At 35.0% G+C, this 72,089-nt stretch overlaps 2 protein-coding genes across 3 annotated transcripts in view; one reads left to right on the top strand and one right to left on the bottom strand.

The window, feature by feature from the left end:
- Positions 1 to 1,043, top strand: part of LOC125677155 (pyrokinin-1 receptor-like) — an 85,556-nt gene extending 84,513 nt beyond the window's left edge. The window contains exon 4 of the mRNA XM_048915128.2: positions 166 to 1,043. Coding sequence (XP_048771085.1) covers positions 166 to 719 — 554 coding nt within the window. The 3' untranslated portion in view covers positions 720 to 1,043. The remainder of the gene's footprint in view (positions 1 to 165) is intronic.
- Positions 1,044 to 26,746: 25,703 nt separating this feature from the next.
- Positions 26,747 to 68,266, bottom strand: LOC125675658 (Golgi-associated PDZ and coiled-coil motif-containing protein-like). Of its 2 annotated transcripts, none has more exons than XM_048913443.2 (9): positions 67,955 to 68,266; positions 63,330 to 63,494; positions 60,923 to 61,098; positions 52,114 to 52,279; positions 46,662 to 46,757; positions 44,127 to 44,291; positions 40,952 to 41,046; positions 35,458 to 35,598; positions 26,747 to 34,780 (listed from the first exon to the last, which is right to left on the bottom strand). In XM_048913443.2, exons 1-9 carry the CDS (start codon positions 68,165 to 68,167, stop codon positions 34,618 to 34,620), a joined length of 1,380 nt encoding a protein of 459 aa, XP_048769400.1. In that variant the 5' UTR covers positions 68,168 to 68,266; the 3' UTR covers positions 26,747 to 34,617. The 2 variants fall into 2 exon arrangements, with proteins under 2 accessions (XP_048769400.1, XP_048769401.1); XM_048913444.2 differs by having other exon boundaries at positions 26,747 to 34,777; positions 67,955 to 68,242.
- Between the last annotated feature and the right edge of the window lie 3,823 nt (positions 68,267 to 72,089).

Genomic DNA, 72,089 nt, shown 5'->3' with positions numbered 1-72,089 from the left:
TTGAAATATCGCCCACTCGGAAGAACAATCAAATTTTTCATATTCAAGCATTGACGTCGTGTACTTAAGTATCATTGTCTGATTTTACACTCAATTTCTTGCCATTGGTAAAGTTGATGTGATATGTTTGATCATGAATGTAATCTTGGTTTTTATTAATTGCAGGTGTTTTATATTTTGTCAGCTCAACGGTAAACCCCATACTTTATAATCTGTTGTCTCGGAAGTTCCGTTACGCATTTAAACGGACATTTTGTCGGTGCTGTTTGAACTTGGAACCATTTCCAACATTCTACAAACTGAAGGCAATATTCATTAACAGGAGTGATGTGAATTCAGGATCGCCAAGTCCTAGATTTCTATATCCCCAGAAACCTGTAGGTATGGACACGTTTTACAATAAAAATGGTGGAAATCTGTCGGCGAACGGCCCAGTAAAACAAGCATCAACCAAAGACACTGTCATAAAGTGCTCATCTTCCAGCAGTAGTTCACATGCGCACTCGGACGGAAGACTTCATTTTATATGCCGTCACAAAAGCTGCAATAGTAACCGCATAAGATTGAGTTTGGAAGTAAACATGGTGTACAAGCAGTTTAATAATGCGTCGTGTCAGGATATCGAGACACTCAGAAAAATTAAATGCTTTAAACAGCTGTCCAACCAAAATGTAGGAGATATCGAAAAAGATTGTGACGTCACAGCGAGTCTGATTTAAATGCAGACGGGGAAACTTTATGACACGAATTAAACGTATTTGATATTTTTGAAGTGCATGTATACATGTAATAATGAACACGCCATAATAAAATATACATGTATACATGCATATGTAGTAAATCAAAGTATTAAAATCCTATGGAACTTGGTGAAAATTGCGTTGATTCGAATGCAAGCGCGAAGACATGTAATTCGCCAGTTTTTATATCATTTCAGTGAAACTTTTCAATGCGACGAAGAAGGCATAGCAGTAAATGGTTTTGTTTTGTTTGTTCGTCATGTTGTTCTGAAATGTTTCATAAAATCTGTAAAAGCATGTAAACCATATTTTCTCAATCATATAACCACTCCTTGATTGTAGCAGGTCTCCTATGTTTGTAAATTTGCGAGACATTGACGCTAAATATGACGTCAGAATGCACTTTTTGCATCAATCGCGTTATATTTCCCGCATTCAATGAATAGGTGGATCCAATGTCTAAGTTGTGTTACAAAATTTTAATATATACAATTATGGACTGTTTAGCAGGGTGAAATCACAAAGTATCGGGTCTTAGTAGGGTTTTCACCCGAGGGCGCCTATGTGCAGAAAATTCTGATAAAGAGCTAGCGCCACGAAAGGTCAAAATCGCCCCATTATTTGAATTTAAAATTTAATCATATGACAATGTACTTCATGAAAAAATAAAATATAGCATGGTATTGCTTCCTTTGAAGGAAAGGGTTACTTGGAAAGTTGCCTTTGTATAACGTTGCGTCGGCAGACAAGATATACACCGTGGACCATCGTGACCATGGTGAAAAGATTCAGTAACGCAGGGGTTCTAGATTTTTGAAGCATCGGTCTATCTATTTTTCTCAAAAAACAACATAAATGAGAGTTTTCATTGTCTAACATATCGCACGGAACGCATAAAAGTATTAAGAAACAGAATATGCCCCATACTTTGAATGAAAGTAGTTACTTTTCTCAAACACTCGTGTTTAATATCGAGTACCTACGAAAATTCGCACGGATGTTTGTTTCATCAGCTGAGTTCAAGGTTTGAAACAATTTGAGAAAGAACCATGATAATCTGTCACAAGAATATAAAAAGACATTCAATTTCTTACTAAATTGGGATTCATAATGGTCTTTATTTTGACAAAATGCTTGAAAATGAAAATAACTCAGGGTGAAAAGATGGAAGATGTAGCGTTACTAAGGTGAAAAGATATCAAAGATTGTCATATTGATTAATATCATCCAGTAAATGCACAATTTTAAGTTTTTCTGTCACATATCATATTGTGATTTAAGGAATGAATCTATTTTTCTTTTCGTAGCGCATGATACATAAGTGTACAGAAGGTAAAAACAAATTATTTTAAACATGTGTAAAAATAAAATAGCATAATGTGAAAGGTATTCCTCGACAATACTCTCGTCGCTGTCGGATTGATATATTTCTTCTGGAACGTTAGCGGCGTCTTCAAGAAACGATCACCAATCACGTACACGACTCGCTCATCTGCACTGTACGTGAATCTGCACTGTACGTGAATCTGCACTGTACGTGAAACTGTACGTGAATCTGCACTGTACGTGAATCTGCACTGTACACGAATCTGCCGTATCCATATGGCAAGGCCTTTTACTATTTATTCGAAATATAAGATATCTCTTTAAATCAAAGAGATATCTCTTATTTTGAAGAGATATCTCTTTAAAATGATAGATATCGCTTAATCTTAAGAGATATCTCTTTCACATAGAGATATATCTCTTTCACTTAAAGAGATATCTCTCTCACTCAAAGTATAAGAGATATTTCTTTAATCGTTGAAAAAGGGATATCTCTCAAAGAGAAAGAGATATCTCTTTCCAATATTTTTATTAGTTTGAATACTTAAGGAATTCTCCCTTTAGTCCATGGGCCGAGCCAGATATTGGTACCACCAAAGGTGGCAAAACCTTTATGGTGCCATTTTGTTTGCAGGACCTATATATGTGTATTAAGGCATGATAGCATTTCCAAATGAGTAGCTTAGTCATGATACACGGTACCTCCTTTTTTCAGATACGATTAGCATGACGACCTATGGCATATGCTGGTTTTTTTAGATTTATTCTCCCTTTTCCTGTACAAAATGCTAAAGGAAATTGGTCTTGGCCAGTTTTTAATATTAATTTTGATTAAGCTCCTAATTTTCCTAGTTTTTATAGGAAGAAAGTACAATTTAATGTTTGCAATTTATTAAAAACGAAACTACGGACCAGAAAATAACTGTAATTTACATACAAAAAGAGTACATGCACATGTGATAGTTCCAATTTCAATGCAATGAATGACATGGGATAATACCACCCAGATGTGCATGAGCAGTTCATGTATGACCAGGGATTCTCTGTGCAACTTTGAAGTAGCAATCCCAGTCGACCAGACAATTGAAGAAACCATCAACAAGGACACACAGACCCCTGGTGGAACAAAATGTTTCAGCCTGAATAAAACCAGGAGCTGTCAGTAGGTACTACCTGACGTCTGAGTACAGAATCTCATACCTTAGGGAGCTCAGAGATATGATTGGCATAAACAGTTCCCGGCACTTCAATCATCCAGATCTGCATCTCCCCATGATAAAGAAAGACGAGGCTGATATCCGTGCATTTGAGGAACTAATGGAGAACAACTGGGTCAATCCGCTGAGCCATGATCAAACAGAGTTGGTCAACTTGTCCATTGGAATCCTGGCCTCACCAGATATTGCCAGTGACTTGCTGAAAGCTCACTAAGTCGGAAAAGAAGCTTACCAAACATTCAGGGAAGATCGTTTGGAGAAAGAGCCACCCAAAGTGAAATTCTATGACAAGATGAAAAAACAGAACCTGAAGACCTTCGGCAACATCAACAGAAAGAATGTTGGCAATGTGTAAAGGCAACAGATCATCCTGAAGGCAGATAGAAACCTCTTTATGTACATTCTCAGAGAGATACCTATCAAAAGTGGTTCTAACACACCCATTAGGACCACTGCCATGGTCACTAGCAAACAGTGATGGTTCTCTACGCAAGACGAACAAAGCTGCATTAGCAAGAGAGCTTGAAAAGAATGTGTCACCAGCAGAAGATATTCCGACGTCTTCAGCATGTATCATTGATGGTATGAGTCTAGTCCACAAACTCAAAGGGGATGACAAGACATTTGCACAGCTAGCAGATTCTGCACTGAATCAAGCTCTGCACGAAGGTACTGACAGCGCCAGAATTGATACCGTGTTTGATGTCTACAGGGACACGTCAATCAAGAATGCTGAGATATGCAACAGAGGTTCAAACACTGGCACACAGTGGAAGAACATTGCGTCTGGTCACAACATACAGTACACGACACGAGTTTTATACACCCCACCGTGGAAAGACCACGGTGGAAAATCCACGGAGATACACTGTGTCCTCTGTGTTCCACGGTGTGTGTTATTTGTGAATACACACAGCTGCTAAGAGCTTTGTTCTGGCCACGGGCGCCTTGCGGGAGATGTGAAAATGTGCCGCAGGCCAAATAATCAAGATAAGGGTGGAATTTTAAGAAAAGAAAAAATGTCAATATCCCCCCCCCCCCCCCCTGATACTTATATTGTTTTTCAGCATATTGAGCCGATTCCAACGATACCAAACACTATATATTATGTTTTTAAGAAAACCTGGTTTTGACTTTTTTTTCTTTTAGTCTTCTTTCTTCATTAAAATATTCTTAAATTCTATGTTTAAATAATGCGTACTTGCAGGCAATTCCTGTTTTGAATGCGAATTAGTATATTCAGTAAATGAAAAACATACATGTACAACATGTGATAGGGATATTTAATAATTACCGATGTGCTCTCTCTCTCTCTCTCTCTCTCTCTCTCTCTCTGTGACAAATGCGCTGTTTAACATAATTACCTCCATCATATTGTGTTGATATGCATCTTGACAAATATAACTTGATCCAATATAGAAATTAGAGCATTGTCGATGATTAACAAATGGAATTAATTTATTACGTAATTAATAGAAGCAAAAATACTAATAAATACATCGAATGATTTATTTTTAAAATCCCGAGTTAATTACATTTGACCGAGACTTATGTTCGATGTACTTTGATAGAGGTTTTCATAAAAAAAAAAAATGTTCATCGGGAGTGTCTGGATAATGCAATGATTTTTGTATAATAAGTATATACCATGCAAATTCCTAGGATCTTTCTCACAGTATAACTAAATTACGGTTAGCTAGTTAGGGTTTTGACTTCTCATGAAAAGTATGAAATATATTGGGTCGGTGCGATATCAGATCTAGTCTAAGATCACGGGTATCTTACGCCGACCCAATATATTTCACACTTTCCGCAAGAAGCTAAGCACTTCTGTTGATTTCAAATACACGGATTAGCTGACCCCATTGTTCTACTGAGGCGAAAACCCCTTCGAATTTGCATGGAATGTACAAGTTATACACAGGTCATTGTTATAGTCATACATCATAGTACCGCTAATCCGACAAACATTTTTTTTATTATTTTGAATAAGTTGTTGAATGACGAAGTATGACCAAACTGCAGATTGAATTTTATAGAGCCCCGTGCTAACATTACTTATATTTTTCAATGTATCAGAAGGGGTATGTTGCCGGTTAAGTTGTATAAATTTCTTGACAAGCAATAAAATAACAACAAAAATGGTGCTTAAATTTTCCGATTGCGAAAACCTTTCAAGTTTTCAAAGTACACCCTCTCCGATTCTACGTGCTTGTAATCAATATTTAAGGATGTAAATCCTCGGTGTCAAATGCAACTAGTTCATGAAAAAAAAAAAAAAAAAAACTAATATAAATATAAACAGAAATGACTTAACGATTATTTGCTTTTATTCATATACGCTATCGATTATTATAATCTTTAATTTAATCTTTAGATGCATTAGATAATGAAAGCGAGAGAGAGAGAGCATTGGTAATCATTGATTATAATATTCATGAATGTATGCAGATACGGGAAGTTTAATACGTTCAGTATAAATCTTGAAAGTACAATTTCTTTCTGATTAATTATCCATCCCCTTTCATTCTGATATTTTTTTTTTATTTCCCATGTTGTTTTCTTTTCATGTTAAATTTTTCGGCTGGTCCGGGTTAGGACTAATGAATGAGCCCCCCCCCCCCTTTTTTTTTAAACGATGTTACGTGCTTAGCTGTCTATCTCCCTCTCAGTCAAAAATAAAATAAATGCATGCTATATATACTGCAACATCATTGGATTTACTGGATAATTCTTCGATTGCACCTTCATAATACATGTTAATGCAAGCGGACTATCTAGGCTTCTTTTTTTTCATCTTCGTTAGCCGAGATTATTCGTGCACGAAGGCACAGTTGACTCAAAACCCATTGCTAGCGAAGATTAGATGAATTTTACCCCCGTATTATGTTATAACTGACCAAAACCTAGTACGTTTGTTTTAAACTTTCATTCAGAAGACGCGCAAGTTATTGAGTTACTGAATAAACCAGAAAACGTCTGCATTTTTATTTCAATCGTTGTCAACTCTTTACTTTGTGATATTTCAAGACTACATGTACTCAATTCAATTTATTGGATCTCATCACCATTATGCAATGGTATACAAAAATATAAAGACAAAAAGCTGTTATATATACATTTAGTAAATAATACATGCGTGTAATAAAGTATTTATCAAATTAGAAAAAAACCCTTAAAAAACGGTGTTATGATTAATGTGAAGTATGGGCATTCTAATGAAATTTTCTTAATGAAAGTACGGAATTTTCTAAAGGTTTGTTTAAAAGTAAAGATAGTTTTAATATTTATTTGTTTAAGTGATAAAAAATTGATTCTTTGCTCACATTGCTTCACAGTTGAGTACATAATGAAATTCATATCCAATGTAAACATGTACATGTATATAGCTGACCTTAATCACATATTCCTAATTACAATGAAAACTTTACGTAAAAATAAACTATTGCTTATGGTACACATTTCTTTGAACTGCTGTTTATCAAATTGAAATTACTGGCATGTGATTGTCGTTGTTCATGACCCTTCTCTTTTATTTGGTGAAATTGTGCTGCACGTGCCGTGAAACAATGTACCGACGAGTGGTAGGAATAACACAGGTGTTTATATACAGGATGTCGAGAATTTGGGCGTTTCATAAAAAGGTGTGAACGTCTGCAGGGAAGTCTACATACGGATATGAACCGAAAACACCAACGTATCATTAAACAACAATTACAAGAAATGAATGATTTATAGCTAATTTCTAAATAAGTAATGTATGCTGGCCAAGCGAAAAGGTTTTTTGGGTGAATCATTTCGGAAATTATTTCTTTGTTTTATCACACGGAGGTACACGGTGGCATCGACGGAGGTACAGGTGACATCCACGGAGATGCGCGGTGGCATCCACGGAGATCCTCCGTGGACTTCAATGTCTAGCTCGCGCGGAAAAATAGGACTTCAAAGGTGCCGACAATTTTAAAGGTCCACCGTGTTTGGGGCAAATTTGTTCCACCGCGTTGCGTGGAACACGCATAAAACTCGTGTCGTGTACTGTACTGCAGTGGAAGAAATCCCTCAGAACCCCGGAGAACAAGATGAACCTCATCGATTTCCTGGTCAAGCAATGGAAGCAGCCTTCAAAGAGGGAGAAGCTGCAGGACAAGTCACTAAATGTGACATGTGGAGAGGTATGTTACCTATTCACCAAGGACCAGTGGGCTGAAATCCAAGCCCTGAAGACAACACAAGAGGAGGCTGATACACGAATGCTTCTTCATACCTAGCATGCTGCAGAGGATGGATACAGATCCATAGTCATCACAGCTGACATCACAGATGTGCTGATCCTTAGTGTCTGCCTTAGCAAGAAGCTAGCCTGCCCACTGTATCAGAAGCCAGGTACACAGAACCGGACCCGGTACATTGATGTTTGCAAGCTCTTTGGGCGAAGATGTCTGCCAGGCTCTAGTTGGATTGTATGCTTTCACAGGCTGTGACACAGTCAGTTCGTTTGCAGCTTGTTGAAAGCTGGGTGAACAGAATCTCCCGAGAGAACACAACCTACAAGCAGGCCTTCCAGCAGCTTGGTGAACAATGAAATGTGTCCACATACTTATTCAACAAAATGCAAGAGTTTTTGTGCTGCATGTATGCATCCTCCACCACCATCTGCGACGTCAATGATCTCTACCACCTCTTCTATGCAAAACGGGGATATGTGGAATCCAACCAGCTGCCCCCATGCAAGGACAGTTTGCACATGCATGTTCTTTGTGCCAACTACCAGGCTGCAATATGGCGGCGCTGCCTTTAGAGGCAACCTGTTGTTCCAGACCCAAAAGGTTGTGGGTGGACGACGGATGAGGAAGGTAACCTGACCATTGAGTGAATGTGTGGATCACCAGATCCAGAGGCCGTATTGCAGAAACTGCAATACGGCCTCTGGAGCTGGAGCTGTCATGCAAATGTGTCCGCGCCTGCAAACTTCCAGATTCTGTGTGCTTGGTCAACCAGCTGAAATGCACATACATGTGCAAATTGCAGACCGGCACAAACCAGAGGGAAGAATATGAAAATGACGAAGCTTATGAAGAAGCAACACCGGATGATTCGGACACAGACGAATACTAATTATAGTACTATATTCTAATACTGCTATTCTGCTAGGCGACTGATTTGTAATGCTACAGTATGCATTAAACTACTGTCTAAACTGTTTATTGTGCTTTATTTGTATCTCAGATATCCTGTAATAACAAGTTACTGCTTATTGATAGGGTAAATATGTGTTGGTATTATTATTTCCTACATTCGTAGCCTCAGATTTTGTGATTTATGGGGTATCCTATCCAATGCCTGATAGCTAGGACTAAGCTACTACTTTGGGATTGCTATCATAGCAAAATACCATCTACATATATAACCCATTCCAAAATGCATCACTAGAATTTGTCACTTTAAGTGGTACATGTACCAATAACCCAAAAATCTGGTCTTGGCCCATGGACTTCTTAAACGGAAGCCCGCCAAAGCAAATCTTACCATGATGGCTGGGGTGTTGCTAAAACGCGGAACGGAACGGAAAATATATTATGCAATAATGTTATGAGGAGGTCAACATTTTGCAAAATAAAAAGGCTTATTATGAACAAGGGATGCAGAAATTACAGAGAGAACAGAAAGTCATCCTCAGAATCCACCATTTCATATTGATACCTCATACTATTGCATTAATATGTATTTTTACACGGTGTATTTTGTGGATGAATGTACCAACAGGCGCTTGCTTAATAATTTGCATAGTAAGTTTTAATAAAAATATCAAGCAAGCGCCTGTTGGCACCATTTTTTCCCCCGGCTTTGTCATCCCTCCCCCCAGATTTTGACAGTATGTTTTTTCACAAATGAATAAAAAATGAATAAGATAACATACTGAAAAAGACTTGAATTATAATTGAAACCCTTTCAAATTCTAGTACGTTATTCTGGCTGGTATCGTAAGATAAGATTTTATGAGCCCATTCAATGAATAAAAGGTAACACCCCCCCCCACCCCCCGAAAACAACATTGTAAAAGATAAAATAATTTTTTGAACAATTTCCCCCAAACATAGCCTTTTTTTGCCTCAATTGGGATGAATCTATGTGAAAGTTCGTACATTTACCGATATCCCGCGGATTAGTGTTGAAACTGAAGAGATACAGCGGGAAAGAAAGATTGAAACAAAACCAATGTTAACTAGGGTGAAGTTTACGACCAATAGTAAGAGGTATTAACATATTCATTTCATAATATATGAAATAGCTAAAAAGCTAACACGGAATTTATGCTTGAATGGAATTAGAAGTTATCTCATTATTAATCCAAATGTTAAAGGACACATCTCATGTTTTCAAAGTATACACAATTATATGCATTTTGTCTTCCTTATGCTTATAGAAATTAATTGTAGTAGTTCGTTCGCTGATGTATTGCGATAATTAGCCACAATACGGACTTAAATCTAAGCCCCGATTTCAAAAAGCCTAGTTAATTAGATAGGTAGTCACGTGGTACAGTGACGTCACATGCGACCATCGTCGATCAACTTGTTGTAAAAGTAGTGTTAGATATTTTTAAAAACTCGGGTTTTAGGGGTCTAATTTATTTACCATGGATAACATTTATTTCGATGTTGACAAATTTTCTGAGTCTTATATCTTTCAGCCACCAGTGCATATAAATAGCGACCCAAATGTAGTGAGGAAAGCGAGTATGATATCTGCATAAATTTGCGAGTAAATAATGTTTAAAAAAAATGAAAGCATTATAATTCAGTTCAAAGTTGGGAAATATCATATTTTATTATTTATAATTGAAAGTTCAATTATCTTTTATCTTTAAATTTCTCTTTTAAAACTACCAGTTGGTAGACACTGCTACAAGGTGAAGGTCAGTTGGTGCGAGTGTGTATTGAATTTGAGAGCAGAACGGAAAGCATATGCCGTAGAGATCGGTAAAGTTGGCTACTTGTAACCAGCTACTAGTAACTGGCTACTTAAAATAAGAAAGGTTGACTACTAGTAGCCAGCTACTTGAACCAGGAAAAGTTAGCTACTAGTAGCCAGCTACTAAAAGTAAGAAAAGTTAGCTACTCGTAGCCAGCTACTACAAAATATAAAAGTTATAATTACTGATAGCTCGCTACCAGATAAAGGTTAATGAGTTTGAAAATTATTATCTATCAGATTTATTTCTAAAGAGGACGAGGAGTCGTATGAAATTTCATGCTCAATTATCCCCAATTACATAACGTTGCAATGCAAAATACGAATACACTTTTTCAAATGAGTGTTTACTTTAAAAGTGATACAGATTGAATTCAGACCTTCAATCATTTGATATACCATCCATTTTGAGATATCTGCTACTTTTACAATTTGATTCGAGTTACCCTGAAATTTCAACATAAGTGTGAATACCGTAAGAAACTTTATGTTTGTATTAGATATCTGACGAATTTACGACTATACATACGACCAGAAGTGATAGATGGTGTTTTGGTACGCCACGAATTTTCAGATATCGCTCTTTAGGAAATCAGTTACTTATACATTTTGATTATCGGTACAATGAAATTTCAAGATCCGTGTGAATACCTTAAGGAACTCCGTGTTTATCTTATATATTTAACTAACTTCCAACGATACGTATGACGAATAGTGATATTGTGTATCGTGATATGTCATCAATTTTCAGATATCACGCTTAAGGAAGTCAGCTACATATACCTTTTGATGGCAGGTAAAAAAGAGAATCTTTATGGTAAGAAATGGTAGTTGGATATCGAAAATATACCTAAGCTCTAGATTCCTCCAAAACAGGCTATATATCTTCAAACCACCGGGCTACTAATCACCAGTTCAGGGCCGTAAATTAACCTGCCAGTTACTTAGTATGTTAATCAGTTACTTAGTATGTTAATCAGTTACTTAGTATGTTAATCAGTTACTTAGTATGTTAATCGAGTTGTCTCCCTGTGGTTGTATTGCGCTTTCATGGTTACGGAATTTGTGCGAGAGTTACACATCAATTTACCCCCAACAACCTCTTCAACCTTTCCCGCCATTTGTATACACATCTATTTATCGGCGAAATAAAAAAGAATAAGAGAAGATAATTGGTGTCAAGTCTTTGAATTATTTTATTTACATTTTCAACATTTGAGATGAATTGGACCTATTTAAAACCAAAACCAAACACTGTCCAAATATCGATGTTGTCGATTATTGTCGTCACATATTTCCGACGATGATCACCGGAATTTATGTTTCATTCCTCGATCATAGATGTACATCAAACTTTTCAAAATAATTGGGATATGTGTTGAGATTTACCATTTTAAAATGTTTTAGAAGGACACGTTGTCCATTTTTATAACGAGGAACTATCATCATTCGATGCATAAATTATGCTCGTGAAAGACCTAAATCAAGACACATTTATTTGTGCAGTTTTCATTTCTTTATCCATGTCAGAATTTTGAATTTGTTTGATAAATGTGGCCAAACTGAAATTTTGAACCAAAATTCGTCATTTTAAAAGAAAAACGTGCAAACGTCACGTGTTATGACATATGTCACACAGTTATGATATGTACCACACAGTTATGACGTGACAGAATTAACATTTTATGAATACATCTACTACGATGTATATTGACAATATTAAAGTGCAATATTTGTTTCTCAAGTTTCAGTTAAAGGGAAAGACAACCCTAACCACATTGTTGCCTTTATGAATAAAGTATTACATACTGATATCGTAAATGACAGTCTTTAACAACAGAAATCCTTGCTTAACAATTAAATCAATATTAATCTATCTTATATTTCAAATTACCCGCCGCTAAGAGAGCGGTTATTGAAGTCTAATTTATTACGTCACACCGTCGGTTCCGGTTTATTTCATCAGCAGCACTATAAACATAACAAGTCACGAACAGTTAAGTTTGGAGCCGTATTATATTTGAGCCCGTTCTTTCGCAAGAAGAATTTAAGAAAAGAAGACGTTCAGTCGAGTCGCAGACCAGGCAGAGGTACTCGTTTCTTCATACATGTAAATGTCTCAAACCTCAACTTGTCATTACTCAAATGATGGATTCACAGTTTACATAGTATTTTCTTTTCAAATAACTTTGTTGGGTCAGGAATTTCGGGGGTAAAAACTTTTTTCACATCTCCCCTTCGCATTAGTGTAATGAACTGCTTGACAGGAAGGCATCCACCTATTTACAATGTATTCGTAAAATCTACCACACGCGCACGTTTGATGATCTTAGAATCTCATCAAAACCGGAATAGACAGTGTGACGTCAAAATTATAGATTTTTGTGGTCTTGAATACAAAAGAGTTCCGCATCATGGCAGCCTCTATAGATGGCGGGAATTTCAATTTGTAACGTTTTAAAATTAATACTGAAGCTTATATAGGCCGTATATCAAAAGCATAGTATGACAAATCTTTATCATATAATTAATCCTATCAATTATCATGTAAAAAAAAATTGGGTTGCCTTTTCCTTTAATTTTTCATAAAAATACAGGCCGATTTTGACTTTTCGTGGCTCTAGCTCTTTCAACTTTTCTGGCTCAGTGGTTGAGAAGAATGTTTTTAAAGAGATATGTGCATGTAAAACTCTGATTCCCTATTGTGGTCCCACCCTACCTCTGGGGGTCGTGATTTTAATGTGAATCTGCCTAGATAAGGAAGCTTTCATGTAGAATTGAACTTTTTTGGCTAAGTGGTTCTCGTGAAGATTTTTAAATGACACTACCTATATTTGCCTTTTCGTGATTATCTCCCCATGGAAGGAGTCATGTCCCCTCTTTTGAATAAAAATGAATCCCCATTACCCAAGAATGATATGTACCAAGTTTGATTGAAAATGGCCCAGTGGTTCTGGAGAAGAAGATGAAAATGTGAATGTGCAGTTTCCGACATCGCTTACCTAAGTCACCTTGGCCCTGCCGTTGTTCCGCTGTTGTGATTTGGAAAAAAGGATTATCCATCTTTATTCCCATGAAAAATTTTGGCCCAGTATTGTGGCCCAAACCTAGCCCAAAAGGATCACAACATAACTGAAAATGAATTCACGTAACACAAATATAACTAATATGATCTTGCTGTTCTGGAGAAGACCAAGGCCATAGATCATGATATGGTACGAAATACCTTGTCATAAGACCTGCGAACATTAAGTGGCAAGAAATGTAATATTCAACAGCCGTGATGTTTATATGTTACAGTCAAAACATTTGACGTTACAATGCAATGTGCGGTTGCTACGTTTTACCAAATGTTTAACATATTATTTCATTTCTTGCCACTTAATGTTCGCCGATCTTAAGAATTCTATATACAAAATGAAAGCTCTATCTTAAATAGTTCAAGCAATATTAAATAGGTAAGATTTTTATTAAAAGTAGGTCAAACTTTCAGGTCAAGGTCACAAAATCACACACTATTGCATCAAATGAAAGGTATTTCATCATTTTTCCAGCACTTGACAATGAACCCGTGTCAGTCTCCATTAGAAAAATCTCAAATCTGCAAGAATTTTCAGCAATTAATATGTTAATTTGCATATACTGATTTGAAAGGTAGACAGGAATTGCTGCTATTTTAGTTATTGGGTATGTAACAAGAGGCCCATGGGCCACATCGCTCACCTGAGTCACCTTGGCCCATATTTAAAGACTTTTCCTATATATTCGCATGTAAAACTTTGATCCCTATTATGGCCCCGACCTACCGCCAGGGGCCATGATTTTTACAAACTTGAATCTGCACTATGTCAGGAAGCTTTTATGTAAATGTAAACTTCTTTGGCCTAATGGTTCTTGAGAAGAAGATTTTTAAATATTTTCTCTATATATTTGTATGCAAAACTTCAATCCCCTATTGTGGGCCCCATCCTACGCCTGGGGGCCATGATTTTAACAAACTTGAATCTGCACTACATGTATTTCAAGAAGCTTTCATGTAAATTTGTACTTTCCTGGCCCAGTGGTTCTTGAGAAGAAGATTTTTAACGATTTTCCCTATTTATTTGTATGTAATTTTTTTTATCCCCTATTGTGGCCCCATACTACCCTCAGGGGTAATGATTTTAACAAATTTGAATCTGCACTACATGTATTTCAAGAAGTTTTCATGTAAATTTGTACTTTTCTGGCCCAGTGGTTCTTGAGAAAAAGATTTTTAACGATTTTCCCTATATATTTGTATGTAAATTTTTATCCCCTAATGTGGCCCCATCCTACCTCCAGGGGTCATGATTTTAACAAACTTGAATCTGCACTACATGTATGTCAGGAATAATTCGTGTAAATTTGTACTTTCCAAGTCTAGTGAATCTTGAGAAGAAGATTTTCAAAGATTTTACCTATATATTCGCATGTAAAACTTTGTGGCCCCATCCTACCCCTGGGGCCATGATTTTTTTAAGAAACTTAAATTTGCACTATGTCAGAAAGCTTTCATGTAAATTTGTACTTTCCTAGTGCAGTGCTTCTTGAGAAGAAGATTTTTAAAGATTATCCCTATATATTTGTGTGTAAAACTTTGATCCCCTATTGTGGCCCTATCCTACACCTGGGGCTCATGATTTGAACAAACTTAAATCGGCATTAAGTTAGGAAGCTTTCATGTACATTTCAGCTCTTCTGGCTCAATGGTTCTTGAGAAGAAGATTTTTAAATGACCCCACCCTATATTTGCATTTATGTTATCTCCTCTTTGAAGACGGCATGGTCCTTCATTTGAACAAACTTGAAAGCCCTTCACCCATGGATGTTTTTGGCCAAGTTTGGTTGAAACTGGCCCAGTGGTTCTGGAGAAGAAGTCAAAAATGTGGAAAGTTTACAGACGGACAGACAACAGACCTGGGGTAATGGTAATGTGTAATGGTAATGCATTCTAATCATTACATTTTTTTTTTAAAGTAATGGGGTGCAATGAGTAATGCACCCATTTTTGAATTACAAGTAATTGTAATGTAATGCATTACTTTCATAAAAATGCCAGTAATGACCATTACTTTTCAATTACATTTGAATTTTATATCAACATAATATATTTCCAAAGAGGTCTAAATTAGGGGGTTACTAACTCCCTAATTTAGACCTCTGTGGAAATAAAATATGCGATATTACTACATGTATTTGAATAAACAGCAAAGTGTTTGTTTAGAACAGATCTTCATACATAGTCATAGTGTGATTGACAATCACTCTGATTTAAAAGTTAACTTCTTATAAATTCTTTTCATAAATTTTCTTTGTATTTTTTCTTTCTTCATTGTAATGTGTAAAGTAATTCATTACTTTAGCAAAGTAATTGTAATTTAATTAATTAATTATATGAATGAAAGTAATGGTAATTGTAATGGTGAAAATTCCAATGTAATTGTAATTTAATGCATTACATTTTAAAGTAATTGACCCCAGGTCTGACAGACAGGCGATCAGAAAAGCTCACTTGAGCTTTCAGCTCAGGTGTGCTAAAACGTAAGTTTGCTATGAATTGGAGTACCCCCAATGGTCAAAATCCGCAGTCATGGTTTCCATGCATCACAATACCAAAACATGTTTTATTTCTGTTAAATTATATAAGGTATTTTCTCCCATCTGTAAGTTTTATTCAAATCTAAGACCATACGTGCCGAACTTCTTCAGATTACAGAGAATTGATCTTAACAGTTCAAGTTCAAACTTGAAACTCTTCAACTGTTTCTTTAGACGATTAATTTCTGATACAAAAATACATGTATGTCTGATTTGAGAATTATTTTTCAGAATGTTGCAAAAGAATATCCTAGCACCAAAACATGTGTTTCTGCTGTTTGGTAGTACTGTGGAATCCCTATACCGTGTGTAGGTATCTACCCAGGTTGTTAAATTATCTTTATAAAAATCTCGGAGCATTCATTCATAATTCATGTCTGGAAATTTACGTTCTGTTTCGGTCGGTTCTAACAATTAATGTGCACCTAGGTGACAGTGTCGTTCACTTCAAATAAGTTATTTGACTATCAAAACAAATCCGTATCACTATTAACGCTGCATTACTTACCGTCTAGGTATGAAAATTCCATTAAAAAATGAGTACCGCCAACGGTACATAATACGCCCGTGAAAAGCTAATATAGGGCGTTTTTCTTACATCATGATTTGTAGAACTTGGCTTACAAGTAGTATCAGCAATCATCAGGGTGTGGCATTATCGTAAAAACAAGACAAATCATATACTCTCTATGTAATATTTTCACTTGGCATAAGATGTATGTGTACCAAGTTTGATGGTCCTTGTCCCAACGAATCGGTCTCTATCCTGCTACTACGACCTTGACCTTTAGAAACAATAGGCATTCTCCATTTGGCATAAAGTATGTGTACAATGTTTGACGGTCCTAGACCCAACAGTTTGGTCTGTATACTGCCTACAAAGTTTTCCTACTAAATGATACTGTGACCTTTGACCTCTAACATTGAAAAACAATAGGCATCTTCTTCTCATCATTGTGATCAAATGTACCAAGTTGCAATATTCTGGAGCTTACGGTTCGGTTTCTATTCTGCCTACATGGTTTCCCTACTAAGTGATACTGTGACCTTGACCTTTAACCTTGAATAACAATAGGCATCTTCCTCTCATCATGATAATTAAATGTACCAAGTTGTAATATCCTGGAGCTTACAGTTCGGTTTGTATTCTGCTTTCAAGGTTTTCCTACTAAATGATATTGTGACCTGGACTTTTAACCTTGAAAAACAATTGGCATCTTCCTTTCATCATGGTGATCAAAGGTACCAAGTTGCAATATTCTGGCGGTTATGGTTTGGTTTGTATCCTGCCTACAAGGTTTACATACTAAATAATGATATGACCTTGGCCTTTGACTTCTGACCTTGCAAAACAATAGGCATCTTCCTCTCATCATGATGATCAAATATACTTTTAAAATTGTAATATCCTAGAGCCTGCGGTTAGGTTTGTATCCTGTCCACAAGGGTTTCCTACTAGGTTTTCCTACAAAGTGATACTACGACCTTGACCGTTGGCCTCTGATCTTGAAAAACAATAGGCATCTTCCTCTCATCATGGTGATCAAATGTATCAAGTTGTAAAATCCTGGAGCTTACGGTTCGGTCCCGACAGACAGACGGACGACGCGTAAAAAACTACCACTAAATTTTCGGTTCAAATGATGACTTACATAGCGTAATATTTTATCTCTTGAAATTGTAGAGTTCTGTTTTATTAAATTACTGATATTATATAGTATCTCCACATAACTACATTGTACGTGTATATCGCTAAATTAAAATCAAAGGCCTGAAGGGCCTGAGAGTCGACTCGCACTTCATTGTCAACAGGGATAGGTAATTTTGAAGGGGCAAGATAGTAGTAATCAAGTATATGAACATCGTGTGTGTGTGTGTTCGCATATGCACGCTTCTTTTAGCAGGATTTATACTTTAATGCATCATGCCTATGTAAAGTGACTAAATTTGACTAAGTCATGACCACTGCCGTTTAAATTACATGTACATATCAAACATGGATATAAAGAGTCATTGCTAACTGATGATTGTGCTAAACAATCCATGATGTACAAATGCTAAGAATTGGAGGAAAATCATTATGTAGTCATATAGTACTTTATATCACAACAGAAAACCCTCAAATAAGCACCACAGTGGTTGTAAGAAGATATCATCCAACAAAAAAGTTTAGCAAATCAATTCCTTGAGCTTAAACTTTAGTCATTGTTACAATGACTATGCAGTTGACATCTGTAAGAAACATCGTTGATTTTACTGTAATGACTCTCAGTGCATATTTTGAGAGTTTATTCATCAACTAGTCATAAAATGCTACCATCAAAACAATAAAGAAAACAAAAAATGTTTGTCAAATATACAACAATACCCACCCCCACCCCCCAACGTGGTGCAGAATTGAAAAATTGAAAAGGGTTATACACATGCATCATTTAATTGATAATAGTACCAAACCAATTCAAGTCAAGATGTTGAGTGGACAATATCTTCCTATGTCCAGAATGGACTGACCTCTGACCATGTGACCTAAAATAAATAGGAGTCATCTACTCCATAGGATGTATCAGTGTACCAAGTTTGGTGTCAATCAAGCTACTGATTCTTGAAATATAGGAGACAATATATTACTATAACCAGTTTGACCCTTGATCTTTAACCATGTAACCTCAAAATCAATAGCGGACATCTAGTTCTTAAAATTTACCAGTGTTCCAAGTTTGATGTCCGTCAAGTAAAGGATTCTCGAGATATTGAGTGGACAGTATATTTCTATGTCCATTTGGACCCTTGACCTTTAACCATGTGACCTTAGAATCATTAGGGGTTATCTACTCCTTAGGATGCACCAGTGTACCAAGTTTGATGTCTGTCAAGCAAAGGGTCCTCAAGATATTGAATGGACAGTATATTCCTATGTCCAGAGTGGACTGACTTTTCACCTAAAAATCAATAGGGGTCCTCTTCTACTCATAACCAACCAACATTTGAAACATCATAACGATCAAGTGAATGGTTCCCAAGATATTGAGCGAACATGTGGTCTGCCGACCGACAAGTGCAAAGCAATCCACCCCCACCCACCCCACCCCCTTTTTCTCTGAAAGGGGCATAAGTAATTGTTTACTTAATCCCATATAGTCACATGAATTTGAAAATATGGCTGAAATGGGTTTCCGTACTTCGGAAAAAACGTAAAGACTGACTATTGCAATGAAATTAATGGGCTTCCATAATTCTAGAAAAAATTACAATCGAAATAATGCATTATGCTTACTAATTTACACTCGTATTTAACCAAATATAATACGCACTTTTTAATTTTTTTATGAGAAGGGACACATACTACATACCACTAAAGGTTTTTGACTCTTTTTATTTTAGTCAATGCAATGTGCACTTAATTTTTCGCCGCGTTGTTTACCTATCTAAAAGCGTAAAATTGTTTTTAAAAAACTTATTTTACACCCTGTAACTAATTATTATGAAACAGCCAATTAAAATTATCATCGTGCTATTTCTAAACTGCCATGATATTATGATACCGTGACTAGCACATGTCTTGTGTACACGTCCTTTGGCACTTGATTTTGTCAGATTTCTGCATGTTGCACGTTTTTCATGGGTCTGGGAATATGCGATTACTTTAACTTTCCTTTTGCAATAAACGACTTACCCATCTAAATGCGGCGAAATTTCAGTGGGCTATGTTAGAATTCTTCATTTAGTACCAATTAAATTACTGTCTTTGATTATTGATATGTTTATAATTACCGGGGGGGGGGGGGGGGGGGGGGGGCGTTATACCGGTACCGCACCTTGGTCATGGTACGTCATTTTTCGAAGCTTGGGTGATGTTTTGATTACAAAACATCGAACGTTCACATTGGCTATTGATATGAACTTTAAACAAAGAAAATATCGAGTCTGTTAAAACTTAATTGCTACAAACTCTCGTGCTTTGCTGAAATTAACATTATTTCCCCGAAAATACAGTTACGTAGTGTGTACTGTATAAGGACAAGATTGCCGTTTTCTTAAAAACAAATTTGCTGCACTGTATACAAATTCTAGTGCGTGCTTTTTTGAGAACCTGCATTATTTCCACAAAGATTTCTCGTGAAGTTAAATGCGATCGTACACACGAACAATGGTATTTCCATAATTTACAGACCCCAAAAGGGGATGCGTATTAAATATATTCGGCAAAATGCGGTAAATGTGATTATCTATATCTGACTGTACAGAGAATAGTCTGAAAGCGGAAACATAACAAACTGAACGTGGTTCCTCGTCTCACTCCGGTAGATTCCCGCAAAAATAGTGACACGGTTTAGGCTTCAAATGACACACTTTCGAAGAGGCCTCAACAAGGAGTATGATCGGTCGTAATAGACCAGTACCAATTCCAAATATTTACTATGCTTTCCCAACTTAAGAAAGCGAGATATTACTTTCTTTACTATAAAATATTTACTTACAAGTTACTTGTTTCATGTTTACGAATCTATTTTTGTAGTTGATATATTTATACACACGTACGTCGCATGTTTAATGTACAATCGCCTGTGACACTTATTGACTTACTTACATCATGTATTCATGCGCACTATGTTTAGTTTCTTTAAACGTATTGAGGGGACTCATTTAAATTACATTATTATAATAATGCCATATGTCTTCAAAACCCAATGAAGCTGTTTAAAAAAAGCAAATTTTTGAAGATCTTTGTGCGCGGGATTTATTTGCTGTCGGTGTAAGAATAAACAGAAAGTTTGTGAGCGGCGATAAATCCGCACGCCGTTGACAGCAAGGAGCATCTCGCTTTGCGAGCCGACTCAAAAAAGACAAGTCGGGTTAAGAGGTCATGTGATAAAAGTGAACCGGATGTCCGAAATAAATGCACCCAATATAAGTCGTAGAACTGGTTCGTCGTAAAATAAATAAAGTTTAAACTTCACGCCGAAAACAGGATCAGGTTGGACACACTAAATATTAAAACTGCTACCGAACCGGAGACAAAATAATAGTTCCGATATCTGGCATTATCTACACTTGTATCCATACATTTGTATTTCCAATATACTATAGCTGCTGTAAAATTAGAAGTATAAAAAGGGGATAGTTCCAGCATAAAATGAAGGAGTGATTGAAAACCAAAATTAAAACATCGATGTACATGTAACATGTTTATTAATACCGGTATACATACAATATGTAGATGTAACATGTTTATTAATACCGGTATACATACAATATGTAGATGTAACATGTTTATTAATACCGGTATACATACAATATGTAGATGTAACATGTTTATTAATACCGGTATACATACAATATGTAGATGTAACATGTTTATTAATACCGGTATACATACAATATGTAGATGTAACATGTTTATTAATACCGGTATACATACAATATGTAGATGTAACATGTTTATTAATACCGGTATACATACAATATGTAGATGTAACATGTTTATTAATACCGGTATACATACAATATGTACATGTAACATGTTTATTAATACCGGTATACATACAATATGTAGATGTAACATGTTTATTAATACCGGTATACATACAATATGTAGATGTAACATGTTTATTAATACCGGTATACATACAATATGTAGATGTAACATGTTTATTAATACCGGTATACATACAATATGTAGATGTAACATGTTTATTAATACCGGTATACATACAATATGTAGATGCAATAAACATAATATCAATAAACATAATATAAAATTCTATCTGCCCGATCAATAACAATATATTACACGTAATATAAAATTCTATCTGCCCGATCAATACATGTAACAATATATTACACGTAATATAAAATTCTATCTGCCCGATCAATAACAATATATTACACGTAATATAAAATTCTATCTGCCCGATCAATAACAATATATTACACGAATTTCATATTGTGCCTTGTAGTCCATCTGCACGTAATCTTACCACGCACCTTGTGCTCACAAAACTTCAACGAAGCTCTACACGCGTTCACACTACAAATCCTGACATGGACCTAGTTTAGTTTAACCACAAAATCATTCTGATCTATAACAAAACGTTGTTTGTAAGGGATATTTGGATTGAATATTCCACAGGCATATGTTTCTGTAAATAACTTACGATCTCTGTAATTAGTATACAGAGGTCGTAAGTCATTTACAGAAAGAAGTGCCTGTGGAATATTAGTACGAATAACAATTACATGAACCGAATCTATTTGCTATATGTTCAGGAATAAAGAAGATTCTTAAAAATTCAGTATTTTCCCCACCCAAGTGAGTCATATAGCCCTATCTTTTGGCCTGAACTCTTGACCCAGGGACAAGAAATTTTAGTTTTGGTAGATGTCTCATACCCAAGCAGTTAATCTCTTTGCTAGATGTTCAATTCAGTTGTATGGTATCCAGTACTTGAAAAGACTTCTAAAGAATTTTACAAATTTATTAAATGAACCATAGATGACTGAGGGGGACAAGGATGGTTAAGGCTGTTCTCCTCATTATTATAACATGCCAAGTTTGATGTCCAAGAGTCAAGGTGATTTTCGTAAAACAAACTCTGCATTTTTATTTTATGAAACATTATAAGAGCCCTACCAACATAATCCCTAATTCAAGGAAACATGAATTTCACATAATCCAAAATCCGAGGGGCCATAAATTTCAATAATCCTTAATCCAGGGAGCCACAAATTTCGCATAATCCCCAATCCAAGAGGCCTCCAAATGGCCATGAAATTCACATAATCCCTAATCCATTGGGCCATGAATTTCACATAATATCTAATCCAAAGGGCCATGAATTTCACAATTGACACAGAGGTTTTTCTCTCCATTATTATGGAGGTATATCAGTGTTACAATTATATTTTAACAATTTAGCTTTGACATTTAGATACATTGTTCACAGTGCAGCACGAGTTATTTGCACCTAAATACATGGGCGCACAACACGATGGGATCTTCAGGTGATTGCGTCATTACAAGAAATAGATAGCGAATATGCTATTTCTGATTGAAATAAAGTACCATTTAAGGAATTTTTGTAGAAGTTAAGTGTAATTACTGACGAATGATATGACTGTACAAAATTCTTAGTCATTTGTTATATCTGTATGACCGTATGTGATTTTTCGCAGTCCACGGTATCTCAGTTTGGATCAGAGTGATAAGGATGAGCAATTCTTCATTATTACTTTTTATCAATATTATCGATGACCAAATAACCACAAGGAATATGTCAGAAATTGCATGTGCAACCAACGCATGCAATCATCAACTTGTAATCCTTTCACACTGTGGACAAAAACATGTGCATCAGGTGTCAATGAACGGAACATGTTAAAGGGGCATGGGCACGATTTAAGCTGAAAATTTTCAAATTTTATTTTTTCATTTTTAATGTTTAGAATGCTTAACTAAGGCATTTCTAATGGTCAGCAAAAATAAAATTCACAACATCTGTTCCCTTTTCCCATAAATACAAGTTTTATGAGAAATGTCCGTGTACTTTTTAAAAAAAGTTTATTATGCTCATATATTAACATACCAGTGATGACATCCAGACAACACAAAGGCAATTGTATTTGTTCATAGAGAGAGAAAAATGAACTCCAACATTTATATCAAACAATAAGATAATTGTAACGGGATTCTGTTATGAAAGTTTCCCAAATGAACACCAATTGAATCTAAACCTTGAAAGTTAATTTCCCTAAGATTCCTTGAAATAAAAGAACACCCTTTCAGCACAAGTGTAATATTAATATGTGTAACACAGAAGAAATTGGCTTTTAGTGTACTATTAGATAATGGAGACATTATAGTATCAAAATTGGTATTTTCAGAAACCCCATAAAAAAATGAGTAAAGGTTCTTTTAATTGTATCCCCTAGGACATGCACATGTAACATCCTACAGAATTCTTTGAAAACATTTGGGCAGGGACCTCCTATACATTCAGGTTTCATTTAGAAATCTGATGCATTTTGGTGGCCATTTTGAAAATTTCCTGTTCATCATTTTATTCGCCAACCTCAACTACTATGGAGATCGGACAAAATTGAAAATGTTACGAGTTTTCGACAACCATTTCAAAATATTCTGCCATTCTTGAAATTCGAGGTTACTCAAAATCTGGCAAGTCCAATGTTACCTACCAGTGATATTTTTTAACGGAATTTATTATTCAGAGTGGGAGTTTTAAACAGGTCCAGTCCAAAGACTATTTCTACCTACGTAGCTATTAATAGCTACCTAGGTATTTAAACCTACTTAAAGTAGCTACTTCTACCTACTTTTGTCTGTTTTTAAAAATATAAATAAATAATAACACGATTGCTACACGTAGCCATGTTCCCCACCGCCGTAAAAAAAAGTTGAAGCACAAAAGCACAAAAGCCCCTTGACTCCTGTAAAATTTGTCGAATCAAAATGACGGCACAACATGATCAACTACATATGGTGACTAACAATCCTACAAAATTTGAACAAAATCAGTTAAGCGGTTTCGGAGGAGTTACGTCCACAATGTGTTCCTATAGTGTAGCATGTACAAATTCAACAAAGTCCCATAACTCCTGCAACTACATATTGTGACTAACAATCCTACAAAATATGAACAAAATCCATTGGGGGGTTTCTGAGGAGTTGCGTCCACAAAGTGAAGTGGGACGGACGGTCGGATGCACGGGCACCGGTATTTCTATGTCCCCTTCTGCGTTGCGGTGGGGGACAATTAAGGCGCATCTTTTAAACAGGTCAGTCGTTTTATGTATCATGTTGTGGATGTGCACGGCAAAATTCGGAGCGTAAATTTGAATACTTTACGAGGGTGGAGAATGTAGAGGAAATGCATGAAAAATCACCCAAAAACCTTTAATTTAAAATGTATTAAGTTAATACAGATTTGTAAGACATTCTAGACTTCTTATCACATAGCTTTGATCCTAAGCTCCTAGAAAATGGAACTGGGTGTAGTTATTGATGCAAATTCGATAGGTTAGAAAGTAATCGTTTTTTTCCCAATATTTTTGTGGTATTCACCGTCAGTGTAAGTGAATCAAAAAATTTGGTATACACCATATTGCGCCGTTCCTGTGTTTGGTCATGAAATGCAAGTAAAGGAAAAAGTAGGTAAAAATAGCTACCTGGAGTAGGTTTAAATACTTATGTAGCTATAAGTAGCTATGTACGTAGAAATAGTATTTGGACTGGACCTGTTAAAAAGGGATTGACCAATCAATTGGTTTTATACATGTATGTAATACATTTATTTCTAACTGTATTCCAATACGATATAATGTGCTAGTGTAATGATTCCGGATATTTGAGGTACGACCATGCGGAGTTCTCAATTAGTCACTTTACATCACGTGATCTCATTTGTGTATAAATACCGAGACTCCGCAGTCGTCAGTGTCATTCAGATAGAAGACCCAGCCAAGTTGAGAGGACGAGAGTATGGGTACTAATAAAGTATTCATGGTAAATAATTCCTCGCCTGTTCTTACAGTTAGAGAGTGAATTTGGAAGGCCATCAGAAGTCTGGCCTGCCACGAATAGGTTGACCTCCAGTAAGGAGGCTAGCCATAATTCGTTTTTGGTGTCGTCCGCATTGGCTGAACAGACCGTCGTCCAGGCCGTTGTACTCATTGTCCGTCCTGAATAAGGCATCCTACAATGAGTGCAGTGGTTGAAGGGCTACCACATATACTGTCCGTCCTGAATAAGGCGTCCTACAGTATATGGGGTAATCCGAGGGCGACTGGGCTCTAGATCTACATTTTGTCAAGTTAGCACTACCAGTTTATCGTTGCTTGCCTCTGATTGATATAGTGATTCTCTGTTTGATGATAATTTACCTAGATAAGGTTAGGACATATTTGTATATTTTGGCAGTCCACTAAAATCATACCAATTAGTTTAAATTAGTTATTGTTGAATACCCCAAACCCTGGAATTGACCAGGTACGATCCCAGAAGTTAATTAATGTAAATACGTTACACTAGAACCTTGAAGCAATACAAGCTTTTTCAACTATCAAGTATGCATCAGTTAACGACTATAGCCAAACATATAACCCAAAGATCTAATCCGAATTTGCTTGAGAACATATATGTACCTACAATGAGAATATACATGTATAGTGTACCTACAATGAGCGTTTCCTACATGTATAAACCGCTATCGCCTCGACGCAATTTTCGTCTACTGAGAGCGATCGCCTCACATACTCGGGTTGCTGTGATCGAGGTCTTACAAAGATGGATCTGACCCGAGTAACACAGATACTCGACGTTTTAAAATCTATAATAAATCAAAGGCCTGATAGTACGACTAGCACTTCTTTGTCAACTGGAATAGTTAATTTTAAAGGAGCAAGATACATGTAGATAAGTAGTAATTAAGGATGAATAACATCGTGTGTGTGTTTGCGCACGCATCTGTAGCAGGATTTAAACTTTTATGTGCAGTGTACCACGCCTTTGTAAAGTGACTAAAGTCGATTAAATCATGACCACTGCCAAAATGTAAATTACACATCCAACATGGATGTAAAGAGTCATTGCTAATTCATGATTGTGCTAATCAATCCATGATGTACAAATGCTAAGAATTGGGGGGGGGGGGGGGGGACCATTATGTTATCATATAGTACTTTATATCACAACAGAAAACCCTCAAATAAGCACCACAGTGGTTGTAAGAAGACACTATCCAACATTTTTTTTTTTAGCAAATCAATACCTTGAGCTCAAACTTTAGTCAATGTTACAATGACTATACATTTGACATCTGTAAGAAACATCGCTGTTTTTACTGCACTGACTCTCAATGTATATTTCAGAATTTATTCAGCAACTAGTCGTAAAATGCTACTATCAAAACAAACAAGAAATGTTGGTCAAACATATATCCCCGCGTGGTGCAAAATTGAAAAGGGATATACACATGCATCATTCAATTGATAATAGTGCCAAACCAATTCAAGATATTGAACGGACACGTCGGACAGCTGCATTGTATACAAATTCATGCTTTGTTGAGAACATGCATTATTTCCACAAAGATTTCTCGTGAAGCTAAATGCGATTGTACAAACAAACTGTGATATTTCCTCAATTTACATGCCCCAAAAGGGGTGCGTATTAAATATATTCGGAAAAATACGGTAAATATGATTATTCATGACTGTTGTATGTGTCTAGATTTTAACGGAAATATGTCACGGATATGATGTGTTATAAATACATGAAAAGGAATAAGAATGTTCCCAAGTAGTTAGGACGTCCTGACTGAAGATGTCCCCAAGATATCGTTGAGAAATATCCGTGTGTCCCAAGTTAATCTTAGGATGTTCCTAACTTTTTTCCTAAGTTATATCTTAGAACATATCTTTGGAAAGTTTCGTGAACATGTCTGCAGCTTTTAAAAGGATCATCTCGCTTCACGAGCCGACTCGAAAAAGATTGTCTTCCTCTAACACGTTGAGTAACTGTGGTGAGTAACTGCACATTTCCTTTATTTTGAATATTGATTGATTGATGTTTTCCGCCACACTCAACAATTTTTAAGTTATATGGTGGCGTGCAGTTTTTATTGGTGGAAGAACCCAGATACGATGTACCTGGGAAGAGACCACCGACCTTCTGAAGTAAACTGGGAAACTTTCTCACTTACTGGCGCGAGCGGGATTCCAACCCGCGCCGACAGAGGTGAGAGGCCGTGTGATTTTTAGCGCGATGCTCTAACCACTCGTCCACGGAGGCCCCCTATTTTGAATATTGCATCGTGTCATGGATGGCGCTAAATATTACAAGTGTAAGAAAGTAATAATTACGCAGATATGAAATTTTGATTGGTCATTTTTAGTGCTTTATATATTTTTTCATGTGACCTCGTATCTCCTATTAGATCCGACACTTTGGATGTTGAGTGTTGTTGGATTTTAGTGCTTTATATATCCCCAAATATGTTAATCTATTTGTTCAAGATTTTAGTCTTCAATTTACCTTCAGTTACATCTTCTATTGCTTTTTAGAATTGAAGCACTGTAGATCTATTATAGAACTAATAATCCAATATTTCAAAATGGTAACGAAAAATAAGAGGCCCACAGGCCTTATCAGTCACCCGAGTATTAGTTAAAAGTATCACTAGCCCCACAGGCCTTATCAGTAACCCGAGTATTAGTTAAAAGTATCACTAGCCTTCAATTAGGGCTATGACATCAAAAAATTTCCTGTTCTACATATCTTAGCTAAATTCTTCGAATATTCAGCAGCTGTAAAATACAAGATGTGTTCTTAAAAAACACAAAAGCCCTCAAACTGCCCATACTGATGAAAGACTTAGCCTACTGTGTAACGTTAACACTGACAATTTTGGACCTGTCCTAGAGTTTTATCCATGGATTGCAAAATTTACAATTTTGCTACATCCCTATCTGCTTTTCCTAAATATGCATTTAGTTTTTATACAGCATCAGCAAAATTAGAGAAGTCTTTCAAATGATAAAAACAATAATCACTAGTCCCGTGGGGATCCAGTTAGAATAGGTCCTCAGTACCCCTTGCTTGTCGTAAGAGGCGACTAAATGGGGCGGTCCCAAGGAGGAGACCGCAAAAACCGAGGTCCAGTGTCACAGCAGGTGTGGCACGATAAAGATCCCTCCCTGCTCAAAGGCCGTAAGGGCCGAGCATAGGCCTAAATTTTGCAGCCCTTCACCGGCAATGTTGACGTCTCCATATGAGTGAAATATTCTGGAGAGGGACGTTAAACAATATACAATTACTACAATTTTGGTCCTACTTTGGAAACAAAACCACTTACCCTGGGATTATGAAATTTACAATTTTGGTAAAGGGCTAGCTATCTGTTCCTTCTAAATATCTATTTACTTTCAATTTAGTATCAGTAGCAACAAAGAAAATGTTATTTGAATGTTTTACACATTATATGCCACCTTTGACCCCAGCCCTGAAGTCAGAACCTCTATCCAGGTGATCATGAATTTGCAAATTTGGAAGAGGCATTCCTGCTCTGAATGACTGCATTTGGTTTTTCCAATCAATATGTAGGTGCAAAGAAAAATATTTTTAAAAATTGGTCAATATTTGCCCATCCCCAAGGTCATCAAATGTACCATGTATGTCTCCCTTGTCCCAAAGATATTCATACCAAATTTGAAAAAAATTAGAAAAGTAGTTATTAAGAAAAGTGTTAATGCACACAATTAATCACTATGACTATTTTGGCCCCTACCCCTGGGATCATAAAAGTTACAATTTTGGTAAAAGATGGGCTACCTGTTCCTTCTGAATATCCATTCAGTTTCAATTTAGTATCAATAGCATTAAAGACGTTATTTAAATGTTTTACATATAAACACTAAATGCAAAGTTTGGCCTTGCCCTGGATTCAGAGTTTGGTATCTTTTCCCTGGGGACCGTGAAATTGACAACAATTTTGGTAGAGGCCCTCCTGCTCTACATGAGTATGCATTTAGTTTTTCTTGCAGATGTGAAGTTATAGAAAAGATTTCTGACAATTTATGTCCCCCTTGTCCCAAAGATGTTTCATAACAAATCTGTAATCAAGAAGTTCAAAATGTTCAATTGTTAACACACGGCAGATGATGATGGATGCAGACTAATAGGTCATGTGAGTGACTCAGATGACCTAATGAATTGAAAATGGAAACCGATATATTTAAATGTTCAAACTATGAATGTTCACTATTTTAAGATTAATGACTATTATGATTAATACTACACGATTTTATGAAAGATCTAATCTCATTGGTTTAATCATTCATTTGATGAGGGAAAATAAACCTATTTCCTTGGACTTATAACAATTATATCCCAACTCTACTCCTTTGAACATAATAAGTGACACAAGAGGAGTGACTTGTCAAGATATCTTGCATGAATGTTTGTGGCATATGAGGCTTTAATCACTCACAATATCCTCCAAGAATATTTGATTCTCCATTATGCAATAAATGTAGATTATTGCCCAGCTTTAGTAGTATATATCTGGCTAAATCAAGTGCATTATAAATTAAACCCTCTGCACATCATGACAATTAAAGCAAGCTCGGTCCGTCTATGTGCCAAAAAACTTGGTTGTCAATTTTCCCATACAAAGTCTATAACCTTTTTATTATATACTTTCAATTTCATTTAGAAACTAACAATAATTTTATTTTTAACAATTTCTTTATTGGCAAACTTTTAAAGAAAAAAGAAGAGATGAAATGAAAGTATATAATAAATGTAGATTATTGCCCAGCTTTAGTAGTATATATCTGACTAAATCAAATGCATTATAAGTTAAACCCTCGATCTGCACATCATGACATAAAGCAGATATTACAAACTGAAATCCTTGCAATATATATACAAGTGTATATATATATATATATATATATATATATATATATATATATATCACCTACAATACACAAAGAGGTTACTTGAATTTTTAAAAGTTATAATTACATTTTTATGTATATATATGATACATGCATCAATACTCTTGATGTTATTAGCTGAAAAAATGTACTGCAAGTGGATATACAAAATGATTAACATGTATTTTTTGTCTTTTTTTATATTGCACTACATGAATTAAAACAAATATTACAAGAATCCCATAGGCCACATCGCTCACCTGAGTCGCCGGCCTGGTCCTGTCATTGTTCAGCTAGCTGTTGTGAATTTTTACAGATTTTTTTTCTTCAATTTTTATTCTCATGAAATATCTTTACCCCATATTGTGGCCCCAACCTAGCCCCAAAGGGTCATGATATAAATGAACATGAATCCACAAAACATGGGAATGCCTCAACACCAATATAACTAACATGGTCTTGCTGTTCTGGAGAAGGTCAAGGTCACATTATCATAAATCATAGTATGAAATAAAAGATCTTTCCATAAGAAATATGTATATACAAATATCAAAGCTCTACCTTAAATAGATCAGGAGATTTACATGTACAATAGGTCAACTTTTAAAAAGTAGGCCAAACTCTGAGGTCAAGGTCACAAGCTTATTACTTTGATATGAAAAAAAGGTTTTCTCAAAAGTAATGCATATATGAGAGATATTCAACTATTAAAAAATTATGACTAAGGTTAAAGTTTTGAAATTTGGGTCATATTCCAAGGCCAAGAGCACAAGGTCAAATATCATGCATAAATTATTATAAGGCCTTACCATAAGGAATCTATATGCAAATTATAAAAACACTACCATAACGTAGTTCCACACACCTGTGACGTCATAAGATTTTGCAAAGTCAATGATTTAATGACTGGAACATAAATTTTGTTGGAGTCTTTTTCAATAGCTATTGTTATGATATTGTTACCCATAAAATATTTCAAAAGTCATAATTATGTTTGAATAATCAATGATATGTTTCAAAATATTGAATCCAAGGGCAATAACTCTGTTTTCATTAAATTTTTTATCAAGTCTATTATGCGATAGATTTCCTTTATTTTTCACAAACATTTTACCAAGTTGATAAAGAATCATTATCTGTGTCTTTTCATGAAATTACATAATATCTTAATCCCCGAATGATTTTGAATAGCTCAACTGTATGGTGCAAGACTTCGTTTTTTTTTTTTTCCAAGGGGGGTATACATACTCTGGAAGCTATATATTTGAAATTATTAAGGAAAGGTGTGGAGTTTTTTTTCATAAATAACTATAAGAGATGTACATCTACTAATATAAACAGAAAAAATGATAGGTAAACCATGATATAAGGAAAATATGTCCACATTTGTTTGTTTTTTAACATTTTGGAGAATAATGCTAATTCAATAATTTTGCACATATCATTCTAAAACTTGATGAACATATTGAAAATGACTTGTGTTTTAGTTATTGACATGTTTCCTGATAAATGAATGCAATTAAAAAATATTTTGTTGTTTTTGTTTTAAAATAACAAAAAACGGTTTCCAATAAATTTCTTAAAAATCTACACAGGGGTACATAACTTCAGTAGTGTCTGTAATGAAAATTAATATGGAAACCCTTTACTATTTTGCCTTTTTACATTACTCTGATTGTTAATTCATTGATTCCAAACAAAAAAATGCTACCTAAACCCCAAAAATCCAGGACTAAGGACCCACCCTAAATAGTTCAGGAGTATTCTTAAAAGTCAAGGTCACAGGATTAAAAACGGTACCAATAAAGAGAGATTTTGTCACAAGGAATGTGCATTTTAAATATGAGATCTCTATCACTCACCATTCAAAAGTTATGAGCAAGGTTCAAGTTTCGGACAGAGAGACATGACAAGGACAAAACAATATGTCCTACTGTGGCCTAATCCTACTTCAAGGGACCACAATTTGAACAAACTTGAATCTACACTATATAGGGATACTTGCATATTAACATGAGTAATCATGGTCTTGCTGTTCTTGAAAGAAGATTCTAAAATAATTTCCCTACATATCATCTTCGCTAGCTGGGAGTGGAGTGAACTGAAAACCCTTTGCCAGTGAAGATGCTCTATATCTGCATGTAAAACTTTGATCCCCTATTGTGGCTTCACCCTATACCCAGGGACAATGATTTGGGTTAGGAAGCTTTCAAGTAAATTTCAAATTTTCTGGCCTAGTGGTTTTTGAGAAGATGTTCCCTTTAGATTCCCATGTAAAACTTTGATCCCCTATTGTAGCCCCACCCTACTCCCTGGGGCAATGATTTTAGCAAACTTGAATCTACTTTATGTCAGGAAACTTTCATGTAAATTCTAACTTTTCTGGCCCATTGGTTCTTGGGAAGATTTTTAAATGAACCAACCCAATTTTTGCCTTTTCTTCATTATCTCCTTTTTGAAGGGGGCAGGGCCCATCATTTGAACAAACTTTAAATCCCCTTCAGCCAAGGACGATTTGTGCCAAGTTTGATTAAAATTGGTTCAATGGTTCTGGAGAAGTTGAAAATGTGAAAAGTTTACAGACGGACAGATGGCAGTCAAAACTTGATCAGAAAAGCTCACTTGAGCTTTCAGTTCATGTGAGCTAAAAAGGGTTCCACTAAGCACTCTGGTATGTTTGCAACACAACAGTAGCAGAACACATGCACACAACTCTAGCAATAAAGCATCGTCGGAAAGCCACGGTTGATTACGCTTCGTTCCTCTCTCCATCACCCATGGGTCTATTCATTCCTACTTGCTCGTTCTCATGAATAAATATTTAAAAATATCGTCCAATCAAAGTAATCGTTATAGTAACAAACTCTTCTGTTTTTAAAGATAGCATTAACTTAACTTTGCTATCACAACATTTGTATACCAAAATTAGACTGAAAGCGTCTTGTTGATTGGACAAATTCGCTCAGGGAGTACGATGAGCGTCCAATCAAATTGCCTCATTTTAAATTATTCATGAGAACAAGCGAGTAGGAATGAATGGACCCACGGATGATGGAGAGAGGAACGAAGCGTAATCAACTGTGGGTTTCCGACGATGGAAATAAAGATGAACATGTGTACATGCACACCAATCTGTGCTCTGTGTGTGGCTTAAAAAGTCATTCCAATTTTTGTTACTAGGTTGTTGTTTTGTTTCTTTAAATTCGTCAAACATTCATGAGATTTCATTATTTCTTTGCAACAAAACTAATCAACTTTTTCTTCTATGTGTTTTAATAACTTTACATCTGTACTATCATGCACGATCAATATATATGTCCCATAAATTTATAAGCAACTTTATTTATCAATATGCATACTGTAATATTCTATGGAGCTCCATGAAATTACATAATAAATTGATATTTTGATATTCATGTAGTTTACCAAGCCATGCAAATCATACATGTGTATCAAACTATTAATCAAAGTTTGTCATTTATCATGTTTTAGGGTTTCAATGAAAGAAGAATGAATAAACAAAAAGTTTACAATGTCCATCAGAAACATACATTGTGGTGTCATTCATAATTAGCAAGGCCAAACAGTTATACATGGGACTTGTACTATCAAAATCCCCTGATGACACAATCATATTTCTAACATTATGCACATCAACAGTTACATAAAAGTTACACGTATCATTACTATGGGATTTACCGCATGTATTTATAAATAAAAGCTACAGAAATTTAAGAAATATTTGTACGAAATAAAATAAATACAAATTGCATTATCTGGACTTGGGTCATAGCCATAACTGTTCATATTACTCACATGTCAAAAATGATTTTAGCATATTCATCAGATATTTCTGATAACAATTAATGTCAAATTACAAGGACTAGGCATGAATAACGGCCTATCTGGTCCATTGTAAAACTCTAAATATGTGTATCAGAAAGACATGTTTTCTTTATGTCATAATACTGAAAAGGGTGACAAAATGTCATCTTTTATAATATCCTAATTCCACACATTTAGATAAAATGGTGACAAACTGAGTTGCATCTGGATACTTGCACAAAATAAACTTAATTTTGAAAGGAAACAATGATAGTTGAATTTAGTGGGCAAATAGAACCCTTATCATATATACACTGTTGTCCCTTATGAAAGAATCCAAACTTTGTAGTACATGCAATTTTAACAAATCCTAGAGAAAACATTTTAAAACTGGACATAAGATAGAACATAATTATACAGGCTACTAACAAGAAACGTTTACAATCAGACAAAGAATAAAAGGACTAGGTGTATTCACTGTTAAATGTTGAGTTCTGATCTAAAGAGGGTGTTTGTTGAAGGCTGTTAGCTTTTACCATCCCCACATCTAAACTCTGAGAGTCTGTTACTCTACCTACATCCTTGTCATGACTAGAGGTTTGTTTTTCTTTAGGATGTTCCAATCTGCTACAATGATAAACAGTTGAATTTAGAAATGCATGTGAAACAACATATTATCAATTCTTAAAAATCTATTTCAAAATGAACTCAACCCGTTAATTCCCAGACGTATTGCACCAAGGTACTGTATATACTCACCTATAGGTCAGTTCACCTATAAGTTGGTTGTATATTTTGTAGCCTATTTTGGAGGGATTTGCCATTGACCCGCTTATAATTAAGTTGGTATAACTTTTTTCAAGAATCGGTTGACAATTTCAAACGTCTAATGCTCTAACATTTTCACCTCTGTTTCTAATAATATTTTGTGATATGCGCTGATATTTATTCATTTTCTCAACAAATCAATTTCAGTAATATACACTTAAGATGAATAAAATCATTAAAATATGTAAATATTTGTACTTTATGCATATAATCCTAGAATACAAGAATAATATAATATGTCCAGTCAATATTAATCATGATAATCATCGGAGTACATTTTGTTAAAAAATACTATACATTACGCTGTCCAGAAAAACGCTAATCTTCTTAGGACTCGCCTATAGGTCGGATATAGAGTTTTGGACCAATTTTTAGCTCCCTAAAATGCGACTTATATGCGAGTATATACGGTAAGCACTACTTTGTCTCTGTTTATCATTCAATCAATTCAGCCACTATCAGTAGTAGCTTCTCACCTTGATGGACCATCTGTGACTGATGCTGAAGGTGGCATGGTACCATTTATATTGGGGGGCAAAGCTGACCTCTGACCCACATGTCTGCGAATCTCTGCTTCACTGCTACTACTCAGCACTTCATCATCATATATTCTGTATCTGGGATGTAAACACAACAATTACACACAGTTAAAACTGGTACAGCAACCCACTGTATTAATTAGCGACTCCTTGTCATATGTGACTGAAGAAATCCCCCAAAGCGTTACCCATCTAGTGGTACCTATATTATATGACCACCAATCTGCTGCAAGCAATGACCATGATTTTTACATTCAATTATTTCATGTCATTTCATGCAATTTTACCTTTATCTAATGATCATATATTTTTTAGGAATGCAGGTCCTACTTTCAATTTCAATAGAGCATGCTCTTTTGAAAGTTATCATTCCTAACACTTTTCTTAGTTGGGCTGTTACTTTACTTATACAATTTTACAATTCTTTTATTGCAAAAGACATTCATCTTATAGCATTATAACAAAATTGAGCATGCATAATAATTACAACAAAGCTGAAAATAAACGGCCAATTCTTACAAAGTTATCTAGCAGATGTAAATACGATAGTATAATGACAGGAGACAATGATACTTACATATTACAATTGTTATACACATTTATTTTTTTCCCTATATAAAACTAATGGCTATATACTGTTATCTACAACGCGTTGCATATACGTTTTGGGGTAATAAAATCCTGAGTATATATTTATTGCCTACAATGTCTTGATGTTAGATGCTATAATAGCATGATATGGTAATATCTAAATTTTGAAATAATAATGATAATTAGGGCACATGTTTTATTGAAATGTTGATACAAACATGTACATTTGAAAGAGGAACAAATGAATTAAAAGAGAAATGGTATAATGGAATAAGCCGCTTGAAGCATACGATATTGTTCATAAATATTTCTATATTTTATGCAATGTCTTTGATATTCAAAGAAAATTTTTCTTGTCAATTTAATCTTTTATATACAGGATATGAACTCGATGTATATTTTGATATCGTAATATACTCGGGATTTTATTATCCCAAAACGTATATGCAACGCGTTGCAGATAACAGTATATATATAGCTAAACTAATACGATTTAATTATAAGAAGTCCACCAACATTTCCACTGTAAAACCAATTCTCACACTCATGGTCTATTGACCGGTCAACAGTTCTTAAACTGTTGACCGGCCAATAGTCTGCCTTATTTCCATTGGCTACACAAGTCACGTGATTCTCGGTCTGCTGCTTTGTTTACGCAATGGCGAGGTTCAGTGATTTAATGTTTTCTTTTAAACTAGTGGATACGTTGATAAACGTACGCAATTACACTGTCTTGTTAAAAGTTTGAAGTCAACAAACCATGTGCATCTCGTAAAAACAACCTTTAAAATATGAAGGTGTACAACAAAACAGTTGTAGACTGTGTCCTCGGACAACAGCTGTTTTGTTTGACCCTCGAACGGATCTGTTTGCCCTCAGCCTACAGCTTCGGGCAACAGATCCGTTCTAAGGTCAAACAAAACAGCTGTTGTCCTCGAACCCAGTCAATAACTATATACTGTTCTTAGTTCAAGAGCTTTACAAATAAATTTTTCTAAGTTACAAAGTTCTTTAACATCGTCGACACTTAATAGTTGTATAAATTTGAACATGGAGGGTTTACTCCATTAATACTTTGTCACTAATTTAGCGCTAATCTGGCAATATACATGACATACTAACAAAAAGTGGTATTCATCCTCAATTTCATACGTGACATGTTTTACAAAACCTTTTTTCACGTGGTATATTTTATGTCTGCTAGTTTCTATAGATAAATTATGTGATTATAACCTTATTTTGGAGATACCCTTTTTGTACATTTTAGGAATAGATTTTTCTAGGTAATATTGCAAGCAAAAATTATCAACCAAATATTTGTACATAGTGCATTTTGATTCATATTGCACATTGCTATGTAAATTTTGAATAAGATGATCCTTAAATCTTTGTTGTATTATTGGCAAACAAACATGGCTATTTAAGTTACTCTGATCATGCCACATATAACTAAGTCCCAAACAATCAAGTTGTTCCTTAATAAAAGTAGCCCAGTTACGTACGACTTGTATGCATTGTATTTTCACCGATATTGTATAAACATTCATATGCAGTATTAAGTATACAATTTTCAGGCTGCAATAGTTTAAACTAAAACTTGAACATTCTCAAAATACGAACATGATTGATACAATAGTAAACGCCCCATTTCAAAATAATGATTGTATTAGCGTTTTACGAATACCAGGTGCAAATTTTAAAAAATCCAGGTGAACCTTTTCAATGTCAGGTCCTTTGTTTAATCCCCACACTTCACATCCATATTAAGTAACAAGCAATCTATGCTCACTGAATCAATGAGTATACCCATGCTATCAATTATTAACATGTAATCAATGGGCAAGCTAGGACAAAACCTATGTGGTTTCATTCACAAATTCAATGATTAGGAAAACAATGGCATATGGTTTCAAAGGTGGGAATTTCCATCGACTTCAGGTGCGAAAATCGACCACCTGGTATACCATTATGTTCAACAGAGTGGAAAATTAGCTGGACTACAACATAAATGAGCTAGATATTGTGCTTGGAACTGGAAAAATAGATCAAGACAACCAGAGTAGCAGTGGTTTCCATGTTCAAGATATCCAAAGTTCTTACAAGAGGCCCATGGGCCACATTGCTCGCCCGAGTCACCTTGGCCCATATTTAAAGATTTTCCCTTCATATTTGCATGTAAAACTTTGATCCTTATTGTGGCCCAAACCTTCCCCCTTGGGGACATGGATTTAACAAACTTGAATCTGCACTTTCGTGTAAATGTAAATTTAACGTTTTTGGCCCACTGGTTCTTGAGAAGATTTTTACTATATATTTCATATAAAACTTTGATCCCCTACTGTAGCCCCACCCTACCCCCGAAGGCCGTGGTGTTAACAAACTTAAATCTGCACTATGTCAGGGAGTTTTCATGTAAATGTTAACTTCTCTGGCCCAATGGAAGAAGAAGATTTTTAAATATTTCTCCTATATATTTGTATGTAAAACTTTGATCCCCTATAATGGCCCCACCCTACCCTGGAGGCCATAGTTTTAACAAACTCAAATCTGCATTATATCAGGAAGGGGGGGAAGCATGATTTCAATAAACTATGTCAGGAAGCTTTCATGTAAATTTGTACTTTCCTGGACCAGTGGTTCTTGAGAAGATTTTTAAAAGATTTTCCCAATATATTTGCATGTAAATCTTTGATCCCCTATTGTGGCCCCATCATACCCCCGGAGGCCATGGTTTAAACAAATTTGAATTTGCACTATGTCAGGAATCTTTCATGTAAATTGCAGCTCTTCAGGCCCAGTGGTTCTTGAGAAGAAGAGTTTTAAATAAACCTCACCATATTTTTGCATTTTTGTGATTATCTCCCCTTTGAAGGGGGCATGTCCCTTCATTTGAACAAACTTGAATCCCCTTCACCCAAGGATGCTTTGTGGCAAGTCTGATTGAAATTGAGGTCCAGTGGTTCTGGAGAAGATGAAAATGTGAAAAGTTTACAACAATGCACAACAGCAGACAAATTTTGATCAGAAAAGCTCACTTGAAGGCTCAGGTGAGTTAATAATACACACAACAGTAACCAGTGGTTTACTTCGACACATCTGTTTTCAAGATATTGGTTCAAAGCCTGTTAAGGTAGTACTCTACATCGTCATAATGGCTGACTTCCTTTTAAAACATGGATGAAAAAATCGATATCAGCAATATTTGACTTTTCCTTTTCCATTTAAATACCTAGCCGAGTAGCTCAGTAGGTTAGAATACCGACTGCTGACCTGTAGGTCGAAGGTTCGAGTGCAGCAGGGGTTTTAAATTTTTTTCAGATTACCTTCTACTAAAACTGTATTTTTTGACAAAATAAAGTAAATTTGAAAATTTTCAACTTCAAAATATTTTTGTACATATCCTCCACTTTTCATCTACATCAAATTTCTCTGGTGTAGCACACCTCCTTAAACTTAAAGGATTTGCTGTGCCCATGAATATTGTGATTTATTCAATAATTATATATCTTTCAAATTGAATGACACATCTCTAGCATAATAGCACAGAAGGAGAAGCAATACCCCTTCAATGACTTTTTTAAACTCCAGTGAAGCATTGTTACAGTGGATTTTCAGTTATTAATATAGATAATGCACTTTAAATGAACTGTTTTATGTTTAAGAATAACAAATATTTTTTGGCGCAGACCACTGTACTTTGGTGTGACCATCGCACTTTGGAGTACCATCGCACTTTGGAGTCCTACAGATATATAGTAGGTTATGCTTAGGGATAGGTACGATTAATAATTATGGATTGTTAGAACATATTTTACATGGACATCAATTTTATGTAAAACAGAAAGTACCGACTCTCATTGGATGTAATTAATGTTTTTGAAGAAAAATTAATTATGAGTAAATAAGTCATGGAAATCTCAGTTGAAAATTTATAAGCATAATTTTCCCTTGAAATATGGCAACAAAAGTACTTGTAACTGTCAGCTATAAGGGCTCTTTCTTGTGTATAATGGTTGCAATTGGGATCCAGAGGAAGAATGAATTTTTCATCTGGACCAGTTATTGAAGGAACTGTCGGAAGATCCGAATGTCCTGACTGTTTTTGTAGGCCATGCATTATGGACAAAATCACACAAACAACTTTGGTGGCTAGAGAATTCTGGTGTGCTGTCCAAAAAATTAATTCAAACAGAAGAAAACTTTATAAGCAGTTTTGGAATATGTTGAGTCATCTTGGGGTGTGGGACAATGATCAGTACATAGCCAGAAAATCTGCCACAGTACGCAGAACTCCCGTCGGAAACTGTATGTTTGCCAGTCACACGTCGTCAGATACCCACGGCTGATCTAGTCTTGTATTTATCATGATGAGTAGAAGATGACATTAATGATCAGCCATGGGTATCCGACAATGGCAGTTAAATGGATACAAGAAAACTTACGCAGTAACTACGATTGTGAGAAAGAATATTCTGCCTAATTTTTCAATGGCTAATGTCCTCATTTATACAAAATAAAATTAAGCTTTAACATGTTTGACTCTCAACATAACAATTAACCTGCACAAGAAAAATGACTACCCTGAAAATATACAGGTAGTGCAAGTAACACAGATAACATCCTGTGTATTTGGGACAGTATACACAAGCTAGCAGGTTTCCCTTGGGGCTTTACGCCTGCCTAAAATTAGCTCCGCCCCACACTTAACTTATCCAAGGAAAACCGACCGGTTGAAAACCTCAGCCTTTAACTGTACAAACACACATATGAATACTCAAAGGAGATTAATCAAACATTGTATGATCTTTCTGAGTGTTTCAACAGCAGATGGCATCCTTACCTGAACCCATTCTCATCCTCCACTGCCTGACTTTCCTCATCATCGCTGTCTTCATCAGGTGCCACAAACATCACCTCCAGCTCAATGTCACCCGACTGTGGAAATAAACACACTGTTTCGTCAAACTTTTACTTGTGGAAATAAAGACACTGTTTCATCAAACTTTTACTTGGTTTTAACTATTTGCTGTAGACCTCCTGAAGTATGAGTTAAAATCTTCTTTCTCTCAATGATTCATGGCTACTGAAAGCTCAACATAGGGAGGGGAGGGGGTATTCTACTGATTTTGAAAAATTTGTTGCAGCATATGGTAAAACTAATTCAAGCTTACTGTCAGCTATAGTGCTGATGTTGTTTATGATTTCTTCTCTCTAACAAGACACCCACAGCCCTTATTGGTAACATAGTATTAGTTAGGCCAAGTAAAATTAATTAGTAGATTATCATTCAAACTTCACAAAAAAATGGGGCGGGTGGGAGGATTTTATTTTTTATTTTTTATTTTTCGCCATGGTATTCTTGACCTCGAAAATGCCTTCTCTCATTGAGAAAAGGCTTTATAATTCATAATTACATGTGTATTTGGGTTTCTAAAAGGCGAAGTGAAACAAAGTACGTTTACGATACCGGACCGGACATAAAAATATCCGGAAATTGTAATTTTGAAAAACAAAAAAAATCGGGGCGGGGCGATTTTCGAGGGGCGGGCGGAAGTGATAATCTACTAATTAATTTTACTTGGCCTTAGTTAAGGGCTATGCAATCTACACTGTATAACAGTTTTCGAGTTCTATATATCTTAGCTGAAATTTTAACATTCAGAAGCAGTATAAAACAAGATACACAAATGCCCCGAAAGAATCTATACTGATGAGAGATTTTACATAATATAACATATATATATAAATATATTAAAAGAAATAGAATAAACAGTACACAAAGTATATATATATATATATATATATATGATTATGTTATATTATGTAAAATCTCTCATCAGTATATATATATATATATATATATATATATATATATATATATATACTGATGAGAGATTTTACATAATATAACATAATCATATATATATATATATATATATATATAAAAGCACAAAAACCCAATAACACCCTACTTTCTTAAAATGTTGGATCTGAGAATTTAAGATAGAAGGCCAGTAAAGAAATTTATAAAAGCACTGAAAAGGCCACGACACTGTTGGTTATTTAAAACTCAAATTTTTGACGCAACCCGCGTCTTTATCAAGAGATATATATTACATAAGGGTTGTTCCAGAAATGATCAAATGGGGGGGTCGGGCGGCAAACGATATTTTTTTGTGTGGGTGGTCGTATTTTTTCATATTTTAATTGGTCCGTGGTTGGACTGTTAAAAAAATATTTATTATGGGTAGTGGGTAGTTTCTATTGTTTTATTTTGTGCCACGTGGGTGTTGAGTTTTCAGAATATTTTTATTGTCGCTCTTGTCGTGTTGGTTACAAAACGTCGGAGGGAAAATTGAAAACATGCTTTCGAAATCGGAAATCGGAAGTAACATAGAACTATTCGAGTTGTCGCTCTTTGCAGCGCATAACTTCCCATTACGGCACTCTTCAAATTAGAGGCGCGTTTAGTAGGGTCCCTTTGGACGTGATGGCGGCGAACTCTGTTCTGTAGATTATTACAGTTTACAGTGCATCGATTTTGGGAATATTTTGAAACCAATAGGTACTCCTTTTTCTAATAAAAATAGGCAAACCTTAGTTGATTTATACGAGGGTACCGATGCGTTATATTTATCAGTCGATGTGATGGTGATATAGAGGCCTCCGGGCGCGGGCTCCATTAGAAGACGAACGATTCATGGAAAAACATATCCATACCCATTTAATGATAATAGCATCGTTTGGACTCCCAATCTTTCCAACATTCCCACCATAGATGCCTTTGATTGTTGATGTGACATCGTTTCTTCAGAACTACTGTGATACAATGTCGCACAGGCATTACCGCGTCATTGACTAGAATGTTTGTCCCAAAAACCTCGCGAGATTTGTACCGTTTTCATTTTTAAAAATATTTTTGTGGTGGGTCTGGTTAGTTTTTTTTTTTATTAGATGGGTCATTGTAAAATGAGTTTATTAATTTGAAGGGTCATGGGGTAATTTTTTATTTTTTTTTATGGGTGCTTGGTATATACAAAAGGTGCCTCCCGACCCCCCCATGTATTTATTTCTGGAATAGCCCTAAACAAATAACACGAAAAAATGACAAGTATCAATAATCTACATTGGTAACAAGAGTGATACACTGTTGTACTGAGTGATAAAAATGGTGGTTTCTTTGTAAAGCGTGTTTACTGACGATGGTGTAGAGAGTTTGTACCATGGTCGGGTCGGGATGAAAATATAATTATTCTTGAAAATTACAGAATTTTATATCTGGATCTAGATTATTTAGGATGACACGAAAAGCTGTCAGATATTCATCACTCTTATTCCAAATAATGAAACAATCATCTAAATATCTTTTCCAGTGACGTTTGATATTTTCACTAAGTCCCTCACTGAATTTTTCGTGAATTTGTTCATACATAAGTTCCTCTAAAAATCCGAGCATTAAGGTAGCATATGTAGGAGCCATTTTTATGCCTATAGCGGTACCTTGGACTTGTTGAAAATGTTTGTCATCAAAATTAAAAGTGTTGTTTTTTTTAAAATTAATTCTGTTGCCTGTAATAGAAATTCTTTAGTAAAACAGCTATCAATTTTTCCCCAGTGTCCAGTAATCAATGAGTAAAAAATTAAATAAAATATGACAAGTTAAACGTTGTTCTGTCAAGTTATACAATCTGTTTTGTTTCGGTAGGTTTCGTTTCGGTAGATTTCGTTTCATTTCGTACTTTACAGGTACCCGTTGTAGAGAAGATTTTTTTAAATTAGTCAATTTTGGCAGATTTTGCTCCATCCCTAAAGCTCCAGGGGTGCAGGAGTCATTAAATTTACAATTTACAATGGGTATCATTGCCCTAAAGATGCTTCATACCAAATTTGAAAAGAATTGGAATGGTACATGTAAGTATAAAATAAAATTTAAAATGTTTAATGGTTAATGCAAGACAAACAATGCACAAAGACAGATGCAGACCTGAGTCACTCAGGTGACCTAAAAATCTGACCTGTTGAGACAATATGTGGACAGCCTCTGCATGCTTGGATTCACGAAGATCTCTTCCATTCACAGAGAGGATTGCATCACCAACAAACAAAGTATCACACTTATCTGCTGGCTGTCCCTCATGGATTTCAGAAATTAGAATTGGAACACCATGTTCTTTACCACCCTGTAAATATTCAGGTCCAGTACAAATGTTATCAACATTTTCGTTATGACACCTCATTCAGTAAACAAAACACAACGAACCTTCAATGTGTGATTTATTGATACTTCTATCAACACTTTTACAAATTTTATAAGTCTGTATTTTCTAAATCAAGCACATTTTTTCCCATTTGTATGGTAATGTGACAAATATTCTACATGATTTGCAACATGATAGTGAAGATATATGAATTGCAATGTGGTGGATAGTCAATATATATGATTATGTGGTGAATAGTCTATATACAATGATCCCTCGATATATTGCCCCCACCCCCCCCCTCCCCTCTCCCCCATTATAATGACACCCTCGCAACATTTTTTTTGGTTGTTTTATGCTTACCTATGCCTTTCTTATTTTATCGCTAGTACCTTCTATTGTAATTTAAATTCTTTTGTTCTGAACTCTATAAATTCCGCCGTTCACTAAAACTCAGGGCCTTTCTTTGTTGGTCTGTGGACCGAGTTTTCCCTTTTTTTGGCATTTTCAAGGTTACCGTATTACTATTTCTAAATTCATTTCTGTTAAATACAAAAGGAATTATGTTCAGTTATGGGGGTTTATAAAATGTATCTATTATAGACTTCTAAATGCATGTTTTCATTTTATAAATTTTATTATAAATTTCTTTCAATTGTTATTTTGAAATTACACTGAAAAAAGAGAGCAAATACAAACCTGGGTTGAAATACAGTGGGATTCTGTCCCGTATATACGACAATTTTGGTGTCGTAACAGGATCCTTGCCTATCTCGAGTTTAAAACATTTTGTTATCAGGACTGCAGATTTCTGACTTAAAAATTCCATTCCCAAGATACCCTTAAGTCAACCATCAAGTCTACTAATGAGCATTTGATGATTGTACATGTGTTTACCCAGTTTGGTACTGAAGTAAGATTTTCCTAAAACAACTACAGTCCACTCCACTTATATTGAAGTTGGTTATATTGAAATATCTGTTATATTGAAGTTAAAATAAATCCCCCAGTAGCAATATTTGTGTAGTTCAGCATTGGTTATATTGAACTTTGGATATAATGAACAATTCAGATCGGTCCCCTGAATTTCATTATATCCGGAGTAGACTGTAATTCAATTCTCCAGCCGAGGTCTGCGTAGTTTCAACGCTTCGTAGCTCGGGTTTCCTGACTCCTAACTGATTGAAACATTTCTCAGAATGATATTGAAGTGATGAGAGATACTGTATCAACTAGAATTTCGCTTGTACTGTATAACCATTGATTATGGTTGGGGCATACAGAGAGCCGTCTGACACTTTGTTCAAATTAAGTTTAATTGGTGACCAGATAGATCGATGTACCATCATTTTCTTGTTTACAGGTCGAACTTTTGTGTTAACAACCCTGTTATAATGCCAACCCTGCATAATGCCACAAACAAATGGTCAAATCATATACAGTTTACTGGACAATAATGCCAATTACCTAACACCCATCAGTAATCACACCTGTACTTTGAGAGCAGTGCAGTGAAGTGTGACAGTCTGGACAAAGTATTCAGATGATCAGATAAATTTTAAAAAATTTCTGAACTAAACTCAAGATTATCTAAATGTTTATACAGAATGGAACCCAAATAAATTTATGAATTGAAATTCTTTTGATTGCTTGATGAATTGTCTGTACTGGTGAATTCATTATATTGCCACCCCGGCTTTATTGCCCTCATCGGTCTTGAACAAAAGTTGGCAATACATGTATATCGAGGAAGCACTGTATACGGTAATGTGGTGGATAGTCTTTTTATATGTTAACGTTGTGGATAGTCTAAACCTATTGTGATGTGGTGGATAGTCTTTTTATATGTTAACGTTGTGGATAGTCTAAACCTATTGTGATGTGGTGGATAGTCTTTTTATATGTTAACATTGTGGATAGTCTAAACCTATTGTGATGTGGTGGATAGTTTATATATGTTAACGTTGTGGATAGTCTAAACCTATTGTGATGTGGTGGATATAGTTTATATATGTTAACGTTATGGATAGTCTAAACCTACTGTGATGTGGTGGATAGTTTATATATGTTAACGTTGTGGATAGTCTAAACCTATTGTGATGTGGTGGATAGTTTATATATCCAGGGATCCGTGTTTGCCAAACTATTCATTTGCATTCTTATAGGAATTATATGAGATTGATCAGTGCTCAATATTTTGTATTCTATATAGCATTTATGAGATTGATCAGTGTTTGTTATCTTCATTTCTTCATTTATATTCTGGACAGACTATGCATACTATGTCATGGTGTACTATGATGTGGAGGATAGTTTACATGTATTGTGATGTGGTGAAGAGGCTATACGTACTGTGATTGACAGGCCTAGACCCTCCTCTTCTCCTTTTTTGATAACAACTTTTCTTGTTTCCCCCAGACCATGTTGTTTCCGTAGAGACTGAAAATCCTAGGAAATGTAAATATATCATTATTCCATAGAAACCTAACATGAAATTCTTACATCATATAATGCATAATTATATAGTTACATTAAATGTACAGAGTCTGAAGCGCAACTACACTAAATGAATCATTCTGTTCTCAACTAGAATCGTTCTGTTCCCACACCAAACCGTTTCATACAATCTGTTCTACATTCTGTTTCCTGGCCATTCCAATCTCATCTAAAACCAAAACCATTTGTTTTCGATAAAGTATTCGTTCCCTCAAACCATTCGTTCCCATATGTTCATTCGAAATGCACATGCTGCCCCTCGAATGCCCTTTCCGTTTGGAAATAAAATATGCACATGAACATGTAGGGAAAAAATATATAATTATGCGTATGATAGCACATATTAAAATCAATGAATCAGATCTGGTTTTATCTTTGGGGCAAAGGTCGATACCAACATTTTATATAAATAATTTCTTTTTGTAATATATTTCTTTCTTTTTTCCCATTTGTTCAAACTGCCGAGAAATCGTCTTCTCAAGTTGTAAAACTACTTTTTAAACAAATTTTTCTTATTATCTTTAGATTTTACTACATGTATATTTGAACATGAATTTACAGTCCTTTAGTTTTTATTTTAAAAAGATGGTATTTGTTAAAATATCTACAGTTCACTTTTTACAACTTCATGAAAGTGAAACAAAGCACGACAATACTTGTCATTACCAGCACATTAAGAGTTATCGCGCTTTGATGACTTTTGTGCGTCATTGGTAAGAAAATGCACAAGTCTCGCGAGCAAGTGCGAGATTACTGGGACATAAACGAAAGGTTCATAGCACCCCCCCCCCTTTTTTTAAGTTAAAGTACATGGTGTACTTTTAAATAAAATAGCCATTGGTCAAACTGCATTTTAAAAATATTCTAACACTAGTTTATCAGGGATGTTACATGTTTTTTTAAACTCTACTACACCTATTATAAAAATTCCAAACAATGATGTTCTCTGTCCTAAGTCAATCAATATTTTGTAATTTTCAAAATAGCTTACATGCAGTTTAGAAATGCATTTGTTGTGTTAATTAGTGTTATAAATGTCTAAAAAAAAATTGTAGTTTGGCAAATATATAACTTATTCTAAAATATTCGAAAATGAGAGAGAGGGATAGAGAGAGAGGGAGGGTTACATTAACGATTACAAAGTCCATGCCATATGAACCTGTCCAAATTGTATGATAAAATAGAATGTCTTCATAATCTGACAGAATAATTTTAATAACATGAATCCCATTAATTACAAGAAAAGTTATTGTGTTGGATGTGCATATTGGTTTTTCCCTTCACAGTTCTTCTTGCGATTGATGCTTTATATCGGTCAGATTTGGCAGATTTAGTACCTGCACTCCTTCACATAGTTTAATAAGTTTGTCTGTTTTCTTGCAAGAATAATCAATTCCTTTTGCCTTTAGAATTTTAATCAGTGTCGTGGTTTGCAGTCGGTTATAATATGTATTCGATACCATAATTTATATTAGGTATGCCTAAAGTAATGTTTACGTATGTTGTCCCAGTAGCACGACTTTACGCGCCTTTAATTTGAAGAGTTCCACTAATGGAAATGATAAGTATTGCGCAGAATGCGAAAATTCGAATAGACGTACTATGCCTCGTTAATTCACCACGAATATTAAAACAATGTGCACACCCTGTTACTAAATTAAAACACAGAGTATAGTGTACCATGTTTGTTAACATTATCAGTTTCATTCTTAAACAAGAGACCCATGGGCCACATCGCTCATCTCAGTCACTTTGGCCCATATTTAAAGATTTTCCCTATATAGTCGCATGTAAAACTTTGATACCTATTGTGGCCCCAACCTACCGCCAGGGGTCATGATTTTTACAAACTTGAATCTGCACTATGCCATGAAGCTTTCATGTAAATGTTAAGTTCTTTGGCCCAATGGTTCTTGAGAAGAAGATTTTTAAAGATTTCTATATATTTGTATATAAAACTTTGATCCCCTATTGTCACCCCATCCTACCCTTGAGGGTCATGATTTTAACAAATTTGAATCTGCACTATGTCAGGAAGATTTCAAGTAAATTTCAGCTCTTCTGCCTTAGTGGTTCTTGAGAAGAAGATTTTTAAATGACCCCACCCCATTTTTTTTATTTTTGTGATTATTTTCCCTTTGAAGGGGGCAGGGCCCTTTATTTCAACAAACTTGAAAGCCCTTCACCCAAGGATGATTTTGACCAAGTTTGGTTGAAATTGGCTCAGTGGTTCTGAAGAAGTCGAAAATGGGAAAAGTTTACAGATAGACGACGGACCATCAGAAAAGCTCACTTGAGTTTTCAGCTCAGGTGAGCTAAAAAAAAAACTTAACTGACAATTTTCAAAATCAAATGCTGAAGGAGGAGGGTATTGTGTGTGCTTATATTGAATACATGACGTGTGTCATGATAAATACACAGTCCTCATCTACAACATACCTTGATCCGTCAATAAATCTTTACTATCATTTACTGAGCACAAGTACTTTAGATTAAAGATGTTTGGAAAAAATAAACTAAATCTAATATTTACAGCACAAATAATAGCAAACACAAAGAGAGTGCTTCTTTTTGATTCCCCATAACCAGCTGAAAAAAATTCACAAAATCCAATATTTGAATGGAAATAAATCATCAATGAAAAAACTTACATCTCAACAGGTCATCATAGGCTTTATCCACTTCCACTATAGGCTTACAAGATTATAATTACATGTTACCATTGGCAACATTTTTATTTTAAGATTAATATATAATTTTATATCAATATATACACTTTAACACAGTTTAACGAGCCAATAATGAATTTTCCAAAAAATATGAAATACATGTGCACACTGAGTTCGTTTAAACATATCTCTACAGTAACAGTACTGAAAATTACTTTAAATCATGCCAAAAAATTACTGGCATTTCTGAGTGAAATGGTGACAATTTTATCAAGACCTGAAATAACTCGAGTAGAATTTTTACATGTATATATAAAACAGCCTTTCTGTTTGAATAATGGTAGATCATTAATTATTCTATGTAAACTTAAGTCACATATACGTAGCTGTAGATGGATTATTCAGAAAAACTTTGATTTCCCTCTTTCTTTCTCTCTTTTTAGCACAATGTCTCTGTACGTAAAAAGTGCCGAAAGAGTCCAAACTGCAGAATTTTAAATTGAGGCCAAACTGTTCATTCCCTTCCCGACCCAAACCACTCACTCTCCATCTGCAAGCATTCCGTTCTCCATAAGTATTGTTTCTTTCTAGCAGAGAACTGTTCCTTTCAAACTGTTCAGCATTCATTCCTCAACCAAAACCGTTTGTTCCCAAACCTTTTAGCATTTGTTCACCATTCCACTGGTGTAGTAGTACACTTCAACGTCTGTACATTGAATATATGTACCAAATATAGTAAATGAAAGAAAAAGTGAGCAACCTCAAATACCCCACGCTCCAACATTGCTTGATAATGCCTCACATAATGAATGGCAATGCTATGCATTACTGCAAGAACAGGATGGACATATTCAAAAGGGACATAACTCCAGAAAAATTATTAATAAGAATTTAAATTCCTGGGAATATGCACATCTACACAGTGTGTCCTTATTAACTACAAAGTTTCTTGAAATTCTGTTGAGCAGTCTTAGAGGAGTTGCACTGACAAGAACAGGACAGATGGGTTTGAAATTCTAAGTTCAAAAGGGGCATAACTCCCAGAACAATTAATGAATCAGAATTTCATGGGAATATGCACATCTATACATTGTGTCCTTATCAGCTATAAAGTTTCACGAAATTCTGTTGAGCGGTCTCAGAGGAGTTCTACTGAAGAACAGGACAAACGGGCTTGAAGTTCTAAGTTCAAATGAGGCAGAACTTCCTCGGAATATGCACATCTACACAGTGTGTCCTTATTAACTACAAAGTTTCATGAAATTCTGTTGAGCAGTCTAAGAAGAGGTGCGCTGACAGAAAGGGACTGACGGACCGACTCTTTGTTGCGTGGGGTATAATTATGTCTTGTTTAAAAGTTTCAGCTGTATGAAATACTGTAAACCCGCTTTTATTCGCGGCTACTTTATTTCGTGATTCACCTGTGGTAAACTGGTCCGCAGTGAGTAAGTTTTGTGATTGTGCCTTTTTCAAGCCTATGACATTCAAGGACTGGTTCCGGATGGGAAATATTTGCAACGATGAGGTTCTTGTGAATTTTGTGAAATTTTCTTACATGCAGGGTTCGAAATTAACGAGAAATACTCACAAAATGCGAGTACATTTGAAAAATAGCGAGTAAAAATTATGGACATGCACTCGAAAATCTTAGCAAGTGGTGATTTACAAACTATGATCGTATTGTATCCGTTTTATATGGTGATGTGCTATTCGCTTTTCTTAAACTTGCACTCTGAATCATACAAATGCTTACATGATCAACCAATTTCAACAACTGTTTCTATCCGGATTTTCTTTTACGATCTTTTAAGAAACTCGGAGTCAAACAAATGCTTTAGAGATCGGACATCACATTATGATGAAAAAAATAGACATATGCCACGAGTCCTGTTCACCAATAGGAGTGATTAAATTGAATTTCAAGTACATGTATCAGGTTTTTGTTATCCATTTATCTTTAAAAAAAAATCCAAAAAAAATCGGAGTCTATGTTTTACCAAGTCTTCCGTTAGCTATTTTTATCAGAATCATGAGAACGTCCTATCTAAATTAATTTATTGTCATATTGAGGTAGGCCGGGTTGTAGTGATGACACGAGTGCACTGCTCACCGCGTAGATGATTATCAAAAAATTTCATGGGGGTTGTGATCGTGCTGCTTATAAAACCATGAGTCCCGGATTCGCTTTGAAAAATCACTAGTGACAACCCTGATGTGGCATGAAATTGGAAGACTGGATCTAAACCTGCGGTAAACAGGTTGTGGATTAGAGGTGAAATAATCAAGAGACCTAACAATTGCACCATATGACTTACGTAACTTAGTGTCTTGTCCAAACGATGCCTGTTGACCCACTAGGTTCAGTAATGAATAATGATAGGGAAAATCATTGATTTAAAAAAACATATGAATAAAGAGCACTGCTTCATTATTTTTTTTTAGCTTGTAGGTTTTCATTTTAGCCTGTGGATTTTTTACCCACAGGCTAAAATTATCCTGTGGTAGAAAAAGTTAATTTCGACCCCAGACATGCGAACAAAAGTTGGTTTACAGTAATTTTTATTTTCATATATAAATGGGAAAATTCTCATAAGATTAAATTCATCTGATGAGTGCATTTTTCCTCTCCTTCAACTCACATGTCCATCTGGCATTGGTAATTTCTTCTTGCGGTTCGTTCGCCCTCTGCATGCCCGTATGACAGTTTTATGTCGATGGAGATGAATTTCTGCCTCCAATTGGTTCCAAAGCTTGTCATGTTCTGCTCCCCGCATATCACGACCCAACAACTGAATCTGCTGTATCCTGTACAAACAAAAGGCCATTAGACCACAATGCTCACCTGAGTCAACTTGGTCCTGCTGTTCTTCAGAAGATTTAAACAAGAGACCCATTAGTCATATCACTCACTGGGTCACCTTGGCCCTGCCATTGTTCTGCTGTTGTGATTTTTAAAAGATTTTTTTATCAATCTTTATTCCCATAAAAAATTTTGATCCCATAATGCAGTCACAACCTAGCTGTAAAGGATCACAACATAACTGAAAATGAATTCACATAACACAGAGATGCCTCCACACCAATATTACTAACATGATCTTGCTGTTCTGGATAAGACCAAGGTCACAATGTCATAGATGATGGTATGATATGAAGACCTTGCCATGAGAAATCTATATACTGAATACGATAGCTCGACCTTGAATAGTTAAAGAGATATCATTACATAGGTAAGAAATTTATCAAAAGTAGGTAAAACTTCTAGGTCAAAGTCACAAAATCAAACACTAAAGTATATCATGGTCTTGCCATAAAGAATTTATATACAAAATGTGAAAGCCCCACTTAATATACAGTCCCTGAAACGTTCTGCTTTCCCACTAGAACGGTGAACGCACGGTGAGCGAATGGTGAACGCACACAGAGTGAACGGTGAGCGCACGGTGAACGCAAAGTGAATGGTATGCGCACAGTGAACGCAAAATGGTCCTGGCCATTCATTCGGTATATTTCGGATTTTTCCGTTGGGTTGTACTTACTTTATAATCAGGTAGAGAATATTTATGTAAGACTCCAAAGTGCAATGGCCACGCCAAACCCCGATGGTCTACGCCAAACCCCGACGGTGTGACACGCCAATGTGCGATGGTCCACACTCATGTGCCAAAGTGCAATGGTCTGACACGCCAAAGTGCGATGGTGTGACACGCCGAAATCCATTGGTTTGTAAACGACACAGTGTTTTGGTACAGAATATACCAACCGTGTGTTGTTTCACTAAAATATCAGTGCCAAACACATGCATAAAAAATAAGACGTTCAACTTATTTCATTACCATTTAGTTGTCGTGTTATTAAACACAAAATTTACCAACGCGAAATTGTATAGAATGTTTTGTATTATAGCATATTCCCAGGAATTTATTACATGTACGTCACAAGTAATAAATGATCATGAATTATAGAATGTTTGGGCGAAGAAGATAGTTTGACAACAAATGTACTTTGCCGTTCTCACTATCCTCAACCTTGTATACCTTGCTGTTAATGTCGTCCGTGTTGCATTTCTTCGATTTCATTTTGAAAGACGTTAAGAATGAAGTCACAATGACATGACGTCACAAACGTTACTAAAATCCGCACCATCGGACTTTGGCGTGGCCATCGCACTTTGGCGTCCGTAATGTTAACAAACCATCGCGCTTTGGCGCAGATCATCGCACTTTGGCATGTCCATCGCACTTTGGAGCAACCATCGCACTTTAGAGTCTTACATATATATAAATACATCTGTTTGTTCATTTTTGTGCAAGTACTGGATGTATAATTCTCATGAAAGTGATTGTAAATTTTACATCAATGCACGTAGCAATCATGCACAAACAAAAGAAAATTTCATATGTACATTGTTCACAGTATTACATATACAGATACAACTGTACATGTATACATGAAAAATAGAAACATATATTTTATAATATTTAGAATTCTTGACGTTTTCATAAATCATGAATATTGGTGCGTCATCTCAGTATACAACATGTTATTATATATTTTGACTTAAGATACATAGTATTTAATTTCTTAATACAAGAGTATAAACGATGCATGTGAAATAAAGATAGTCTACTAATTAGTGCCAAGAATTTACAGATGTACATGCATGACTTTAAAATTTACGAACGTGGTCGTTTGGATTACATGCAATTAAACAATATATGTTTGTGAAACAATGTATAGTATATCGACCTGAGGAAATAATCCCAGAATTAATGTACGTACGTACAAAATAAATAGTGTGACCATGAATTTACATTTAGATTATGCAATATTTGTATATTTTTGATGCGGATAAAACCGTTTATTGTACTGAACTATACGAATATCATGTGGAGCAGATATGTACGAAAAATATTTCATCTTTATATTAGAGACAAACGATTCAAGTTTCAAATTTAGGGAAAGGAGTAAATACATTTATTGGCAATGTCTCTCATAAATATAAGCGAAAATAATCAGAAATACTTGTCAAAACAATTTGACATTTTGGCACGAATGTGCATTGAAATGTACAGTGTAGCATCGTTTTTTTAAGTAAGAGGAGGGGGGGGGGAGAAAAATAATAAACTTAATATATAGAATTTTTGTCAAGTGAGACAAAATAAAATATAATAGATTGTGCTTTTGCCCAAACTTGAAAATATTAAAATGATAATTCGGGTGGGGGTGAGGAATTTATTAACTGAAACTACCTCATTTTCGTACACATAGCAGCGCTCATTGCTTTTTCTTCGCTACATTACACTACATTACTCCTTTCCCTAATGTATAAGGGTTAAATTCATAACTGCAGACGCTTACATTTTTCTCTCAATACATTCAGAATTTCTCCCACTTTTAAACCGAACAATACTTATGTTTTGTAATGATAATAACAGTGATTTATTCTATTCTTTGATATTGATGAGTGATCTGCATTTGTCCTTGATTTTTTGCAGTTGATACTCCTGATATTTGTACTTTATAAATTAAATTTCTGATATAATAAGAAAGTTTACTTTCACTCTTATGCACACATCCCTTTTCCATTCTTGCCTTGCTATGAAAATCGATCCTTTGACTTTGGTGTTCCGAATGACAGTGAACGGTGAGCGCAAAACTGTAAACGGAGAGCGCACGATGAGCGAATGGTAAGCGAACGGAAAAAAGGTAAAGTACATGTAGAATGTTTCAGAAACTGTAGTTCCGAATATATTTAATGGGTTGTGTTTTCTTAAAAGTAGATCAAACTCTGATTTCAAGGTCACAAAGTCAAAGATCATGATATAAAATGAAAGGTCTTGCCATCAGATTTATATATACAAGATTTGAAAGATCTACCTTAAATAGTTCAGGGCATATGGTACAGGTCAGATTTTTATTAAAAGTAGGTCAAAGTTCCAAATCAAAACCACAAGATCACACACCATTGCATCACATAAAGCCTTTCTGTATAAAATGTATATACCAAATATTAAAGCCCTAGCTTCAATAATTCAAATATAAGAGTTTTCCTATCTATCATCATCTAGCACTTTTGATCCCCTTTTGTGGCCAAACCTTACACCCGGGGGCAATGAATTGCACAAACTTGGATCTACTCTATGTCAAGAAGCTTTCATGTAAAAAAGCTTTTGTGGCTCCAGTGGTTTTTGAGAAGAAAAAGATGGTGTTTGTGAAATACAAATGCCCCCGATAATGGCCAATTCCGAAGATGGCCAAGGTCACAAGGACAAATATCTTGGTACCAGTAGAAAGATCTTGTCACAAGAAATGCTCATGTACAATATGAAAGCTCTAATATTTACCATTTAGAAGTTATTACCAATGCAAAAAAAAATTAAAAAGTAGGTCAAATGTCAAGGTCAAAAGGTTTCGTACCAACGGAAAGGTCTTATCACAAGGAATTACTCATGTGAAATACCAAAGCTCTATCACATACTGTTCAAAAGTTATAAGCAAGGTTAAAATTTTCAAAAAGTAGGTCAAACTCCAAGATCACTAGGTCAAAAATGTTGGTACCCAAGGAAAGGTTGTGTCATAAGGAATACTCATTTGAAATATCAAAGCTCTACAGGGTTTGACACTAAGGCACGTCCGACCGACCGAGTCTACTAAATGATAGGTCCGGTCGGGCAAAATGTCGATTTACTAGTCCGACTGGTCGTGTTGAAAAAATAAACAAGAAACTTTATGTTAAACCATAAGATATTTTATTCTTAACTAAAAACAATAACTGATAGTCGCTGTCGGACGACATTTACTCGATGTTAATGTGTGTAAAGTTATGTTTCGGATACATAGATATAAACTTAATTTATTTTCATTTGAAAAAACAGTTTATTTTAATTGAATATAAGAAAGTGTCTATCAAATTACATGTAATACATTACGTCGTAAACAGCCATTTTTCGGTTTTGACACATGTGCGGGAATGTCTCTTTTTTCAAATACGACTTTTCAAGAAAAAATGTCCCGAGAGATTCAGAAAAAAAAAATGAATAGGTTGGGAAGAAACAAAGCAGGGCTTATGAAATAGAAATTAAAAAAAAAGCGGTTGAGGTCACTTTATTTAAAGAAATGGACTAAAGAATTTCTGTGCCGGGTAGAATTAAAAAAAAAAACAAGAGGCCCAAGGGCCTAGAATCGCTCTTCTGATAAATTGTACAACCCCACCATTTCTATTCTTAGCCTCTTAGTATTCTAAATCTTTAGTTAAATCCTAAGAATTCAAAAAAGTAGGTCAATGTGACCTACTTTTTGGTTTACAGATTTTGAGAACCCAAGAAATATCAACTGACAAAGTTTGATGATTTTAAGCCAATTAGTATCTGAATATTGAAATATAGCTGTCAAATTCCAATCGTAGGTCATGGTGACCTACTTTTTGGTCAGCGAACTCCGAACATGCAAGACCCATCAACTGACAAAGTTTGATGGCTGTAGGTCAAATAGTATCTGAAATATATAAATATAGCCGTCAAATTCCAAAAGTAGGTCTACTTTTTGGTCGACACACTCCGTAGACTCAAGATGCATCAACTGTCAAAGTTTGATGATTGTAGGTCAATTAGTGACTGAAATATATAAATATAACTGTCAAATGCCAAAAGTAGGTCACAGTGACCTACTTTTTGGTCGATACAATTCGAAGACTCAAGATGCATCAACTGACAAAGTTTGATGATTGTAGATCAAATAGTGACTGAAATATAGTAATTTAGCTGTCAAATACCAAAAGTAGGTCACGGTGACCTACTTTTTGGTCGACACACACCGAAGACTGAAGACGCATCAACTGACAAAGTTTGATGATCCTAGGTTTTACAGTGCCCAAAATATGCATCTAAAATTGAAAATGTGAAATTTGAATATCTGCAAAATTCAAAAAGTAGGTCACTGTGACCTACTTTTTTTTTATAAATATGTTTCAAGGCCTCAAGATGCATCAACTTACAAGATTTGATGATTCTAAACCTCTCGGTATTTGAAATAACAACTTAAAATATATCTATAAATGATAAGCCATAAAATTCAGAAAGTAGGTCACAGTGACCTATTTTTCAATTGACGCATTTCAAAGTCCCATGATCCACCAACTGACAAATTTTGATGATCATAGGCTTCAAAGTGTCCAAGATATGCATCAAAATTAATTTTAAAATAAATACCTGCAAAATTCAAAAAGTAGGTCACCGTGACCTACTTTTGAGACAACTTGACACCAGGTCCTAAGATGCATCAATTGTCAAAATTTGATGATCCTAGTCCTTATAATGACTAAATTATCTAAGATTTAAGGAATTTAAAAAATTTATAAATTTAGGTCAACTTTGAAGTGACCTTGAGACCACGCCCTTTGCCCCAGGGTAATGCCTTGAACAATTTTTAATCTACAACATATCTTCATCCTTATGTGTAAGTTTGGTGATAATCTGCCCTGTGGTTCTTGAGAAGAAGATTTTTTAGCAACCACTACTTTTGTTTGTATTTTCCTGATTATCTCCCCTTGTTAAAGGGTCACATCCCTCTATTTAGTATGTATGAAAGCCCTTGGGCCAATGATACCCTGTAACAAATTTGAAAAAAATTGACCAAGGAGTTCTTGAGTTATAGCCCTTTTTCTAAAAAGTTTACGCACACCGCACAAATGGCCATAGCATTAGCTCTTTGAGCCTTTGGCTCAGAAGAGCTAAAAACAACAACAGAAAATGCGTTTGAAAATAAAAGCATTAAATTGAATGGCAAGACTAAAGATGTTTTTGAGAAAATTAAATACGTTTTAGTTCAAACTTAAGGTGGGTCCTTAGTCCTGAATTTTTGGGGTTTAGGTAGCATTTTTTTGTTTGGAATCAATAGATTAACATTCAGAGTAATGAAAAAAGGCAAATTAGTTAAGGATTTCCATATTAATTTTCATTACAGTCACTACTGAAGTCATGTACCCCTATGTAGATTTTTATGAAATTCATTGGAAACAGTTATCTGTTGTTATTTTAAAATGAAAAAAAATAATAATAATTTAAATTGCATTTATTTATCAGGAAACATGTCAATAACTAAAACACATGTCATTTTCAATATGTTCATCAAGTTTTAGTATAATAAGTGCAAAATTATTGAATTAGCCTTATTCTCCAAAGTGTTAAAAAACAAACTAATATGGACACAACTTTCTTATAGCATGGTTAACATATCATTTTTTCTGTTTATATTAGTAGATGTACATCTGTTATAGTTATTTATGAAAAAAATCCATACCTTTCCTTAATAATTTCAAATCTATAGCTTCCAGAGTATGTATACCCCCATAAAAAAACCTAAGTCTGGCACCATACAGCTGAGCTATTCAAAACCACTGATGGATTAAAATTTTATGTATATTACATGAAAAGACACAGATAATAATTCCTTATCACCTTGGTAAAATGTTTGTGAAAAATATAGGAAATCTATTGCATAATGGACTTGATAAATAATTTAATGAAAACAGAGTTATTGTCCTTGGATTCAATATTTTGAAACACATTATTGAGTATTCAAATATAACTAAGACTTTTGAAATATTTCATGGCTAACAAGATTTTTTACAATAACTATTGAAAAAGACTCCAACAAAATTTATGTTTCCAGTCATTAAATTATTGACTTTGGAAAATCTTATGACGTCACAGGAGTGTGGAACGACGTTAACGTTTGTCATTTGAATTAAGTATTTAAATATGGAGAAACCACCAGGGGTTTTTTCTGGAAAGTTGGTCAGGGCTAGTGGGTGTCAGGTCAGGTCTAGTAAAAACCATTTGAAGTAGCCCGACTGGTCTAGTGCTCAAAAAAGTAAATGTCAAACCCTGCTCTATCACTTACTGTTCAAAAGTTATTGCAAAGGTTAAAAGTTTTCAAAAAGTAGGTCAAAGTCACATGGTCAAAAATGTTGGTCCCTAAGGAAAGGTCTTGTTACAAGGAATACTCATGTGAAATATCAAAGCTCTATCACTTACTGTTCAAAAGTTATTAGCAAGGTTAAAGTTTTCAAAAAGTAGGTCAAACTCCAAGGTCAACATCACAGGGTCAAAAATGTTGGTACCCACAGAAAGGTCTTGTTACAAGGAATACTCATGTGAAATATCAAAGCTCTATCACTTACTGTTCAAAAGTTATTAGCAAAGTTAAATACAGAATTACAGAATGATAGGACAAAAACAATATACCCCCCGATCTTCGATCTCGGGGGCATAAATTTTTAAAAGATTTTCCCTATATACTCGAATGTAAAACTTTGATTCCCTATCATGGCCCCACCCTACCTTTGGAGGGTGTGATTTGAACAAACTTGAATCTGCACTATGTCAGGAAGCTTTCATAAACATTTGAATTTTTCTGGCCCAGTGGTTCTTAAGAAGATTTTTAAAGATTTTCAATATATATTCCCATGCAAAATTTTGATCCCCTATTGTGGCCCCATCCAACCCCCTCAGGCCATGATTTGAACAAACTTGAATCTACTTTATGTTAGGAAGCTTTCATATAATGTCAACTTTTCTGGCCCAGTGGTTCTTGAGAAAATTTTAAAGATTTTAAAGCATGGCCCCAAGGGGTAGGGTGGGGCCACAATAGGGGATCAAAGTTTTACACACAAATGTATAGGGAAAATCTTAAAAATGATTAATCTGCTGTTGTTGAGAAGATTTTTAAAGATTTTTTCCTGCATATCCCCATTTAAAAATGGTGGCCCCACCCTATCCCCATGGGCCATAATCTGAACAATTTTGAATCTGCACTCTTTTTAAAAGGAAACTTTCATAAACATTTTGTCTTTTCTGGTCCAGTGGTTCTTGAAAGAAAAGTTTTAAATTGCCCCACCCTATTTTGAGAAATTGCTAATCATCTCCCCTGCCCAAAGACAGACAGCAGTGGAAGTCCTTTGTTGCTGCTCTATATGCAAACGGACATGGGAAGTAAGAAAGAAGTTCCCTTGCAAAGGGTCATGGATGAAATGAACAAACTTGGAAGCCAAGGATGCTTTGTGCCAAGATTGGGTCACATTGGCTCAGTGGTTCTGGAAAAACAAGATGGAAATGTAAAAAGTTTATGTACAAACAGACGACAGACAACAGGTGATCAGAAAAGCTCATGTATGACCTTTCAACTCAGATGAGCTACAAATGAATATGATATTCCTTATCCACGAAGGAGTGTGACACTTGTATCAAATCTAATCAGAAATTAATATGATGGGTCTGAAACTACATATACCTACCATTCTGTATTGTAAAACCTGGAATTCTTGAATCAGTTACAGTCTGAATCAACAATCATAATACAAAATGATACTGTTTTTATTCTGCTTTTTTGCGGACCTTCCATGGAAGAACAGAGGAATATAACTGATATCAATGATGGTGTACTGACCTTCCCGCTAATTCTTTGTCTAGGTATTTGGCTGCTAGCCTGGCTCCATACACCTCTCCTTGCAGGGCCAGGATATATTGTCTTAAATCCTCATTCTCATTACGTAACTCCTTCACCTCGGCTTCCACTCGCTCCTGTGCTGAGCTCCCTTGAGTTTTAACCTTCATTTCCTCTTCCTATAATTAAGCAAGATTTAATTAATATGACAACTAATTACTACATCTTTGTAATAACAAATCAGGAAAGAATGAGAACATTTCAATTTCTAGGTCTGTATCTAGACAGACATCTTTGTATAATGCCATTTTCTTTTCGTTTGAAAGAACAAAAAGGAGAGGTCATTGATGTGGATTTCAGGATATATATTGAGAGACAAACTAGAACTGCCATAATGGGATTAATACCTCATGCATGGCTCAACAATATAGGGGTCTATTGGGAATGTTATATAGCTGACGACCAGAAAGACATGATTTTCCACATTATTCATGTTTTATCCAAATAAAAGTTAAAGAATACACTAAATTCCTTTAACCTCAAGATCTAAATGTATCACTAATCATGGCGTAATAAAGAGCATACAAATTTTTAGGGAAATTCATGCACTAGTCTCTTAAAAAAAGTTTGGACAAAATCATATCCGTAGACAGATAAGCAGACAGACAATGGCTGATGATTCCATTATACCCTATCCTAAATTTAAGATATACTCTAAGCATTGACAACACCCCCTCAAAATGGAAAAAATATCCATAACTTCCTTGAATGTTAAAAAATCTAAATCAAAATATCAGGTGGACCACTTCATTATTCATAAAAGATATCAGAAGGCGGCACAAAGTTTTAATAAAATCTGTTCATAGATGTGTCAGAGGATACACTCGATCTGAAAAAGCTATGTCTACAGACGGACAAGATGATTCCAGTATAACCCCCCCCCCCCCCCACCCCCCTTAACTTCCTTTGCAGGGTATAAAAATACTGATTTACAAAATACATGTATATCAATAATCAATTGTTTCTTTCCTAACACAAAGAAGAATTAACAAAAGAAGTTTTCCATTGTTTATTAATTTGAATGACAGGAAAATGTATTAATCGCATAATCTTTACCTTATAACTCAAGGAAATGAAGTGAAAGTTATGCTGTTGTTAATCTAAGTGTACATTGAATGATTCAGTGGAACTTAAACAAAATGGCACCACTTCGTAAATGGGGGATGTTTGGGGAACACCTGTAATGTTCTCCACTACAATTAGACCTAGTTTTATTGGACTACTGAAAAAAATAGAAATAGTATGGGGTGGTTCCCACTTTCCTGTGAAAAATTTCTGGATCTGCACATACATATATATGTAGCTGCACTCACTCTACAATAGTACTGTCAACAGTAACATGGCATAATGTTACATTGTACAACATGATTTAATATTTTAAAAAATTGTGACAACAATCAATAAAGTTAAAGTAATTCCACCCTCCTGTGATGTCATCAGATTTTGCAAAATCAATGATTTATTTAGATCTATGCATATGAAAATAAATTTTGTTGGAGTCTTTTCCGATAGTTATTATTAATATAAAAAATCTTGTTAAAACTAAACTATTTCAAAAGTCTAACTTATAGATGAATAATCAATGATATGTTTCAAAATATTGAATCCAAGGGCAATAACTCTGTTTTTATTGATTTCTTAATCAAGTCTATTATGCAATAAATTTCCTTTATTTTTTACAGACATTTGGTATATTTTTGTAAAGAAACAGTTTCATGAAACTATTATGAATACTAATATACATCGTTATAACCAGCTTTTGTGAAATTTTGATAATGCTCTTCAAGGAAAATTTCAATTTTCTGACGTTAATATGTGATTCTGTTTATGTATGTCTAGCATCTTAAAATGTGATGACCCAGGGCTTGAAACTAACTTTTTACGTCACCAGTCCAGCTGGACTGATAGGGTATAATTTCAACCAGTCTGCAGAAAAATTTACCAGTCCACCAGAGTTTTTCAGAAATAAATAAACATAATTTTGTTCATGTTATCAAACATGTCAAAATAAAATGACGGAATTTAACTTGATATGCCTCAGACAATATTGTAACACTTTTGTGAGATTTTTTTTATTTACTAATCTGGTTCATCTGTCACTGATATCTACAGAGGAATGCCAAATGTGTGTTTAAGATTCCATAAGTATGTTATCCAAAATGACGTTTTAGAAAACTGACCAGTCCCATCGGACTGACTATAACAATTGTCAGTCAGCACAGCCAGACTTTTAACGAGTTACAGACTGACAGGCATATGTTAATTTTGAGCCCTGATGACCTATATATTTTATTAGATAATATTATTAGTTTTAATTCTAATAGGTGTGTGTCAATATCCGAAGACTTACTACTTTTCTCTGGATTGTCGTAGAATCCACCTCCACCCCTTTCTGTGACTGAATCTGAAGCTGGGTGGAATGAAGTTGAAGTAATACATTGTGAAGTTCTCTCTCTGCATGCTCTTTAGCTGTTCTCATTTCCACTAAGTCTGCTCTCATGTCCACTAACTGAGCCTGCCAAAAATGATATGAACAACTGAATTTACTTCTTGGGAGTTATCATGTCACTTGAGTGCTTTCCTTTATCAAACAGTTTTTGCATGCTTTGATATCAATTTGTTATACAAAAATTGTAGTCACTTGTCCATTAAACAAATTTAATTTGTCCAAATATAGAAAATGTTTAACTTTATTAGATTCTTGTACATGAAGTAATGGGAATCAGTGATAATTTCATAATTGATGATTGGTTTACTGTAACTAACAAATAATCATAATCGATTATAACTGAACATCTAGAAATTCTATAATAAAGTTATTTAACAACTGAAAAAGTGTAAATAAATATTTTCTGTTATATTTGTTGTTTCTATTGCTGAAAACGTGTAAATGAATATTTTCTGTGTGTAGTTGTTTTTCTTATCCTTTTATTACATGAAAGGTGAGTATTACATGTATTACAAAAACAAATCTATTGTCACCAATTGAAAACACGATATGCACTGCGAAGTAACATACATAATTCACACATGGCTTTGCTCGTATCAAGATTCTCTTAGATGGATGGACCATCGTTTATATGTCTGAATCAAACGTATGTCTGTCGGACCATATGTGAACATGCTTTATTCCCCAGGTATGAATATAGACCAATGCCTTTCACTTCAATGTGCACTGCCATTACGTTAAACAAAACTTTTAGGTTAATAGAAGGTCACAGCAGGAATATTCTTTAAAAAGTAGTCGTCGAAAAAAAACCCAAAAAAAACTAAAATCCAATTAATTGGAACAAAAGAATTATAAAGATTTGTTTATCATGAAAATAATTCTTTTCAATAAATGAAAGACAGCAAAAGTGAGCAAGCTCACATACCCCACACTCCAACATTGCTTAACCATGCCTCACATAATGAATGGTAATGCTATGAATTATTGCAAGAACAGGACAGACGTGCTTGAAATTCTGAGTGTATCCTTATTGACTACAAAGTTTCACGAAATTCTGTTGAGCAATCTCAGAGGAGTTACGCTGACAAGGTACTGATGAACGGGTCGAGTTACGCTGACAAGGTACTGATGAACGGGTCAAGTTACGCTGACAAGGTACTGATGAACGGGTCAATAACATTATACCCTCCGCAACTTTGTTGTGTGGGGTATAAATAGCACAATCTGCTTTGTCGTGTGGGGTATAAATAGCACAATCTGCTTTGTTGTGTGGGGTATAAATAGCACAATCTGCTTTGTTGTGTGGGGTATAAATAGCACAATCTGCTTTGTTGTGTGGGGTATAAATAGCACAATCTGCTTTGTCGTGTGGGGTATAAATAGCACAATCTGCTTTGTCGTGTGGGGTATAAATAGCACAATCTGTGATTTTTGTAAAGAATGTCAATTGTAATCATAAGATATATTTTGCACCTAACTTCATGTGATATAATTCTATATAATAATATCTTTCTCTAAACCAATAGACATCATAAATCTTCATTTTGAGTAATTTGAAAATAACTTCTTTTGTATTCAATTTTTTTTTTTTTTTTGGTTGTAATCATGGTAATAATGAATATTCTTTACAATTAATTTCTTTCTTTTTTTTCTTTAGTTAAAACATACAGGAAATAAAATTTCCATTAAATTTTTTTTCAAGGGGGGTGTCATATGCTGAACATATCGTACACAGATTGTTAACATATCTCAGTTGAATTCCTCATGTATTTGAATGAACAAAATAGACATTTTGATGAGGATTTAATTGAAACCATCTCTTTAAGTACTGAATAAATATCGAGTATTATGAAATCAGGTAAAAGTAAAAAGCACAAAAAAGGTGCAGCTGGGGTTGCTTGCGACATGGATTAGGCCTAAGTTATAATACTTCATACATATTACATTCTATATCGTTCAATAATAAAATATGACCAATTCTTATGGACTTTTTGTACAGATTTTACAGCTTTTTCACCAAAATTCTTCAAGATTCCTATACAGTTTTCAGTACTCTTAACTGATCACATGTATGCACAAGCTGAAGTTTGTTTGCAGAGTGAACTTAGGAGTGTAAATAAGAGGAAAGCTGAGTGTTCAGTTCCACAATTGTTAAAATGAATATTGTGACTCTAGTCCACATGCATATATTCTAAAGTTCCAAATACCAAACTATAAAAGTTTTATAACCTTCACCTTTGAGTATGAGGATGAGTTAGAGCATTGAGTTCAAGTTTGAGTTTGAAAACGTGCTCAAAAAAGTTTTATAACCTCCAGGCCAGGATACAGGATTTGGAGATGCTTATTCAATATAAGACCACCAATTCAAAATATCCTAAACCATCAAAAGAATGTATGACCTGTGTTTTTCAAAAGTGAAATTAAGCAAGTAAGTTTGTTTTACCACAGTCTATATTTGTGCATGGGTATCTTTTGATACTTAATGCCATAGTAAATGTATATGATAAATAAACTGGCAAATCTAACCAAAGGGCCATTTTACAGTTTGTTCGAGACACTAGCTGACTCAGTGCTCACTCAACAGGTCCAGCACAATCTCTTCTTTAGCTATATATCTTTATTAAGCTATATAGCCTTATTAAGCGATTTGAAATAGCTTGATTTAGCTTAGCTATTTCAAATCTTTTATCAAATTAATTTCTAAAAGCATAAAAGTCGAATTTCACAGAGTGAATATATTTCATCCTTGAAGTTTGTACAACACATTGTAAACAAAAAATAATTCTTAAACTATGTCCCTTAGGAAGAATTTTGATTCACAATTGTCAACTGTTTAGGATTATTAAGTTGTTGAGCAACAGTTATCTAATCTTCAGAATAGAATAAAAGTCAATGAGAATCAAAAGAATAATGTATCGGCAATCAGGTTACACATTGTAAGGTCACCATACTTTTCTATGCTTCAACACACACAAGGTAGGGTAGTGGACTGTTAACAACACATGAGAAATCTTAAAATGACCTAGTATTGTTATGAACTCTAATTAAAATAGTGTTGTGGTTTAATAGTTCAAAGTATAAACACATTCAAAAATTATAAATGCAACTATTTGGCTTTACCTTTGCAGTAAGAAATTCAATCTAAACTAGCTTAAACAAGCTATTTCAATTAGCTTTATAAAGCTATATAGCTTAATAATGAGCGAAGCTCGGATGCACCAAAGGTCCATCCACAAAGTAAGGCTATAAAAATAACACGTATGTAAAAGAAAAAATGAGAAAATCAGCAAATGAATAGAGATAATCTCTATATACGTTCATTGAAAATTTTGTGATCCATATGGGTGCTGCCATTTTGTTTTGTTCATTAGTTGCTTCTACAGTTATTCGCATTTTAATTTTGATTACCAAAAATATAAGACTCACTGATGTGCAACTTGTAAATTTTCAACGAAAAAAAAGTTTGTTAAAAATGAATGGTATGATTATTATAAATATTATTGTTACAGTTTTTAGCCAATCATTAAAGAGAAAACAGTAATATGATTAAATAGACGAACGAGTTCAAGAGTTTCTTTAAATAAAACTATACGATATATTTACTCTTACTCTTTTCCCCACTTTGAATTTGTTGGTTAATTTTGTTTAGTTTTAACTGTCTTTTAAATTGCAAACATTGTTGTTTATAATTGTTTGATTTAAAAGAGAAAAAAGGGCGAGGCTAAATGTGACATCACAAAGCTAGGTTTACGTCAGCTGGCATTATATTTTCCATGCTAAATGAATAGGTGGATCCTGTAGTTATCATCACATATCCTTCCTTTAGTAGGCGTTACAGAGTGTTTTGAACAAGGGGAATGTCATAATTACGTATATTTTTATCATCACTTGGGACACGCCAATGACCATTTTATGCTTCGCTTGGGTCTAATGGTCACATCGTATATACATATTAGAGGGTATGGAACTTGGAAATTTTGGTCCAAATGGCGTAAATTCGAACACGAACACGTGGATATGTATTTCTCCATATTAAATCTCGTGTGCCCAAGTTCACATCATGTAAATCTTATTTTCTTAATAATATATATTCACACCTCAATTAACACAATTGTACCATGTCTCCTTTGTTTGTGAATTTGCTGAATATGACGTCACAATGCACTGTTTACATCAATTGCGTTATGTTTCCCACATTCCCTGTATAAGCGGATCAAATGTCTATCAAAGTTAGGAAGATGTCCTCACACATTTAGTGCTAACTTCGGGATATTTTTTGTTCCTGTTATGGATATAGATTCTATAGATAGCAATACTTTTTGCTTAGCCCTCAAAAACGGTCCCGCCTTAAGACATATTAAAGCTATATACCTAAATCAAAAGATTGTGCTGAACCTACTCAAATAGCTCCATTGCATATGATCACCAATTCATAACATATGATATATCGTTGTATAAAATAAGAACATGAAATCATAATATTCAAATCTGAGCAAATTTCAGAGCAAATTGGATTTCGAAACCACCTCTATTTTGGCGTTAGATTGGAACACTGTCTGAGCTTTGTGACATAGTTGAGCAAACGCAGCACTAAGAGCGGTCATTTTCTGTCTTCCATCATATGTGAGCTCGCATTGGTCTGGGTCTATCTCCCCCAATAGTAAATCTAAATCAACAAAAGCTTTATCAAACTCTTTTTCCAATATATCCAGCCAACGAAATGACAGGGTGGCTGCCATTTCCACATCAATAATACTCAATGTTATATATTGTCTTCATTTGTCCAATACAGAAGTAATTAATCATAAGCGTTTACACGAGAGTGAATTTGTTTATAAAATATAAAGTGGATATTGTAATGGACAAAATATTTCCGGAAAATAGTAACTCTAGCTTAAATACCCGTTACCCCGAACAAGCTGTTGGAACAAGAATACAAAAAGTGACCTTGGTCCTCTAATATTTCACTATATTAACTTGTGACAAATACCCACCAATGTTCAAAAGTTCATTCCACTGCGAAGTTCTGAAAAAATATAGGTGTGGCTATAAAACGCGGAACGGACTGGACAACGACGTTATATGGAATGCTCAAAAACTCTTTAAAAAGTTTAACCCAGGTAAGGGGATTCTTGAACTACTACGGCGTATTTGTGACAATTTAACCTAGCAGAAAAATAAAAATAAATCGTTTCTACGATTTATTAAATCGTAGAAACGATTTAAAAAGCAGAACTACGATTTAGAAAGTCGTTTCTACGATTTAAAAAGTCGTTTCTACGATTTACTAAATCGTTTCTACGATTTAAAAAGTCGTTTCTACGATTTACTGAATCGTTTCTGCTATTTAGAAAGTCGTTTCTACGATTTAAAAAGTCGTTTCCAGTGGCGTAGCTTCCATTGAGGCAACCGACGCAGCTGCCTCGGTAAAAAAAAAAAAAAAAAACTTTTACGTTGTTAAAATGTCGATAGCTTCTGGGGGCACCTTATTAAAAATGATAAAAAATAATAAAAATGACCACACAGAAGACATATGTCAAGCCCTATAAAATTTATAAAATCAGGGGCTTCCGGGGGCTTCACTGGGCCCCCACCCTGGACCCACTGGGGACCTCAAGGCAGCCCCAGCCTCATAAAGTTGCGCCCCCTAACTGCAATTCCTGGATCCGCCCCTGTGTATGAAAAAAAAGCCGTCTGGTATCCTCTTGGGAAACCCTGTTACCTGCTTTCCAGTAAATCCATCTGTACCTATGAAGTTGGTCACAATACTCTAAAGTTTCCTCATTGAAAAGGACAACATCGCAAAAATATTTATTAGATTTGTATTTCCGTTGGAAAAGGCCAAAAGTTGCAGAAATCCTTTAAATAGTTTTTTTCATTAATAATGATGCGGCACTTGTGAGTTAAAGCAACAGCTATTTCGGAATAGCACAGTCTCTTCTCAAAGTATCGTTTAACTACATGTAGTTCCTCTCACTTTTCCATTATCGACATCGAGTTCAAATCGATTTAAATTGTTATAAGTATCACTATTGTCTCAATGGCTATGAAATCTAGAAATGATTTCCTGTTCTGAATATCTAAGCTCAATTCTAATATTCAGCAACAGTATTTTATCAAACAACATGTGTTCTTTTAAAATCTTCAATGCCCTCAAAAGTGCATATATACAGATGAAAGGCTTTACATAATATAATATACATGTATATCAACATTAAACGATATGACTAATTTGGACCCATACTAGAGTCAAAACCCTGGGGTTGCAAAATTAACCTTATTTTGTACATCCTTTTCTGCTATTCTTAAACATGCATTTAGATTTTATACTGTATCACCAAACTTAAAGAAGTCCTTCAAATCTTTAAGACAATAATCTTTATAATGATTTTGTCACCATCCTGAAACCAAACCCTTACCCCCTGGAATAATTAAATTTACAATTTCTGTAAACGACTACCTACTCCTTTTAGATATCCATTTAGTTTTAATTTAGTATCAATAGCACTAAAGAAGATGTTATAAAAGTGTTTTATACATAAACGCTATATACCAAGTTTGGCTTCGCCCTGGGGTCAAAACCCCCTACCTTGGGGATCATGAAAATTGCAAATTTGGTAGGCCTTCCTGCTCTACATCACTTTGCATTTAGTTTTCTTACATATATGTGATGTTAGAGAAGATTTTTGAAAATTATTTAATTATGTGGCAGTTTTTGCCCTGCCCTTAAGGCTCGAGGGGTGTAGGAGTCTTGAAATTTACCATTTATGTCCCCTTTGTCCCAAAGATGCTTCATACCAAATTTGAAAGGAATTGGAATGATCATACTTATCAAGAAGTTAAAAAAGTTAAATTCTTAACGCACGATGACAGACGACAACAAATAGCAATATGTCACCCGAGACCTAAAAATTGTAGAAACGACTTTCTAAATCGTAGAAACCAGGGCCGTAAATTAACCTTCAATTTGGAGGAGGCAGGAAATTAGGCGGGGGTCTGGGGGCCGCCCAGGCCCCCAGACGCTGAGCACATTTTGTGCACACTGAACACGTTTCGTGCAAAATCCTTGATTCTAGGGCCTTCTAAGATGTTACTTGACTAACTCATTCTAAAAGAAAGATTTGGAATGCTTTTTAAGGGAGGTATCATGTTCTTAGTTATTGGAAACAACATAAATTCTAATGAACTTTAAATTTTAATTTTTTTTGGCTCAAAAGTTGGAGGAGGCAGCTGCCTCCTCCGCCTCCATGTAATTTACGGCCCTGGAAACGACTTTTTAAATCGTTTCTACGATTTAATAACTCGTAGAAACGACTTTCTAAATCGTAGAAACGACTTTCTAAATCGTAGAAACGACCTTTTAAATTTAAATTTAAATCGTTTGTACGATTTAATAAATCGTAGGAACGATTTATTTTTATTTTTTCTTCTAGGTTAAATTGGCACGAATACGCCGTCGTATTGAACTATGGTCAACACATCGGAATGAAAACACCAGTAAGGAGTTAATGATGCATATGGTTGATTTATCTTGTAATTGATAACAAATTACAAGTTACATAGAAAAATAAAACTAAGTGTAAAGTAGTATCAAAATTGAAATAAATCAACAAAAAAGGAGTAGCCTGAGTTCTGAGTGAGAATTAATGTCGAGTCCTGGGGCCCGTTTCACAAAAAGGTGTAAAGAGGGTGTTGCACCGGAGCGGAAATTTTCCCTAATCGGAGCTCCGTGACAGCACTCGTGACGTAGAACTGACCTTCATTCATATCTATACTCATTGCGTATTTGCCATTTAAATACCTGAAGGATTCCCCAGTACTAGGGACAAGCCTAATACATTTTATGTGTCAATACATTATACATGTAGTCTAAAGATAATTTTTGAAATCGTTAAAATTAAATTGTCTTCTTTTTTTCTGAATATCAGATACAATGTATACGGTTACATATTACGAGTGTATCAAATATTTGATATTCTATACTACTACAGTCCAAAAGCTCTTATACTCGTATGTATTATTTTCTACAACCAACAATTGGCAACTGTATGTGACTATGGCCACAAAACAAAATATGGGAAGTTTAATACGCATTAATAAAGTTCAACATTCAGGGCCGTAAATTACATGGAGGCGGAGGAGGCAGCTGCCTCCTCCAACTTTTGAGCCAAAAAAAATTAAAATTTAAAGTTCATTAGAATTTATGTTGTTTCCAATAACTAAGAACATGATACCTCCCTTAAAAAGCATTCCAAATCTTTCTTTTAGAATGAGTTAGTCAAGTAACATCTTAGAAGGCCCTAGAATCAAGGATTTTGCACGAAACGTGTTCAGTGTGCACAAAATGTGCTCAGCGTCTGGAGGCCTGGGCGGCCCCCAGACCCCCGCCTAATTTCCTGCCTCCTCCAAATTCAAGGTTAATTTACGGCCCTGACATTATTCGAAATACATGCACCTGTAAAAATTGATTCAATATAGCAATTGGCTACTCGGTTATTTACCTTGTTTGGCCTTAAAGTTTTTCTTCCAAAGCTTTGCAAAGTTCACAACGGTTTTTCGTAAAAGGCACCATGCCTTTGTCAACAGCTTTCATTCAGAAAAACATACAAGTTCTCGTTAGCAGCCTTGAACACTTAAAACACAGGTATCGCATGCTGTATT

The sequence above is a fragment of the Ostrea edulis genome, chromosome 3 (assembly GCF_947568905.1).
Source record: "Ostrea edulis chromosome 3, xbOstEdul1.1, whole genome shotgun sequence".
In the NCBI taxonomy this organism is placed as follows: Eukaryota; Metazoa; Mollusca; class Bivalvia; order Ostreida; family Ostreidae; genus Ostrea; species Ostrea edulis.
Note: the sequence above shows the minus strand (reverse complement) of the source record. Positions and strands in the feature narration are given on the sequence as shown.

Coding starts and splice junctions, on each gene's coding strand:
- LOC125675658 (XM_048913443.2), bottom strand. CDS start 68,167: ATGGCAGCCACCCTGTCATTTCGTTGGCTGGATATATTGGAAAAAGAG. Junction 35,599..40,951: donor GAGGATGAGAATGGGTTCAG/GTAAGGATGCCA, acceptor TTTACATCCCAG/ATACAGAATATATGATGATG. Junction 34,781..35,457: donor GTCACAGATGGTCCATCAAG/GTGAGAAGCTAC, acceptor TTATCATTGTAG/CAGATTGGAACATCCTAAAG.